Genomic DNA, 72,089 nt, shown 5'->3' on the forward strand with positions numbered 1-72,089 from the left:
CTAAGGATGAGGGACATGATCAGTGTGTTGGTTTTATAAACAGAAGACTACTCCCAAGGGAACTAACTTGGACTGCCATAGAGAAGGAAGCCTTTGCTAAGGTCTGGGCCTTGAACAAGCTGAGGCCATACTTATTTGGCTCTCACTTCAAAATTCAGACAAACCACAGGCCTCTCAGGTGGCTTCAACAGATGAAAGGTGAAAACCCCAAACTGCTTAGGTGGTCCATATCCCTACAGGGAATGGACTTTAAAGTAGAACACAGACCTGGGGCTGCCCATGCCAAAGCAGATGGACTTTCTAGGTTCTTCCACTTTGAGGATAAAGACTCCCCAGCAGAAGGGTAGTTTCATCCCTTTAGTTTGGGGGCTAGTGTGAGAAAGGGTCTCTTTTAGCATGGTAGCCCCACCACTTTTTGCCTGGAAAATCGTGTAGTTTCAAAGTGTAAGTGCCCTGGGCCCCTGCTAAACAGGTTTCCAGGGCCAGATCTCTTTCCTCCAAAACTGTACTATGTTTGGCACTTCAGCCACCCTTGTAAGTCCCTAGTAAACAGTATACCTTGGAACTATGGCATGGATACTGAAGAGCCTCCCCCCAGAGCTGTAACACCAATTGTGCCACTCTGGGAGGCCTACACCAGGCTCATGCAGATTGTCATTGCAAGTGCATGACAAGGTGTATTTGAAAGTTGCAAACTCTACATGGCACTCACCAAGAACCAAGGTGCCACCTGCAAAATCTAACAGCCCTGGAATGGTTGCTGTCTGGTCTTAGCCAGCCTGCCACCACCAGACAGAAGTCTGGACTCCTTGGGTGAGAGCCTCTGCTGTCAGGGGTCAGAATCCTTCCCTGGGTGTAGGTGTTACACCTTCTCCCCCAGGCATGCACCCTGCATCAGCAGTCAGCTTCAAAGGCTTTACCGCCTTTGAAATCTGACATCTGCCTCTGCTGCTAGTAGCAGATGGCCGTTCAATGGCTGTCCCCTACTTTGAGTGGGAAAACTGGCAGAAAAACGTAGCCAGTGTAGGAGCAGTGGTCACCCCCAGCCTGCACCACCCCTCAGGTATGGCAGTCAAAGTAACCACTCCATTTCATTTTCCCCCATTTTGTATGGTAAGAAACTAGCCAATCAAAGTTAGGGATGTGACCCATTCCCACAGGAAGTGGTCACTTAGTGGGTGTAGCCTCCCTAAGGTAGGTGGCCCACTGGCCACTACTATGTACTCCCCTAACACCCACTAAATGAAGCATTTACTGGGCATCCCTGGACCTACAGATCAGATTTGATTGACCCAAGAAGACCAAGACCAAAGAAGACCTGAGGCATGAAAACTGAAGTCTTGCTGCAAGAAGAAAAAGGCACCAAACCTTGCTTGCTGATCCTATGACTCGACAATCAACACTGAGGTGTTGCCTTCAAACCTGAAGGACTCTAAAAACCACCAGAGCACCTCCAGCCTTCTGCAAATCGCCAAGGACCTCACCCGGAAGGAAGGTATCTCTCTACTGCAACCTACAAGCAAGAAACCAGTGAAGTTGAATTCACTGACCTGCCGATGACAAATGAAGTGGACCAGTGCCCAACCAAATTCAACCCAACCGATTCGAAGAACAAAGCCTACCAGTGTGACAGGTCCTATGACCTAATGAAGGCTACCCTGGTTGAGGGCTTTAGACTTAAAACTGAAGAACACAGAATTAAATTCAGGGAAACTCGAAAAACCCAGAGTCATTCCTAAGAAGAATTCATGGACGAGTCAGTAAAAATGCTGGGTGACTGGTTAGACGGTAACAAAGTACAAGATTTTCATGTCTGTCTGGTCTTAGTCAGCCTGCCACCAGGAGACAGCAGTCTGGATGCCTGGGGTGAATCAGAACACAAAGCCTTTCCTGGGTGTAGGTGTTACAACTCCTCCCCCGGGCAGGTACCCTGCACTAGCCGTCAGCTTCAAAGGCTTTCCCGACTCCACAGTCGTCACTGAGGTGTCACCTGGAAACCTGAAGGACCTTAAAAAACCCCAGAGCATCTCCAGCCTTCTGCAAAGCACCAAGAACCTCCCTTAGAGTGAAGGTATCACTCTCCTGCAACCTACTAGCAAGACCAGACCAGATGAACAAAGCCTACTAGCGTGGCAAGTTTGGTAGCACTGCAACTTTCAGGACCTGAGATGTACCAATGCCTGTTGCTATTAGATCCCCAATATCGGACACCAAGAAGGAAAGTCCACTCCAGACTCTCAAAAACCCAGAAGCAAGCAGCAGTCAAGGGACTTTGGGACACCAAAGAACCACCCCCTAGGGAGGCCCTGCTGACCTGAAATCTACCCTCCTAGTCATCTGCTTCTGGCTCCAAGGACTTCCTGAAACACAACTCTTGGCTGACCTATCTGCACTGCACCCGGCCTCCCTGGCCTCTGCATTGGAAAACCAGCTGTGCTCTAGGGGTCCCTAACCTCTTGTGACCTAAAGACTCCAAGGGGAACCACGGGCTTACCTTTAAGCCCATCTGTGCAATGCGTTTCCAAGTGGTCCCCTCCTCCGTTGTGCACCAGCTCCAAGACTTTCAGCCGCTGCTCCTGCTTGAATCGCTAACCAGACGTACTTCTCTGGGGACCAACTGAAAATCTCAACAACCTCGACCCAAAAATAAAAGGTGACACTTGTGAGAGCATTGCCTGCTTTTATATGCAATTTTAAAGTTGTTTCCATTCATTTCTATGGTGCGTAGTTACGCACGAAAAGGATATAGGGGGTCATTTTGACCTCAGCGGTCTTTTTTAAAGACCGCCGAGGGACCGCCGTGCGGAAGACCGCCAGTGGTGCCGGTTTGCCGCTCGGCCTATTATGACAGTTGGCAGCTCTCCGTCCTTTTACGGACGGAGAGCCGCCAACAGCTATACTGGCGGGAGGTGGGGAAGTGGAGGTTGCTCCACCACCACGCCAACAGAACACCGCTCAGCGAATCACGTCCTGTGATTCGCCGTGGCGGTGTGATGTCGGTGGAGCTGCCCCATGGCTCCCGTCCCCTCCCGAAGGATCGTCGGACCAGGTAAGTCGATCGTCCATGAGGGGAGGGGGGTGGGGGGGTGTTGTGTGTTGTGTGGGTGCATGGGGGTGTGCGTGTGTGTATGTAGAGGGGGTGTGTGAGTGCGTGTATGCTTACGGGGGTGTTGTGTGAATGGGAATGAATGCGTGTATGTCTGTGGGTATGTCTGTATGGATGTGTGCATGTATGTTTGAATGTGGGTGTGCGTGTCTGACTGTGTGTGTGGATGTAGGCATGTATGTCGGTGTGTGTGCGTGTAAGTGTGTAGGTGGTGCCTGCGTGCGTGTCGTGTGGGTATGGGTGATGTGATGTTGGGGTCGGGGTGGGGAGGGGGGCCCTGCCACCTTTGGGGGGTGGTAGGGGTGTTGGGCGGGTAGGGGAGGGATTCAGGGTAGGGGTGGGGGTTGGGGGAGACCCCTATCAGTGCCAGGGAAGGAATTCCCTGGCACTGATAGTGCTTACAGCCATGGATTTCATGGCGGTTCAAACCGCTGGAAATCCACTGCGGTAAGCCGGGTCCAAATACCACCGGTGGTCTAGTGATGACCACCGGACTGGAGACCCAGTTCTCCAGCCCAGCGGGCGGAACGGAGAACAGGCGGATGACCATGGCGGTAACCGCCATGGTCATAATTCCACAAAGTAAGAATATATTGATAATCTTGGTCCTAAAAAATTAATAAAAATCTGGAGTATTTTTATAAATTGGTCTCGAGTTATTCTTCCGAGTGTGTGTCCACATTTATTGATATTGTGAGTACAACAAATGCTTAGCACATCTCCAAGATAAGCCTAACTGCTAGCCCACACTACCACAAAAACAGTGCAATAGGAGGTCTACTTTTTACCTCTGATTACCAAACTGTGTTTGATTCGAGTCTCTGCACAGTGCACAACTTTTTCATACACTAGATAGAGAGCCAGGCTCCTACACCCGGGATGTTATTATTAGGATTTGACTTTACTAGCACAAAACCATAGAAATTAGGCAGTTATAGTTATGGTTAGCTTAAATAACTATGTAAGTAGGTGTGTGAGTGTCTGAGTGGGTCTATGAGTGTCTGAGTAAGTTTGTGAATGTGTGAGTGAGTGGATGTGAGTGGGTGTGTGAGGGTCTGAGTTGATCTGTGAGTATGTATATGCATGATTGAGTGGGTCTGTGAGTGCGTGTGTGAGTGTCTGAGTAGGTCTGTGAGTTGGTGCATGAGTCTCTGAGTGGTCTGTGAGTGGGTGCATGAGTCTCTGAGTGAGTCTGTGGGTGAGTGCATCAGTGTCTGAGTTGGTTTGTGAGTGGGTTCATCAGTGTCTGTGTGGGTCTGTGAGTTGGTGCTTGAGTCTCTGACTAGGTCTGTGAGTGGGTGCGTGAGGAACTGAGTGGGTCTGTTAGTGGGTGCATCAGTAACTGAGTGGGTCTGTGAGTGGGTGTGTGAGTATCTGAGTAGTTCTGAAAGTGGGTATTTGAGTCTCTGAGTGGGTCTTTGAGTGGGTGCATGAGTGTCTGAGTGGGTGCATGTGTCCCTAAGTACATCTATGAGTGAGAGAATTAGTGTATGAATGAGTCTGTGAATGTTTTTTGTCATTATTCACAAATTTATCACAAAGTTACACCAGGGGCTATGCTGAGCATCGGAACATATTCTCAAATACAGGGCATGGTAAAAAAAAAAAATGTAAACTCATAATTTGACCCTCAAACACCCCTATATCCGGCTATTTCCACCCTATTTTTTTTTATCCCCGGGGACCGTGTCCCATTACCTAACATGGTGGCTGCAACTTTCTGGTCAGGTTGCAACCAGCCAATCACAGCATTCCTGGTGGCTCACGCATTAGTTAATACGCCACGATTGCCGCAAAGAATTTGCGATGTATCCTCCCCCCAAAATATACAAATGTATTTTTCCTTTAACATCTCAAAAACTAGTGAACAGATTTACACCATATAACAAAAATCACAATCTGTGAAACAAAATCTATCTTTCTACCAAATTTGGTGTAATTCCATCCAGCGGGTCGGGCTGAAGTAATGCTAAAAAATCCTATGGGAATTAATATGGGAAATTCACTTTTTTGACCACCCTCTTTGTCTCGGTCCGCTTGACAGATCACTACAAAGTGGTAGTGCGGTAAAATAATATAGCAGTCGGGGAAGGACTATAATCTTAGCCACTGCCACTCTGCCCATGGGCGAGAGCGGCAAGGAGCACCAAAAGGGCAGTGAGCTTTTTACGGATCTCACTGTCCTTTCTAGATCCATTCTTTTAAATCTGCTTCGTCATGATATATGTGCACACCTAAATATTTGAAAGGTGTGTTTCTCCACTGTAGGCCATGTGTGGAATTCGTGTTACCTTGTGAGTCCAATGGTGGTCGCATTGGAAATAGGCATGATTTTGCCCAATTCACATGAAGCTCAGACAGCTCTCCAAAAGAATTTAATAATTGTAGTAGGTCTGGTAAGGATTCTGAATGATTACAAAGAAATATTAATGTGTTGTCCGCGTAAAGGGAGATGATGCAATGGCTGTTGCCGTCGGGGATGCCCCAATGTGTTGCTTCACTACACAATCTGGCTGCGAGAGGTTCTATTGCCAGTGCAAAAAGGAATGGTGATAAGGGGCATCCCTGTCTGGTACCTCGCCCTATCGTGAACTCTTCGGATATAGTCACACCTGTCTTAACTCGTGCCTTTGGGTCAGCATGGAGGGTGGATATCCAGCGCATGAACACCCTGCCAAATCCCATTTCCTTTTGCGTGGCCATCAAAAATGGCCATCCCAGTGTGTCGAATACTTTCTCGACATCTAGGGACACCGCTGCACTGGAATTGTCCGTGTCTGGAGTCTCAGCTATTAAACGCAACAGGTTTTTGATATTAATAAAGGTATTGCATCCTGGTATAAATCTGGATTGGTCTGAGTGAATTAAGGTGGATATTATTGGAAGGAGGCGGTTCGCCAGTACCTTCCTTAATATGTTGCAGTCTGTGTTCAATAACGATAACAGGCGATATGAGCGGACAGCAAGAGGGTCCCTGTCTTTCTTGTGGAGGACAATGATTAATGCCTCACGTAGAGAATCAGGTAGTGGTCTTACAGTATATGCTTCCTGTATCATGGCTAGATAAGGGGTCAGTGTTTGGCCCGAGAATGTTTGGTAGTACTCGATTGGGAGCCCATCTCTCCCTGGTGCCTTATTGTGAGCTAGCTGTTGTAGGGCTTGTTTTTTTTCTTCTATAACTATGGGTTTGTCCAAATCTGGTATTTGGTCTGTTGTTAAGCGAGTCAGTGGAGAAAGCTTAAAAAAGTCCTTTAGCTGTTCGGGCTGTGGGGGAGGGCCTGCCTTGTACAGGTTATCGTAATAGTGTCTAAAGGTTTCATTGATCTCTGTCTGTGGTTTGACTATTTTTCCCGTATCAAGGCGAATGGCATTTATAGGAGCGTGTTTGTGTTCTCCTTTCACCAGCCAAGCTAACATTCTGCTCGATCGGTTCCCTTCCATGTGTAGTTGCTTTGTGTAATGGCGGTAATCGAATTTTCTCAAGCGAGATTCAACTTTGTTCCATTGCTTTTGCAAGTTAGAGACGTCACTATTAGTATCGCCATGTAACGCTGCGTTACATTCTGCTTCGTGTTTGCTCCTCTCTATGTCACGTAGTTCTGAGGTAAGTATGCATTTACCTCCACTTGCTATTGTCATACACATGCCTCTTGTTACTACCTTATGTCCATCCCACTCGGTAGCACGCGGTGCCGTTGACCCGGTGTTGATTTTAAAGTAGGATCCAATACTTTCTGCTATTTCTTTACTGAAGGGGGATCCTGCAGCAGTGTGGGCTGTAGTCGCCATGTGGGGATGCATGCATGTTGTCTGCCCCATCTTAGTGTGGCTACCAGGGGAAGTGATCTGATAGGGTCTTAGCCATATAGGAGGCGTTACGGATTAGGTGCGTGATCGTATCCGTACTTAGTATTAAGTCAATGCGCGTGTGTAATAGATGTACCGGCAAATAGAATGAGTACTCTCTGGTTGTTGGATGTAGGTCCCTCCATACATCATGTAATCTCCTCTCCGAGATCCAGGATCTTAATGCCCGAGATATTCTCTTGCTATTTTCTAGTGGTGGATGGGATCTGTCTAATGACAAATCTGGAACACCATTAAAGTCCCCGCCCCATATTATGGGTGTTGACAGGTCATGTGATAGCAATTTAGATGTGGCTTTATAGAACTCGCCTTGACCTGTGTTGGGTGCGTAAATGCCGGCTACAGCTATTTGTCTGCCATCTAGTTAACCGTTGTGTCTATGTGAGTATTATTAACTAGGAACGGACCCCAGGAGCAATCCAAATTAGAACCCCTTTTGCATAGGTGGACGTTTTGGTGCCATATATAGTTCCCGACCACTTTTTGTTGATGGTGTGTAGCTCGTGTGTGGATAGGTGTGTTTCCTGAAGTATGGCAATATGTATATTGTGCCTTTTGCGATATGCATATATTCTGCCGCTTTTAGTTATGTTCGCCATTCCTCTTACGTTCCATGTTATTATGTTATAAGACGTCATTGTATTCTGTTATTATGTATTGAGTGGGTGCCCTTTGAGTATAATTTCAGCGTGTCCCGACATCCTTCCTCCCGGATCCCCCATCGCTATTACCCAGCAGGAGTAGCTGAATCTATGATGTGGTGGTGACAGAGTTGAGCGAAAGGAGAAAGGAAGAAAAGGAAAGAGAAAATAGTTTGCTAATATTAAAATTAACAGGGAGCAACTGGTGCCAACTTGAGTGGTATTTCGGTTGAGGTCCATGCGGTAACCCATTTGGGTTAAGGGGGGAGACTGGGGTGAAGGTGGAGGCGGCTCACAAGATCAGCCCATACGGATATGTGCATTTTCTATACGCACATTCCTGTTTCTGTGGTAAAGTTACACTGTCTGCAGTGTGTGAATGTCATAGTATCATCGTTTGAGCATGCCGTCCGATGGAGCTGGCAGATGCATGCAAATCATCGATCATGTGTGGTCACATTTATTATTGGCCCAGATAAGTTTAAAGTGGCATTCGTTGATGGTCCTGCAGTGTAGCATTCAGAGAGTCTGTGCCATTTTAGTGGTTGCTTTCGTCGTCTCTAGAGGTCATCAGCAGTGCGCGGTGTGAGCGTTGGGCCCAAGATCATAGGTGACGAAGGGGGACTGCTGCGGCTTCCCGGTGAGTCTGAGTCCGTCATACTGGTTTCATTGTGAAGCGTTGAGCGTAGAGCTGAGAACATATTGGTTTCTTTTATGGCTTGCATTTGTTCGGCCTCTGCTTGTAGTTTACATGGGCGTGCTACAGATCCCAAGCCTGTTCTTCTCTTCCTGTGGGGCGTTGGGTATGCCAGTCTTTTTGTTCAACCTGTTCTGCGACGGAGTCCACGAATCCTTTTGCATGCAGCCATGTCCACACATCTTATGAGGTCCGGAAGATGTGGGTTCTATCGCCGTCTAATATGCGTAATCTGGCTGGAAACATGAGGGAGTAAGGTATGTTTTTGTCTCATAGTATTTGTTTGGCTTTGGTGAATGTGGTGCGTTTACGTTGTACTTCCAATGTATAGTCCGGGTAGGCTGTGATTTTTGCGTTCTCCATGGCTATAGGACCCGAGGTCTGGAATTCCCTTAGAATTTGGTCTCTGTCTTTGTAGTTCAGAAACCTCGCTATCAGTGGTCGGGGGGTGCACCTGGTCGCGGTGGACCACCTGGTATCCGGTAAGCCCGCTCCACCAACAGCAGAGTTGAAGCGTTTTGTGTTAGTACGGATTCCTTTAGCCAACGTTCTAGAAATTTTTCTGCTTCTGGTAATTCGATTCATTCCGGGAACCCTAGAAATCTGATGTTGTTTTCGGCGCGAGCGGCCCTCTGCGACCTCAGTCCGTTTTTGCAACATTATTATTTTGGTTTCTTGTCGCTGGAGTTGGGCTTTGGGGTCCTTGACGTGGCGGTGAATCGTTTCGATAGTCGCCTCATTAGTGGTTACCCTTTCCGCTAGCTTGCAGTGTTCTGCTCTGAGAATACTGACTTCCATTGTCACCGAGTCTATTTTTGCTTCCAGTGAAGTTTTGGTGTCCAGTACAGCTTGCAAGACTTTATCGAATTTTATGGAGTGGGTAGCCAGTGTTTCAGTTACTTTGCGTAGGGCAATAGCTGCAGTGTCCATATTCATCTCTGGTGGCGGGGTCTTGGTGCCTGTCTCAGATTGTCCTCTCGGGGGCTTGGGTTTAAACATGGTGTACTTGTGTCCTGTTTTTTTCTTTTTTTTTCCCTTTACCCCTCTATGTGTGTCTGTTCAGAAGAGAGGGTTATACTGCTGCGCGCAGTGTGCAAAGCCTGTAGGTAAGTGCTGGATTTCTTTCTACACTCTTAGCCTAGTCGCTGTATGCTATCATAGGGTATTCATGCTTCAATAAGATTTGGCGTTACTCGCATTCAGCTCTGCGCCCGGTGGGCGTTTTAGCAAAGGACATTCCAGAGTGTCCGCTAGGACCAAGCCCGTTCAATCTGGTGCATACAATAAGATAATTTTCAGGTTTCCATGGTTTGTTTTTTCTGGGGGTGCTATGCTGTAATTAGTGTGTTACCTGGTTTTGTGCATCTTAAGGCTTCAGTGTAATTGTCTTTTGCCATGCGCTTGGCATTCGTTGTCTTGGCTCGATGCTTCCACACACCCCGCCCGTGTACTGCGATGTCCCAGCTACCTTCCTGACGGGGTATGGGCCTTTCTACCATGAGCCTGTGCCGTTGAGAACGGTGTGCGTTCTCTGGGTAATTCTTGTTAGGAGGGGCCCTCGCTGTGTCTCCACGAGACCGGGCTCGACAGTGCCGCGATCGCCCGCTCCCCGTGGTGGCTGCCTCAGATAGGGGACTTTCGCGGCCCACCTCTCCCGCTGCATCGATCCTCCTCACCTCTGCTAGGCTCCGTCTGCATGGACTTCATCGCGCCTCTGCACGGCCGGGCCCGGTATTGCCTGCAATCTCGCTTCGCCCCGTAATGGTTATTTTATGTGGGATTCGCCCGTGGCCCACCACTCCCGTTGCGGCAATCCTCCTTACTTCTTCTTCTGGGTCTGGGGCTCCCTCTCCTTGGGTCACGCCCCGCTTCCGCTCCTCTTGGCGAGGCTCGCGGCCCACTGCTCCCTCTGCGGCGCCCCTCCTCGCCCCTTCAGGGTCTGGTGTACCGGCCTCGTGAGCCCGCCAGGCCCGAAGCCGGAGCGCGCTCCTCTTTCGGGAGCACCCATGAAGGGGCCCGACCACGGGCACGGCGGCGCGCGGGTCCTCTTCGGTTTAGTTCAGGTAGAGGCACGTGCAGGCCGTCCGATAACTCCTTGACGCAGTCTTAGTTTCGCATACACTCTGCTCCGCGGCCGGACCGCTTCGTTGGCGGTCCGCGAGCGGTGCCGATATTTTTGTTGTAACTTTACAGGAACATCGATGTTCCTTGTGTATTTAAAAGGGTGATCGTTCCAAATTTTTTTAGCGTAAGGAACCGGACAAATGCAGAATTATTGCGGGCCGTGAGCGGAGCTCCTTTTTAGGTGTCCGCTCTTGCCGACATCTTGGACACGCCCCCTTCACCAGTTATAGTTAGCTATCTCAAGTAACTATAAGTTGTGCCCTAAGGTAACTTAAATTTACGCCCCAAGGTATTTTAAGGAATATGGGGATCATTGCAGCCTTTCTATGTCAAACATGAGGTTCTGGGTGGGCTGTCCCAATGCAAAGGAAATATAAATGTTTGGTGGGGTTGACCTGAAGGCCAGAAAAGACACTGAAATAGTTCAATGTCATCACTAGGGTGGGTGAAGTGCTTAATTTGACCCGATGGTTTCTGGTTCGGCCACTTATTTGTGAGAGCGGACACTTAGGTTTCTGCATCAGGCATGTACTGCCAGCAAAAGACACATAGGGAAAAGGCAGAGGAAGAGAAAATGAAAATTTGCCACAAAGGGAGAACGCAGAAAGCTGCAAGAGTGAATTGAAGGGGCAGGGTGTGTCTGTAAATGGATTAAAAGGGGCCGAAATGTCTTTAGGATTACGTTGCATCAGCATTTAGTGCTCGCACATTTACATGCATTAGCCACTTGTTTCAAAGAAGAGCTTTGGGCATCAACACATTTTCACTTACAAATTAAGAAATGGGTGGATGAGATACATGTGAGAGGTTTGCTAGAACAGTAACAGATCATCAACATTGAGCGGTATGGTGTGTATATCCTCCCCCAGCGGTGTTCCCCAGTCTCTCATAGTTGTTTGGAGCTGGTTAGCCAGGGGTTCGACCAGCAACATGAAGAGCAGGGGGAAGGGTAGTCATCCCTGTCTGGTGTCTCGGACAATGGTGAATGCTCAAAGATATGGCAGCCAGTCTTGACTTTAGCAGTGGGAGAAAAGTATAAAAAATTGCAACAAGCGTATTAACTTTGTGCTCAGTCCATATCGCTTCAGCACCTCTATCATTTGTTCCCAGCTGCAGTATTTCATGCTTGTTCGAGATCAATAAAAATACAGGCTGACTCTGGCCGTGTATGCCCAGCTTTATCCATCATATGGTATAAATGCTTTATATTGAGAGACATGCTATGTCGTGGTGCAAATCCGTTTTGGTCCTGATGGATAAGTGTGAGTAAAAATAGAAGCATGCGATCTGCATGTATCTTGCTAATGATTTTACAATCCCAGTTCAGGATTGATAATGGACATTGGTGGGATCACATTTAGGTTTGGGTGTGGTGAGTACTTCTCGTGGCAATCGACATTAGGCAACTCAATTGCACAGCACGGCTCAAGGAGGCAACTTTCGCTGCACCATATTTATAAAGTGGCGTAATGCATGCATTGCACCAATTTGCGACCCACTGAACCACATTATGCCTGTATCAGGCTTAATGTATGCAAGTGGGGCGTTTCGGCATTAGGAGGCCCACAAAAATGTCCAAGTGAAAATTTCTCTGAGCCATTTTGTGGTGTCATTTTTAATGCCTGCTCAGAGCAGGCATTAAAGTGACGCACCAATTTCAATCAATGGACCTCCTTACACTTTGCTGCACTAGCGTAAAAAATGTTGACGCTATTGGCCTCATGTGCACCATGGCACCGTAATTGAAATACGGCGCACCCGTGATGTCGTTAGGTGGGGCAGGGGCGAAGCAAGAAAACTGGCACACCAGTTTCCCAAAAAAATGCCCCATAGATCTTTGAGTCAGGCGTTAGTAGATTTTTTTATGTGTTGCGTAAATGCAATTGGGAGGCTATCCAAACCGGGGGGTTTACAGCGGGCTAGAGAACAATGATAGCCAGGGCATCTCCTGGACTGTGATCAGGGAGTCAAGCACCTTGCCCAGTGTGATGCATGGGATTTCTAATCATTTAGGGAAGTGTCGGAAATTGTGAGGGTCCAATGCAGGGCCAGCCTTGAAAGGTCTTTAAAATGTTGGACAAACGACTCATTAATGGTGTGTGGTGAAAATACCTGTGTTCTGGTAATATTATGAACAGCGTGGATAGAGGTACTATATCATGTGGGTAGAAAAGGAGGACTAATAGCCCATCCAATCTGTCTACCTTAGCGTGCGTCAAGACAGTGCAGGAGTCCATGAGTTTGGCTTGTTTGCATCTTATGGCATTAAGACAATCACTTAGGTGGAGGGGGTTGCAGGGATCTGATTCTCTACATCCCGCTACGTCATTTCAGTTCAGTGCATGTCCGTTTCCAGAAATGCTTGTGCACCTATAGTGGTGCCTAGTGCGAGGCCCTTTATTTCCACCTTCTATGTAGTTTTACTAAAGTAGTCCACAATGGCAAATTGCTACTGGAGGGAATGCAGCAATCAAATGTCCCCCTAATATCCCAGTATCCAGTAGTGGGTTTGGTCCATGTTAGGAGCATTTATATAGCAGCTAGTGCCAAGGGTAAGCTGTCCAGTTGTCCCATAGCCATCGCATATCTGCCTGCCTGGTCGACAAAGGATTTCTCTGAACAGAAGGGGACCCCGGTGAAAATCCAAATTGAGCCCTCCCCATCGAAGTAGTAGATGCGTGTGCTAACAATTTGGCACGTTCATCTGTGACACAAGGCTATGACCTCTGTGTCATTCCGATGAGTATCCTGAAGAATGGATATATGTGCCCCATGTCATTCCAACTGAGCCCGTACTCGTTAACGCTTTTCATGTCCTCCCATTCCCCAAGAATTCCCCAAAAAAGTGGGTATTTACTCATGGGTGACCCCTCCGCTTTGGCAGAGTAGCGTTGACCCACTGAACAAAAGCTGATAAAAGTACTTTATCATCCCTTTATTTTTCCACCTTCGTAAGGTGGGAAGTGGCCAGACTCCTCCACGTCAAGTGGAGGAGGAGTGGTATGTGCGCTTCTAAGTGCGCATGTCAGTTTAGCCGACCGCCTGAGGCTGGCCAAACTGATGTGCACTTAGAAACACTCCACCCCGGGTGGAGACCAGGTGCAGTGCCACACTTTCCTCCTGAATGGCATTTCTGCACGCTCAGGCCATTTGGGGCACTTCTTTCATACTGTTACACAGCATGTTTGGTTGGGGAGAGAAAACGAGACGTCTGGAGCAGAGCGGCGCATTACAGAGGGCAGGTAAGTTTGTTTTATTTGTTAATTGAACTGGCCCCCGTGCCCCTCGCACTGTGTGCTGCCACCCTCTCCCACACCCCTTCCTGATAGCAGCTGTGACTGTCTTTACCCTGAGGCTAGTCACGGTGCATGTAGGCTAGTCATGGTGCATGTAGGTTACGTGTGATTAGAACAGCCCTTGCAAGGGGCAGATGGGGGGGTGGGATTGGAGCTGGAGTGAGTATAATAGCTACTCATATGGACCGGGTATCTCCTCACAGAGCATGAAGCCTATGGCCAGTGATAATACGAGCATCCAACCAAAAAATAAGGAACCAGCTAATTGCTCCCAACAGAGGAATTGCAATTGAAGATCATGAAATTGCTAGAAAAGAGGGGAATGAGTGGAAAGCTCCATAAGAGCATTGTGCAGTTGTCGGAGAGAGTGAAATACGGTGGGCCTCATTTACGAGGCCCTAGAGCCACATTATACCACCGGAGCATCATTTTTTTGAAGCTCTGGTGGTGCAATGTGCCAGCCCATATTTACTAGGTCACACAAGCCACCTTGTGTGGCTTTTCATGGACTTGCAAATATGGACCCCTTTCATGCATAACGCTGCGAGAAAGGGGCTTCCATGGGTGTTGCTTGGGGTGTTCCCACGCAAAACCCATGTAACACGAAGGAATCTGATAGATTCCCAGATTTACAAGTTTGGGGATGTGTCTCATTCCTACGCCATTTCAGGGGTGGCGTATGAGTGACACAACTGGGAGAAATACTTTTATTTCTCCACATGTTTCATCTTTCGATGTGTGCTGCAGACATAGAAAGAGGAAACCAACTTTGTTTTTGTGCGGGAAGGGACACTTTCCTGCAAAAAAATTATAATTCCCACAATGTAGGCCCCCGTGCATCATGGTGAAGGGGTGCCTGTGTTTGTGCATAACAGCAATTTGTGTACCAGTACAAGGGGAGAGGACAGAAATTTTCCTTATCTTGTAGATACAGCGCATTTCGACCCTTTTCTGGGGGCGCAGGGTGGCACAGCAAGGCTGGTGGGGCCTGTGATAGAAAGCCAGCTTTGTCTCTCCATAATGTAGAAGGATATGGTGGCACAGCAGTGTAGCATTGTTACAAATAGAAGTGGCAAGGCCAGGTGTAGAGGGGTCAGTGCAGTTAGGCAGCAGCCCTGCAAATCCACTGCAGTAGGTTGTGTAGGTAGGTACGGATATACACCAGTGGGGGGGCAGTGAAGGGAAGAAGAGGGCAGTGCCTGTAGAATAGGGTCAGATCACATCATTCACTTACTGTGGTGTGACCTTTGGAGCCTTATTTGAGTCACTTGTGGAAAATGTTTCACCAGAATCCTCTTCAGAAGATACGTCCGTGGTCTGACTTTGTGAGTACCAAAGTGTAGCCACTGTCTCAATATCTGATTGGTGATCCGCTTGTATCTGGGCTTGGGAAGGCAGATTATACGTGTGGCTCCACAGTCGGGCCCGAGACCTACTGTCTCTGTTAACTGGTGGGTGTATTTTGGCTCAATGCGGACCCAGCTGAACCATAATTAGGGGTGTACGAGGTGCTCTGCTCCGCTGGCCAAGCTAACAGAGTTTTTGTCACTTCGTGCTCTGCTTGGAGCGCAGAGTTCATCCAGAATCTTCGCTGTCCCCGCCAGCGGAGCGGAGCTCACCCAGTGTGCACTGTAGCCCAGTTATGAAGTCTGCGCTTGCGCTGTGTAGCCCATAACTGGGATGCAGTGCGCACCGGAGCCTGGGAGCAGGGAGCAGAGGCCAGAGGGAGGCAGACAGCCAGGCCGCTGCGGAGGAGGATGAGAAGGAGAGAGGAGAACCCACTGGAAGACCAGGCAAGTCCTTGTCTCTTCTTTTTTCATTGTTTGTTTTCATTGTTTGTGCACACTGGTTCACAAACAAGGACTGAAACTGCAGCTTTCGCTGCCTATGACCCTAGCCTGAATTCAGGCCAGGGCCATTGGCAGCAAAATAAAACTGCAGTTTCTGGCCTCTTGTGCACTGGCCTGCCCCATGTGCACTGCACGCAGGACAGGCTGGTGCACAAGAGGCCTAAAACAGCAGCTTTCCCGGCCTATGGCCCTTTCCTGAATGTTCCCGATCTCGGAAGCGCTAAGCAGGGTTGACCCTGCCTTACACTCTGTAGACTGGGTGCATTCAGGACTCCGCAGATCACGGGCCTCCACGGAATTCCATGGAGTTTTAGTCAATGGACTTTACAAGTGGAGCACCATAATGTTCATCGATCTAGGAATGGGCTGCAGCTGGCAACATGGAGTTAACTGGCAACCATACGCATGCCTTAATAGAGCATCAAAGGAGCTGCATTATTGACAAAGAACATTAGTGAACCACCATCCCCACATGTTAAGTGGCTTTAAATGGCACATAGCTCTACTTTTAAATTATAGTTACTACTTGCAGGAGCTTTAAAAAAGATTCTAATGCCGAAGTCAATAACTCTCCAATCAGGAACTAACAAACTTTAAGAGAAACCAAGAGGTGATGGGTCCCGTTTTTCCTGCCAAGCACTGCACACAGGCCCTGCTTCACCTCACAGCTCAGGAGAATATCTGAGTATGACTGGACGGCACATACACACTTCGCCTTTTCTCTGTAGTTTAAAGTAACTATATGTACCAGCAAGGCCGTACTGGGGAACCAAAGTAGCCTAGACATACATGATCAAATGAAGCCACTCTCTTCATCTCCTTGTGTAATGTCTCTCTTTTCAGCCTCACATTCTCTCTCTCTCTCGTCCCTCTATGATCGCTTTAGCTCCACCTTCCCCCTTCCTATCTTTCTCTCTCTGTCTTGAAGTCGACTCTTGCCTGCTACAATTAACCTCTGGGAACCAGGGAAAGTAGCAGAGGCACAGGAACTTTCACTGACTTTGAAAAACCGAACTCCAAGGGCTCTAGCCCACAGTAGAAATGACCGGTAAAATAAAAGGCCTGTCTGGACCTGTTTTCCTGGAGGTGATGGAGGGAAAACATAGCTCTACAGTATACACATAAAAAACATACATTTGAACACTATTTAAAGGGTTTTAATTGCAATTTTAACGGCTCTCTGTGATACTCATCGCTTATTTATTATTGTATTCCATTTACTGACTCTTACAATCTGTTGTCAAATCATCACTTTCACTCGTACCTTATGCACACGTCTAGCCCTTCTAAATATTACGCTGCTTTTGGCCTGTCTTGCCTTGAACATTAATTAAACTCCTGTCGTTTGTTTTTCCCCCTTGTTCCTCTGGAGGTCTGTCGGGTGAATGTATTTCAAAACAGATGTGCCTGGATCGTCAGACTGAACCTGATTCTAATGTTAAATGCTGTGACATAGGTCATTGCACAAAGAACCAGAGGGATGTGGACAGAAGATGAGCTTCTTAAAGATGCAGCTAACTTCTTACACGTGTACAAAGGAAGATGGAAATGACACTTATGCCCAAGAACCTACCGGGTCAATGACACGGTATTCTGAAACACTATGGAGGAGTCGTCCACCCTACCACGCCAATGCCGACACATCATTGGAGAATGTGCCACCAGTGAAAGGACGTTCAGCAAACAGATGCTTAAAAATAGTGACTCTAGCCATCAATTATTTAAGTAACCCCTAGCCTTTAAAACATTTTTGTAAACTATGCCTAAAATGTCTCTGGAAACATCTCCTGTTCTTGAGAAGACGAGAGAAAAACAGGGTTTGGTCATTTAACACTTTGTGTTGTACCAGGAACTAACGACCTGGCACATGGCTGTGACACAGTTTAAGATTTTCCAGGGTGCAAAGTGCACACACTGAGGGGCATATTTATGAGAGGCTTGCGACGCCGGAGCAGCACTACTTTTGATGCTCCAGCAACACAAGCCTCTCAACCATATTTATGAGGACACACAAAGCCACTTTGCATGGCTTTGACTGGCCTCATAGATATGGAGTAAGACAAAGCAGCGCATGTAGCTGCATTCCCTTACTTTGCATCAGGGAGGCATTCCATGGGAATTGTGGTGGGTTTTCCCATGCAAAACCTATGGAGTTTTAACGCTGCCCCAGATTTACTCAATCATGTACACCTGGGGCAGCGCCAAAACATTGCTTCCCACGCTGCAGGCACAACAAGGAGTCATTTTTTCATTTCTCCTAGTTTTTTCATCTTTCTCTGTATGCTGTAACATCTCTCTGGATTGTTTTCGTACAGGGAGGTGCCCCTTTCTGCACAAAAACAATCCTGCATGCACCGCAGACACCAATGCACCATGTGGCAAGGGTGCCTGCATTGGTGCTAGGCAGCCAATTGTGCACCAGTACAGGGGGAAAGGATCGGAATGCACCACATTGCAGAAATACAGTTCATTCTTGCCCTTTCACATTGGCACACAGCAGTGCAAAAGAAGACTTGCAGCGCTGTCCTACTCCAGTTCCCCATGAATAAGTCCCTTAATTGGCAAAATCTCGGCGTTAGTGCATGAGGTGCAGGCTGCACAGCTCAGATACGGGCGCAGTGCTTGCCTCTCTGTTTTTCTCCCTCTTTCCGAGGTGTGCTGTCTACAGCTCATGCAGGAACTCCGGTAATTTCCCAGTTTTGTATATGTTCTTTAGAAAGGTCAATGTTCCTAAAAACAGAGTCTTAGCTCCAGTCTGAATAAGTTTATGATGCAATATCACTTATGTTTTTTATTGTCTGAAGGTACTTCTGCCATAAGATTACTACTACGTCAATCTATTACTGTAATCTCTCGCTTCATTTTCTTGAAAAACACATTTCTAAGTCCACCATAACCTTTAACTTTGTTGGGGGCTTCATGGGATGCTATTTTTGGGTAACACTAGCAGTAATTGTAGGAACATGTCCCACCCGGTGACCTTGTTAAAAAGTAATACAATGCATGTTCTCAATTTGCTGTTTGTCATATTTGGAGCTCTATCTCAGTTTTGCCCCAAGCAAAAGAAGTACTGTGCCTCTAAATATTAATATTTGATCCCTTTGAAATCTTGTTTCACATTTCCAGTTTTCGTCAAATAACAAAGCAACCTTTCATTAGCGAAAAATGGAAAACATAAACCTTTGCTTATTTCACTTCGTATGTTCAAATGTCATTTCTTGAGCCCTATTTTGAATGGGTGTGCTGTTGTAGTGATTTGTGCACATTGTTGTACACTAGCGACAGACAAAACTAGAAAAGACCAACACAAGAAACATATTTGGAGCCCTATTGGGGGCCCTATTCACAACAGTAATTTACACATCTAGATTTACTTGTGTAAATTTACTCTTGCGCTCAGGTGTAAATCCACACTTTCGCGCTATTCGTTATTTACAAGTGTAGATTTACACATAAGTTTGTATTTACATGATTCCACCCCGTGAAAGTGCGGGGGCAGGCATCTAAGAGGAGGGAGTGTAAAGTTGCTACTTAACATTTCACACGTAGAGGCCTACTCATAAATATAAATTATGTGTGTGTGTGTGTGTGTATATATATATGTACATATGTACTCATGTGCATATTTACCACTGCTCCTAGGTGTAACTCCACAATATTTTCGTATTCACCATTTATGTGTGGAGTTTTACACCAAGTTGTAAACTTACATGTTTCCACTCCACAAACCAGGCCAAAGAGCTGCCTCAGGATTTAGGAGTGTAAAGTTAATAGTATCTTTGCACAAGTATGCAGAGATCTTCAAAAAAGTGGAAGAAAGTGCAGTTAACATTTTTATTAATGAAACATTATTAAATATTCTAATGTAAAATATCAAATGTATTTAAATACTTATTTTTAACCTAGAACTAGTAAAACAACAATTTACAGTGCATTAGCTCATCACATTAAATGGTTATCACATCATTAGCTAATTTAAATATATTATTTTTATTTATAAATAATTTAAGAAAACCAATAATTTAAAAAAATCCTAACCTTTTCTACTATTTTATTTTCATTCAATGAGAAGTAATCTTTGTTAAAAAAAATAAAAACTATGTATTTAATTCACATAAGCTATTTTTTAATAAAAGTTTAAATGTTTAATTTATTTTTAAAACCTTTAAAAAAATTAATATTATTTAATAGTAAAATAAATTTTATCATTATCTGTCTATCTATTTATACATATATATATATGTGTATATATATATATATATATATATATATATATACATAAATGTATATATAGAAATATATATATATATATATATATTCACCTAAAAAACAAAGGTTAAAGGGACCTTATAGTTGGGTTCTGAATTTACTCACACAAAACCTTAGAAATTCATCAGTTATAGTTAAAGTTATTTCAAGTAACTATAACTCACGCCCTAAGGTAACTATAACTTGCACCCCCCCCCCCACCATGCACAGTTGTTTCTTCAATAATTTGACTGCTAATGTTTATTTATATTTTTAATGAAGTATTAAACGTTGTCATGAGTGCTGTAATATATGGGGTAATTAGCACTGCATGGCAAGGGGTGAGTTATAATTACCTTAGGGCGCAAGTTGTAGTTACTTGAAATAAATCTAACTGTAACTGGTGAATTTTAAAAATTCTATTTCCTAACTATAGCATCCCTGTAACCTTTGTTTTTTCAGTGAATGTCTATGTTTTTTTAACGTAAAGTAATTTTAATTACTATGCGTAAATCCAGCCATCCCTGCGCATTGCCTTTGGTCCTGCATGGCAGGAGTTGGCCACAGGGGGGTCCCTGGGGCTGTGGAGGGAGGCCATACGGGCCTTCCCCATTAACACTAAACATTTCACCCCAGGGAGGTGGTGGTCCCCAAGGCTAATATAAGCCCTAGGAGGGGGCCCCATGCTCCCTCCTCCTTTTTTAAGGCCCTAAGGCTTCCAGAACTTGGCCTATTTGGGGGCAAAATAAAAGTAATCTGCAGATTTTTCTGAGATTTTATTTTTTAAACTGCTTTTAAGGCCTGTCAGGGTCCATGAAGGACCCCTAGACCAACGCTCAGGCTCAGGGAAACACAACCCTGGCCCCTTTTTTTTCCTTTTTTTGTGGGACTCTGCTGATGCTGAGTCCCAAAATGGTGCCAACACTTCCTTGTTGAAGTCAGCCAATCAGATATCAACATGAAGACAGTTGGACCTGTGGAGGATCCACATCCCTAGATATCTATATTTTTTAAACTCTAATATCTCCAAAACTACTGAACGGATTTACACTAAATCACAAGAAGCAGAATCTGCAGAACAGGATCTGACTTTCTGCCAAATTTGGTGTAATTCCGTTAAGCGGTTTGAGCTGTAGGCGTGCCTGAAGACCTAATGGAAAAATGAATGGGGAAAACCCCTGCTTTTTGTCGGCCCAGGCTTGACCGATCACCTCGAAACTTTCAAGACAGCAACTGAACCCACTGAAGTATAGGTTTTGAAAATTTCATGAAAGTTCCTCAAGCAGCGCCAAAAGTTATTGGCAAAACAAAAAACACTCTTCCTATGGAAACTAGGTCCTAACTATAATTACCTACTGGCGATTGCCAGCAGCTAATACTATTAATAAATATATGTATATATATATTTATTTTTTTCCAGCCACTCTCCCTTATCTGTCTCACATTTACTACTGAAACGTATACCTATGTTTGCAAAGACCCCCACATGGAAACTATAGGAGCGACCCTTAGGTTTGTGAATAGCATTCTGTAGGACATACATATTGCTACTATAGTATTATCTTACATACTACTAAAATTTTGCATACAAAAAACACAACATTCATAGGTGGGACTCAGAATTCGGAATTCGAGGCTGCTGTGGAGGTCCCATTGAGGGTTCATTTAATATTTTCTGTCAGGAAAGCATCATCAGGATGAATGCCTCTGCTAGGAAGCCCCCCATTAGCTACCTAAAGCACAAGAAAACTTAGTCACCTTTCCTAAGATAGTTGCTGTTGGAGGGAAGACAGGGGCTGCTTTAACAACTAGATCATTCTTTTGTCAAGAGAGTGTGACAAGTTTAACTTTAGGAACAGTGAGGACTGCCAGGCTGAGCTACCCACCAGGGCATCCTTCTCATACCTTGAACATAGAACCACAGGCCTAAAGAAGACTTCCCAGGTTCTGCGGGTTTAAAAACTCTGACAAGTCACAGTCCACAGTCCTTGGACTATGGGCCCCAGACACCAATTACTGGTGTCTCAAGTTACCCAGGATACACTTCCATAGGCCTAAGAAGGCATTGCCGTCTTAGGCAGTGTGGAAAGAATGGACTGGCTCTCCAGTTATATCTCTTATAGGCCCGGGCTGTGAATCCCCAGGTCTGGGCTCCTTCAACTGGCCCTTGATGTCACAAAGTGCCTAAGATGCATTCCACAGGCCCAGAGATGGATTTCCTCCTATGATTGGGTGAAAAGCTTCCACAGGCATGGTCGGAGCTGCAGCATGGTTGGGGTACATTACCTTAGGGCTGGGATCCACTGACCAACCTGTGGTACCACTAAGTGCTCAGAATGGATTCTGAAGGCCTGGTGAGGTTTCCCCAGCTTCATATGAGTGGAAAGCTTTGAGGTCACCTGGTCAGAGCTCTCACTTGCCCAGCTTGTTTTTCTCTGGGCCTGGGCTTTATTCTCTTGCTCATGGGGACACAGAGTGCCCAGGACAGGATTCCACTAGCTTAAGGAATGTCCGCCAGTCTCAACAGTGTTGACATCTCTAACTGGTGTCAGAACTCCAGTGGACCTGAGGTGTATTTCTCCAGACTTGCGCTCCATTCACCTGCCCAGGATGGGGTTCTGCAGGCTTGGTGATGGTTCCACTCATCAGATACCATGGAAAGCTCTGACAGGTCCCAGTCAAAGCTCCAGCAGACCTGAGATGCATTCCCTTTGACAAGGGCTCTATTCGCTTATCTATGCTGTCACCAAGTGCCCAGAAAAAGGTTCTACTGGACCTGGCCAGAACTGCGGCAGGGCTCTGCTTCTCAGAAGGGATGGAAAACTCTGACAGGCCCAAATCTGAACTCCAGCAAGCTCAAGATGTGTTCCCTGAGTCTGCGCACAATGTGCCTGCCTGTGGTGTCACAAAGAGAGGTTCTATATCTTTGGGAGGGCACCTCTGCTAGGACGTTGGTCCTAGTCAGAGCTTTGTAGGCTCTGCCTACTGGCTCAGACAGGAGCCTTAGGCCTATGCTCCATCTATCAACCCAGGGTGGCCTCTGCACCCATCCAGAAGCCTGGCAGGGACTACTGTGCCCCTCTAGGATAAAACACTCTTATCGGATGACAGACTGTGTTCCTACTGGAACCCAGGGTCCCAGGATCCAGCTAGTAACCTGTGGTGTCCCTCCATGCCCAGCCTGCTTCCTAGGTGTAAGCAGGGCTGGCTTTTGGGCGGTGCGAGCGGTGCAGCCGCACCAGCGTTGACCTCATGGGGGCGCTGTGTTTAGCAATAATGTCTGAAACTTGCAATTTAAAAGCACCTGCTGAAACGTTCCTTGTGTGTTCAGCCTTCAGGAAACAATTAACATTTCAAGATACCTTTTGTGATTAATGTTACTGCTAGGGAGAGAGGGAAAGTAGCATAGACAGTTAATATGCCTGCTGCAAAAAACAGAACTATGGGGCATATTTAAGAAAAGTGGCTCCCCTTAGCATCCCCCTAACTCCACCATGTGTGCTTCATATTTAAAATATGGCACACCATGGTCGTAGTTAGGGGACTAGCGTCAGAATTTTTGACGCTAGTCCGACGCTTTGCAGGATTAGCATACAAAATCTTGATTCTACTCCAGCAAAGCACCCAGAGGCCCATTGTAACCAACTGGAGTCTCACAGGTATATTGTAGCACAAAGGGTTACAAAGTGGCGCAATGCATGCATTGCGCCACTTTTTAATATATGTCACAGTGTTTTTGGCCTTCTAACACCACATTAGCATTTTTAAAAATGACGCTAATGTGGTGTTAGAATGGCGCTAGGGGCTCTTAAATATTTTATGTGGATAGCTGAGTGGATTAGTAAAGCCAGCCTTTACAAGTGCTTTAAAACACATAAATGTATGTGAAAGGTGAGTGATGGAGAGATGACTGGCACATTTGCCGGGTGGTAGTGAGTGAAACCGAGGAGGTGGTCATGGGGTGGGGGGGTGCCAGAATAAACCGTCGCACAGGGTGCCATGGTGTAAGTAGAAAGTTCCATCTATCTCCAGTTCAAATGAATATTACAAACACATGTCCAGACTTCAGCTGTCTAGTCATTCAGAGCTGGGCCATCTGGTAGCACACCATAAGATAAGAAATTAGTGGTACAAACAGAAGCTTGAGCAGCTCTGAAAGTCCCAATGAGGGCTTGTTTGAATATTCTTTCTCAGCTAGGGCTCCTGGGCATGGTACGCCTTCGCTTATATGTCCCCTCTGTCACCTACGGTGCAATGACTGCAATGAAGCCTAGGGATCTTCCTCTGGATTAGTAGGGTGATGGTGCTCAGGGACCACTTCTCATCTGATTGCTCTCTCAGGGCTGTGTAAGAGCCCTGGCCACCCTGTAGAGGGCCCCCACGGTCCTGGGTTTTCAGCCACGTTCCAGACTTGCTCCAGGGACCTTCAGTGGGCCTGTCTCCCTAAAACTAGGCAGAAGCATGAAACAGAGGTCTCAGGCAAGGCGGCCTGCGTAGGTACAGTCTAACCAACAGCGTACTGTTATTGATTGGGCGTCCTTGTTCCATTTAGAGATTTTCTGCTGGTATTTCGAGGAAAGAACTTTCACCCTGCCTCGGACCTTCTACCCTTTTTGGGAGAACATCTCCGTGGCTTCTAAAAACAACAAGGCAAAGGCTATCAACTCTGGCAGATCACTCCCTCATAGTTTAATCACAGTGAATGTGGTCAGGTATTACTAGCTCCAGATGCGGCTGGCGGTCCCAGCCTTGTACACCATGCTGTTACACTTCTTCACTCAACACAGTTCTACAGCAGTTTGGCATCATTGTTTGGGGTTTTTATACCACCTAGGACAGGGGTGAGGCCAGAAGTCCTATGCCTTGTACACGCTGTGCCTCAGTCTGCCACTCTCTTCCATTGCTGCAGAGCTGGCCGAGAGACTGGTGCGTGCATGAATGTCTTCTCCACCCCTGCAGGCATCATGGGCCAGCAAGGTCTTGGGGTGTGAATGTTGGTCTGGAACAGCCATACTGCTTCATCTTGCAGTAGGGGTAGCAACTTGGTTGATCCTGCCAATAGCATATATATGCGCCAATTTAGCCACGTCTGTTCAATACACATGGTCACTTCAATGAAACTATGAATTGCTCTGTTTTTTTAATAAAAAATATTTTTTCATTAACATTTTAGAGAAAAAAGAACACAGAGAGCAAATCACAATCTTCATATCATTTGAGTGTCTTGTGTTAGCTGACCCACCTCCCCTTGTCCCCTCTCTTGATCTGTTATATCAATCAAAGTTCTGTGTTGGTCCTTGCGGACCACATTATTGGATAGTTGCATCTCCGGGGCCTCACACACATTGTCTTGGAAGGAATATCAGGGCCCCCAGATTTTGTCCCATATGCTCGGACATCCTCTGCTTTCATAAACAGTCTTTTCCACCAGCATGCACCAATCTATATCCTTATTCTACTAAGCAACAGCGGAACATGTTCCACCCCTCACGGTCCGACAATATTGCACTTTGCAAATGAATGGCTCTTTAAACAGTTATGGCTCTTTTGATTGCTCCACCTGTTGCTTTGATAACCATGGTCATTCTAGAGCTAATGCATGCCGACGAGCATTGACTTTCTGGGATGTGTCCATTTATGAGATCAAGACCAATCCATGCTCATCTGTGTTTTTTAGTGACTCCAGATGACCTCTGGACAATTGCACATCCCTTTGACAGTCACTGCATATTCGGATATCTCTTTTTATCAGATTACATTGGTACTTTCTGTGCCTACCATAATGACCATGGGTAATAGGAATTCAGGGTTTGATGACATCTGGGAATTTGCTACCATCCCCAAGGAGGGTAGCAGGTGTATAAATTACCCACAATACAGGACTCTTTCCTAATACTTGTAATGAGGGAACTTTAAATCTTTTACCAAAGATCCATTGTAGAGCATGTCTTATGTCGGCAGCCACTGTGTGTCTAAAGACATCTACGAGGAGTATAGTTACAAAGCTAAAATTAAAGAAGTTAATGAAAGGACACCTGCAAGAGTGGAGTCTGCCACATAATGGACTCAACATAGGATACCTCACCCACCCCAGACACAGAAAGTATTGACAGATTAATTGCTCTTTTTTGGTGGGTGGTGGTGCATGGCCAATCCTAGGTGGTGGGGTGGCTTGTCTGTTTGATTCTGATGGCAAACAAGACTTCTTTATTCATAGTACTAGCGCAATGATGTTCATCCACACGAGATAAAGCCCTAACAGTTCTGTGATGAGATTAGATACCCAGAGCTGCACCTGTTCTACACTGAGTAGATCAGTGTGGGTCTTCAATTTGGTCAGTAAGAGTTTTTTGCTGAGTTTTTGTTGCCCTTTGTACATACTGCCTGTTGCTATTAATAATTGCATGGTTTTGTCAGGCCTTTAAATCAACTCTACCAGGGTCATTAATACGCCTGATGGAGCACTGAGAGGATCATCAAACTTGCCTAGATAAAAATGAAATCGTAGCAAGGTTTCTGCTTGTAAACCTGTGGAAAAATCATTTAAAGCAGAGTGATCCAATTCTGATGTCAGCAACCTCCCAGGGGGAACAGAGACAAGGGGGCCAATCCTTACAACATGCCCAGGGCAAACAGCTGGCTCCTTTACCTGGAGGACCCAACCTACATCTAAGCAGTTCACCAGGGGATCTAAATACTCTTGGATGGATGGTAATGGTTGCCCAGGATGGTGGATCTGCCTGCTGGGCAGCTTCCTGAGTGCTCCAGGCCCAGCCGGGTGCATCGCCTCATGACAGTGTACTGTGGCCAGATCCTGGTTGACTGGCAAGGCTTTGGGGTGGCAAGTTGCTTTCTATTCTGGCAGAGAGAGTTCTAGCTGCCCTGGCCTTGCTCAGGAGGCGCCGCTGCAGGGATGGGACGGGCCCCCACTCCGAACATGACTATCAAGAGGGGCAGACTATTCTCAATGCAAACTGAGTGCTTTTTTCCACCAGGCAGGAAGGCCCGCACTGGCACCTAGGGTCCATACAATGTCTTTTATCCTTCTGACCCATCTTGAGACACGGACCAGGGAGTCAAAGTCAGATGTCCAATCAGAACCCTGTGGTGAAATGAAGGTTTGTGCCAATGCACAACTGCTGAGCTGGAATCCAGCAGCAGTCTTGAAGGTGCGGATGGTATACCAGCAGCCTGCCTCACCCATTCTATTGGGGAGGTGGCATATGAGCACATGGGTATGTTACATTTACCATTAAACTTGCTTGAGTTGAGCTCTCACAATAAGAGCGTTAATTGGGAGATCTCAGTAAGCAAAGCTGGTGGTTTTGGGAAAAACTTTTACAATTTTTCACAAATGGATAAAGGGAAAAATTGTGTTTTCAACCTGTTACGGCATTTGAGAGCTTTGTTAAGATTTGTCAAGCGGCACCAAAATTAACAGCAGAACAAAAGGCATTTCCTTTGCAAACGCTGGCCTAACTATAACTACACTGAGTAACACACACACACACACACACATTATATATATATATATATATATATATATATATATATATATATATATATTCACTGACAAAACAAAGTTTACAGGGACGTTATAGTTAGGTTCTGAATTTCCTCGTACTAAACCATAGAAATTCAGCACTTAGAGTTCTTTCACGTAACTATAACTCACACCCTGAGGTAACTATAACTCGTGCCCTTGCCATGCACAGTTTTCTTATCAATAATTTATTGGAAATTCTCAGTGATAATATCAAAGATGTCATCAATGATATAATATGTGGAGTATTTAGCTGTGCATGGCGAAGGCGCGAGTTATAGTTACAATAGGGTGCAAAAAAAACAAAGGCTACAGGGATGTTATAGTTAGGAAATAGAATTTAATTTTTTTTTAGAAATTCATGAAAAAAACAAAGGTTACAGGGATGTTACAGTTTGGTACTGGATTTACCCATAGAAATACCACAGAAATTCAGCAGTTCAGTTATGAGCCTTACCTATAATTTATGCCCCCGCAATCCACTGCTTATGACCTCACGTATTACATCACTCATGGCATGGTCAGTGACATCATAGATGACATTATCCAGCCTGTGTAAGTGTGTAAAAAACGTTTATGTGAGTTAAAGATATATACTAAGGTATTGCATAAGTTAAATTAATACACTTTCAGAGCTAGTGATCACTGATAGTATTTGTAATGCCTGTCATCTGAATGGATATGTGTGTCTGCATTTGTAACTGAATGGTTGTGTGTGGCTGTACAGTTGGGTAACTGGCTGTATCAGTAGCAGTTTTACTGAGTGATTGGGTTTCTGTGTAGTTGTGTGGGTAAACAAGTGGATGTGTGAGTAGTTCTAGGTGTGAGTGGTTTTCTCAATGGATGTATTGGGAAGTGAATGACAGTGCTTTTATGGCTGAGTGAGTGGCTGTATGAGTTGCTCTGAGTGAGTTAGAGGCTGTGTCAGCATCTCTATGGGCGAGCAGTGAGTGTGTCAGTGACTATGTGTGAGTGAGTGTGTCAGTGAATGCATGGGTGACTGTGTACTTGTATCAGTAACTGTATATGAGAGTGAGAATATGTGTTAGTCTCCATGGACCTCATTATGACTTCTGCAGCCCTTTTCTAGGACCGCCGAAGCCGCTGCAAGCAAAAGACCTCCAGTCCTGATGGTCTTTTGCCCACCATATTAGGAGTGTTCCTCTGGGCCAACGGAACACCCACCACAACTTAGATGCCGGCTCATAATTGAGCCGGCGGCATTGTTGTGATGCAACGGGCCTGTAATTCGGGCAGTGAAATGTGTGATGGGGCTGTGAAAGGGGACCCATGCCAAGTACATGGGCAGTGCAGGGGCCCCCAGGCCCCCCCCAAAGCTCCTATTCTGACAGCCTTTCCATGGTGGTGTTTACCACCACCATGGAAAGGCTGCCGGATGGGGACTCAGAATCCTCAGGGCAGTGCTACTTGCAGCGCTGTCCTGGCGGATTACAACCGCCGGGACCGCCAGGCTGCAGGCTCCCTGCAGCCTGGTGCTGTCGGCGGTTTGACCATGGTGGATCTGCCACAATCATAATGGGGTGGTCGGACCGCCCTGTCTGCGGTGGTCCGACAATGGTCTTGAGACTGCCACACTCGTAACGAAGGTCTATGTGTCTAAGTGAGGGGGTGTGTGAGTAAATGTGTGGGTGAGTGACTTGTGTTATTTGCTGTACGGGTGAGTGAATGGGTGTACTAGTAGTTGTATGGGTGAATGACTCATCATCTATATGGCTGTACTGCTGAATAAGTGGGTATATGAGTGGGTGTATGGGTGTGTGAGTAGCTCAGTCAAAGGCTGTATACAAAAATAAGTGAAGATTGTATTAGCTGTGCAAGTGGCTGTATAGCTGACTGAATGGCTTTATGGGTTTGTGAGTAATGGCATTGCAAAGTGAGTGGTTGTGTGACTAGCTGTATGAGTAGGCGAATGAGATTGAAAGAGAGAAAGAGAGTGAGAGGGAAAGAGATAGAGACATGGTCCCATTGCTTCAGCTGTTAAAAGCAGCTCCCTGCTTGCCAAATCAAAGCTTCATCTCTGTGAGAAAAGAGATGAAAAGTCAGTTTTCTGACAGAGGGATCTGTTTGACAGGTCCTGCTGTCAGAAACCAGAGTGTTTGCAGTGGCTTGGCTGCAGCTTCAAAGCTACAGCCAAGCCACAGCAAACAGCTATGCCACTGTGGTCGGCACCCTGGAAAATAGCACGAGCCGTCCCCAGGGGTGGCAGTTCCTAGGGCATCAGTGGCCCCTCCACCTTTGAAGAAGCCCTTAGTATATGGTGATCCCCAGGGCTAAGGGGGTCCGAAATAGACCCCCTATAATTATTTCTAATGTAGCCCTGGGGAGGTGGTGATCCCTTGGGACTGCTGTGTGCCACACACCCCCGCACACTATTAATATATGTCCCAGGGAAGGTGGGGGTCTCAGGGGCTGTGGGGGAGGCCGATTGGCCTCCTCCACACCGGTAATCAATGTAGCCCCGGGTAGGTAGTGATCTCTGTGGTGCACATCATTTCTACATTACCCCGGTGAGGTGGTGGTCCCCTGGGCGCATCACCCCTGCTATCAATTAGAGTTTCACAAAAGGGAGGTAGGGGTCTCTCGGGCTGCGGGGGAGGCAGGCAGTCCCTAGCACTCCAAAAATAAATGCCTCGCGACTTGGCCCACTGAGGGGATTTTAAAAAATGAAGCGCTTTGTTTTTTGTTTTTCTCGCCAGATCCACAGATCTGCCGCGCATCCAGATGAAAATTAAAAAAAAATTTTTTAAGCCCTGAGTGTGTCCCTCTGGGACACTGCCCCCAGAGTTAAGGGGTCAGGGTGTCTGTACCCTGACTCCTTTTCTTTTTTTTATATTTTTTTTCTGGGATATGGCTGCCAAGTGCCAAGATGGTTGCCAACACTTCCTGGTTGAAGTGTTGAAAGCCGATCAGATCTCAAGATCGGGAGGGGTCACAAATCCTTTGCGTCCCCTTATATAGAAATTTGTTCTCCCTTTAATTTCTCAAAAACTGCTGAACGGATTTATACTAAAACAGGACCTACTTTACTGCCAAATCGGTGTCATTCCATCCAGCTATCGCTGTTCAAAATCCCTATGAAATCCCTATTGAAAAATGAATGGGGAAAAATTGTTTTGGGACCCACCCTGTTTTTCGGCACCCCCCTGAATGGATCATCTCTAAACGTTCCAGACAGCAGCTAACGCAACTGGCAAATTTTTGGGGAAAGTTTTGCTAAGATTCATCAAGCAGTGCAAAAGATATAGGCATGTAAAAAGACACTTTTTTTTTAGAAACTAGGTCCTAACTATAACTACATAGTGGCATATATTCACACATATATATATATATATATATATATATATATATATATATATATATATATATACAGGGAGTGCAGAATTATTAGGCAAATGAGTATTTTGACCACATCATCCTCTTTATGCATGTTGTCTTACTCCAAGCTGTATAGGCTCGAAAGCCTACTACCAATTAAGCATATTAGGTGATGTGCATCTCTGTAATGAGAAGGGGTGTGGTCTAATGACATCAACACCCTATATCAGGTGTGCATAATTATTAGGCAACTTCCTTTCCTTTGGCAAAATAGGTCAAAAGAAGGACTTGACAGGCTCAGAAAAGTCAAAAATAGTGAGATATCTTGCAGAGGGATGCAGCACTCTTAAAATTGCAAAGCTTCTGAAGCGTGATCATCGAACAATCAAGCGTTTCATTCAAAATAGTCAACAGGGTCGCAAGAAGCGTGTGGAAAAACCAAGGCGCAAAATAACTGCCCATGAACTGAGAAAAGTCAAGCGTGCAGCTGCCACAATGCCACTTGCTACCAGTTTGGCCATATTTCAGAGCTGCAACATCACTGGAGTGCCCAAAAGCACAAGGTGTGCAATACTCAGAGACATGGCCAAGGTAAGAAAGGCTGAAAGACGACCACCACTGAACAAGACACACAAGCTGAAACGTCAAGACTGGGCCAATAAATATCTCAAGACTGATTTTTCTAAGGTTTTATGGACTGATGAAATGAGAGTGAGTCTTGATGGGCCAGATGGATGGGCCCGTGGCTGGATTGGTAAAGGGCAGAGAGCTCCAGTCCGACTCAGACGCCAGCAAGGTGGAGGTGGAGTACTGGTTTGGGCTGGTATCATCAAAGATGAGCTTGTGGGGCCTTTTCGGGTTGAGGATGGAGTCAAGCTCAACTCCCAGTCCTACTGCCAGTTCCTGGAAGACACCTTCTTCAAGCAGTGGTACAGGAAGAAGTCTGCATCCTTCAAGAAAAACATGATTTTCATGCAGGACAATGCTCCATCACACGCGTCCAAGTACTCCACAGCGTGGCTGGCAAGAAAGGGTATAAAAGAAGGAAATCTAATGACATGGCCTCCTTGTTCACCTGATCTGAACCCCATTGAGAACCTGTGGTCCATCATCAAATGTGAGATTTACAAGGAGGGAAAACAGTACACCTCTCTGAACAGTGTCTGGGAGGCTGTGGTTGCTGCTGCACACAATGTTGATGGTGAACAGATCAAAACACTGACAGAATCCATGGATGGCAGGCTTTTGAGTGTCCTTGCAAAGAAAGGTGGCTATATTGGTCACTGATTTGTTTTTGTTTTGTTTTTGAATGTCAGAAATGTATATTTGTGAATGTTGAGATGTTATATTGGTTTCACTGGTAATAATAAATAATTGAAATGGGTATATATTTTTTTTTTGTTAAGTTGCCTAATAATTATGCACAGTAATAGTCACCTGCACACACAGATATCCCCCTAACATAGCTAAAACTAAAAACAAACTAAAAACTACTTCCAAAAATATTCAGCTTTGATATTAATGAGTTTTTTGGGTTCATTGAGAACATGGTTGTTGTTCAATAATAAAAATAATCCTCAAAAATACAACTTGCCTAATAATTCTGCACTCCCTGTAGTTACAGGAATGTTATAGTTAGGATCAGAATTTACTCACACAATCACACAAAACCATAGAAATTCAGCAGTTATAGTTATGGTTAGCTCAAGTAACTATAGCTCATGTCCTAAGGTAACAATAACTTGTGCCCCCACAGTTGCACAGTTTTCTTCTCAATAATTTTATTTCAAATGGTGCACTGATATTATCAACAATGTCATAAAATATGTCATGAGTGATCGAATATGAGGGGTAACTAGCAGTGCATGGTGATGGTGTGAGTTATAGTTGTGAGCATGGGCCTCTTTTATCATGGTAGCCTCACCACCCCAATTTTTGCCTGGAAAATAAAGTGGTTTCAAACTGTAAGTTCCCAGGTCGCCTTCTAAACAGGTTCCCAGGCCCAGATCCTTTTCCCAAAAACTGTACTGTTTGAAACTTCTGCCACCTTTGCAAGTCCCTAGTAAATGGTACCCCTGGTATCCAGGGCATGGGTAAAGAAGAGGGCCCCTCACAGCCCCAGTACAAATTGTGCCAGTCTGAGAGGCCCCACACCAGCATCATGCAGACTGCCACTGCAAGTGCATGACAAGGTGAATCTAAAGTTACAAACTTGTGCCATGCCCACTAACAATACATGCATTATAGGTAAGTCACCTCTCTGGCAGGCCTATTTGTGCATGAGCAAATATGTCCCTGCTGTGTCTTTGCTAGACATAGTAAGTGTACAGGGGAGCCATAGCAAATGCATGTGCTGGACATTGGTCATTACGAGTGCCACAGCTACATGATGGCCTCTCTGAACTCTGAGGTGTTTGGTATCAAACAACTCAGAAAAATAAGCCCACACTGATGTCAGTGTTGGATGTATTATAAATTGTACCCAGAGGGCACCTTAGAGGTGCCTCCTGCAAAACCTAACAGTCCTGGCATGGTTTCTGACTGGTCTTAACCAGCCTGCCACCACCGGACACGATTCTGGACTCCTAGGCTTATGGCCTTTTGCTCTTAGGAACCGGAACACACCTCATCCATCAGGCAGACACCCTGCACCAGTGGCCAGCTTCAAAGGCTTCACTGCCTTTGAAATCTGACCTCTGCTGTTTGCTAGCAGATGGCCGCCCAATGATTTTGCCCCCACTTTGTGTGGGAAAACCGGTGGTAAAACTAGCAAGAATAGGCGGAGTGGCCCTCCACAGCCTGCACCATCTCTCAGGTGTGGGAGGTGAGGTGACCACTCCATTTCATTTGACCCCATCTTGGACGGCAGTAATAAAGCCAATCAGGGTTAGGGATGTGACCCCTTTCCACAGGAAATGGTCACTTAATGGGTATAGTCACCCTAAGGTAGGTGGGCCATTCGCCACTACCAGGTACTTCCCCTAACGACTCCTAAGTGCAGTATTTAGTGGGTATACCCAGACCAACAGATCAGATTGGATGGACACAAGAAGACCAGGAACAAACAAGACCTGAGGTTTGAGAGCAGAAGTCCTACTACACAAAGAAAAAGGCACACAGCCTGCCTGCTGCTCCAAGGACTTGACAATCACTGCTGAGGAGTTGCCTGGAAACCGGAAGGACTCTACAATCAATTAATCAGTCAATCAACCAGGGTTCTTATAGAGTGCAGCTAATCACCCACTCAGGTCTCAAGGTGCTGGGGGAGGTTCTGCAGCTTAGTTGAAGCGCTGGATGGCCGGTTCAGTCGAAGAGTCAGGTCTAGAGGTCCTTCCTGAATTGAGGGAGAGAGAGGGAGTATGCTGGAAATGAAGAGAAAGAGTTGCATATTTTAGCTGTAAGATAGGAGTAGAGTTATCTGGTGGGTTTGTGGAAGGTGAGGCGGTGGTTGAAGTATGCAGGATCGATGTTGTGAAGGGCCTTATAGGTGTGTGTGTGGAGCTAGAAGGTGATTTTTTTGTCAATTGGGAGCCAGTGTAGGTCTCTCAGGGGCTCGGAGATGTGGCTGGGGTGTGGGATGTCCAGGATAAGTGTAGCGGTGGCGTTCTGGATTCTTTGCATCTTTTTTTGGAGTTTTTGTGTTATGTCTGCATTGCTATAGTCGAGTTTGCTGCTGACAAGCACCTGGGTGACTGTTCTTCTGGATAGATGGGGATCCACTTGACGATTTTTCAAAGCAGGCAGAGCGTGAGGAAGGATGACAAGATGGTGTTGACTTGGTGGTTCATAGAAAGCGAGGAGTCGAGGATGATGCCGAGGTAAGGTGCATGGTTGGTCGGTGTAGGGGGGCTCTGAGAACTGCAGGCCACCAGGAGTCGTCCCAGACAGACGGGGTGTTGCCCAAGATGAAGACTTCTATCTTGTCTGAGTGAGCTTGCGGCAGCGGTCTTTCATCCATGCGGCGACTGCCTGCATCCCGTTTTGGAAGTTGGTCTTTGCGACTGTAGGTTTGAGGGAGAGGATTGGCTGAGGCATAGGAGACAATGTTGAGTCCGTGGTCTCTGGCGATGTCTGCTAGCAGGGCCATGTAGATGTTGAAGAAGGTAGACATGGGATACGCTGCAGCTGATCTTAGTAGGTTTGGATGTGAATGGTGGGAGCCTGACTCTGGGTTCAGCTGGTGAGGAAGAAAAGGATTCAATCCAGGGCTTTGCCGCGGATGCCAGCATTATGGATTCTTGTGCAGAGGGTGTGGTGGGTGATGGTGTTGAAGGCGGCTGAGAGGTCTAGGAGGATGAGGGCTGTGGTTTAACCTAGGTCCAGGAGATGGCGGATGTCGTCTGTTGCGGCGAGGAGAGCAGTCTCAGTGCTGTAGTTGCTTCAGAAGCCTGATTGGGAGGGGTCCAAGATGTGATTGGTCTCGATAAATTTGGTGAGTTGGATGTCCATGGCTTTATCGATGACTTTGGCCAGGAAGGGGAGTAGAAAGATGGGTCTGTAGTTCTTGAGGTCTGTCGGATCTGCAGAGGGTTTCTTCAGCAGGGGGTTGATCGCTGCATGTTTCCATTCTTCAGGGAAGTTGGCGGTCTTGATGAGCAGTTGATGATTCAGCAGAGCTTGGTAGCGATGGTGTGGCTGGCTCGGTTAAAGATATGGTGGGGGCAGGAGTCTGAGTGGGCTCAGGAGTGGATAGTCTTCATGTTCCATAGGTTGTCATTTGTGGTGAGAGTGGTCCACTTGGTCAGAGTTGGCTGGGATACGGAACCTTTGGGTGCAGTGGTTGTAGGTGGGGCTAGTATGTCCTCTGTTGTGAAGCTGTCGCAGATGTTGGATATCTTGCGATGGAAGAAGGTTGCAAAGTTGTTGCAGAGGGCTTGGAATGGGGGATGTCCGTAGTGTCAGTGCTAGGTATGGTGAATTCTTTGATCACGGTTAAGAATTCTTTGCTGTTGTGAATGCTGTCATTGATTCGTTCTTGTATGGTAGTTTTCTGCGTGGCTCTGATGAGGCGGTTGTGTGATGTGACAGCAGATTTGAGGGCTGCAGGGTCTGCTATGGTCTTGCTGCACCTCCTTCTCTCGAGTCATCTACAGGTGCGTTTGGACTCTTGGAGAGCAAGGGAGAACCAGCTGGATTTCTTGGTGGTCTGTTTGCCAGAGGGTTTTTTGAGGGGGGCCAGAGTGTTGGCGCATTCGGAGATCCACCGGTGGAGAGGCATGCAGATGTGGTAGCATCTGTGGATGTTGCTGGTGGTCTGTTGCAGAGGATGGTGGCGAGTTGGTCTTCAGTGACCTTGTTCCAGCTTTTGTGCGGGTGGCAGAGGGCATGGTGGTGATGGGTGGGTTTGTAAAGAAGAAGTGGATGCAGTGGTGGTCAGTCCACAGGAATTTGGAGTTGTGGCTGATGGAGATGTAGCGAGTGGTGGAGAAGATGGGGTCGAGCGTGTGTCCTGCTGAGTCTGTTGGGGAGTTTACCAGTTGTTTGAGTCTGATGCTGGTGAAGTTCTCTAGTAGGGGATGAGTTGTTGGGGTTGCTAAGGTTGTCCAGGTGGAAACTGAAGTCACCAAGGAGGATGTTGTCTGTAGAGGTGTGGGCGTGGTGTGCGATGAAGTTGGCTACAGATTCGCTGAAGGGGGGCAGGCTCTGGGCGTCTTGTGGATGAGGGTGCCACATAGGGTAGTGTTTGGTTTGGTCTGGATCTGGAAGTGGAGGTGTTCCATGTCGGGTGCGTCGTCATTGGTGACGGTTGTGAGGTGGAGAATGTTCTTGTGTACGATGGCAATGCCTCCTACCAGACGGTTGGCGCTGTCCTTGTGGATGATCTTGTAGCCGTTGAGGATGGTGGTGACGAGGTCCGGTGCAGCGATGGGGTTTAGCCAGGTCTCCATGAGGAGTGCGACATCGGGGTGGTGGAGTCAAGCAGGTCTCAGATCTCCACAACGTGTTTCTTGAGGGAGTGTGTGTTGAGCAGGATACAGCTTAGGTGGTCTTGACTGGTTCTTGGTGATGTGTGATTAGTGGGTCTGGTGTGTGGCAGCAGGAGAAGACGCAGTTGTGGCAGGCGTAGGGTCCTTGGGTGTCTCTTGGTGACACATGGTGGAAGGTGGTATTTCATCCGGTGTTGAGGGTGTGGAGGAAGCTGGCATCGTAGCAACCAGGGGTCCAGGGACCAGGATCTCTGGTGCTGGGCATGGTCCAGGTGCGGACTAGTGCAAAAGGGCTTGCCTTTAGCGCGCCTGAGCCTGCAGAGCTTGGGCCTTACAACCCAGAGCTCTTAGGAACCTGTGGCCTTCTAGGGAGGATCTATGCCAGGGACAAAAACAGCCACACTCTTGAAAAGCCTGAGGCAGCAAGCTGCACAAGAAGAAAATGGTAATGTCAGTGGTACCCATAGGGTTATTGGGAAGATGGACTCCTGTACACCGAGGCCAGAGACCTCAAACCTGATGCAACAAGGAGGGTGGTAGTGCCCCTACAGGACAATGAGTTTCTTCTCTCTGTAGCCCATGACATTCCTGTAGCTGGGCATCTGGGTCAAAACAAAGCCTGCAGCAGGAGAGTTCATCACTTTTACTGGCCTGGAATGTCCCAGAAGGTGAAGGACTTTTGTCAGTCCTATGTCACCTGCTAAGCCAGTGGGAAAGGAGGAGGCCACCTGATGCCCCCTTTAGGCCTACTACCTATGGTTGAGGTACTCTTTAAAAGGTTAGGGGTTGACATTGTTGGTCCCTTGACACTCAAACTGCTTCAGAAAACAGATATAAACTAGTGGTAGTGGATCATGCTTCTGGATATCCTGAAGCCATTCCTCTTAGGCCCATCACTGCCCCTGCAGTGGTGTGGCCAAGAAGTAGTATCAGTTAGGGGTTCAAACGTCATGTTGCATACTTGAAACACATGTGGCAGTATTGTTGAGTGATTTGTAAGTTCACTACCCCATACTGTCCACAGACCAATGGGGTGCTTGAAAGACTTAACCAGACATTGAATGGCATAATTGGAGGATTCCCTGAAAAGCTCAGAAGGAGATAGGATGTCTGATGTCCATGTCTGTTTTTTGCCTACAGGGAAGTGCCACAAAAGGTTGTAGGGTTTCCCCCTTTGATCTTGCGTTTGGGCATCCTGTTAGGGGTCCATTGACTCTTGTGAGGGAAGGCTGGGAGCGGCCTCTCAAAGAGCCTAATCAAGATATTATGGATTACGTGCTTTGCCTTCATTCTAGGATGATGGCTGAGTATATGGAAAAAGCCAGCAAAACCACCAGACCGGCCAGGACCTCCAGAAGCACTGGTATGACCAAAAAGCTGCTACGGTAGAGTTCCAACCAGGGCAGAAAGTTTGAGTGCTGGAGCCTGTGGCCCCTAGGGCTCTCGAAGATAAGTGGTCTTGGCCCTACCCCACGCTTGAAATGGGAGGTGACCTACTTTGTTGACCTTGGTAGTTGCACAAATCCCAAAAGGATAATACATGTCAACTGACCGAAGCCCTATTTTGACAGAGTTGATGTGACCGTGCTCATGGTTACAGATAAGGGACCAGAGGAAGAGAGTGAACCTCTCCCTGATCCCCTCTCCAGCAACTCACAAAATGGGTCTGTGGTTGGAGTGGTCTTGTCAGACACCCTCACAGGGTAAAAGCAGGCTGATTGCAGGCAAGTCCTCAACCAGTATGCTGAACTATTTTCTCTGATCCCTGATAGGACTAACTGGTGTACCCATGATGTGGACACTGGAGACAGCTTGCCTGTCAAAAACAAAATGTATAGGCAGGCAGACCATGTCAGAGAAAGCATCCATCTAGAAGTCAACAAGATCCTGGATTTGGGTTTTATTGACCCCTCTGAGAGCCCTGGAGCTAGCCCAGTAGTGTTTGACTCAAGCCTCAGGCCAAGGGTCAGACAAAGGAAATGAGGTTCTGTGTGGACTATAGGGGCCTACGTTCTGTAGCAGAATTTGATGCACACCCAATTTGAAGAGCTGATGAGCTTATAGACAGAATATCGGCAGCCAAATACCTGAGTACCTTCAATCTTACATCTGGGTACTAGCATATTGGCCTGACCACTGGAGGAAAGGAGAGATCATCATTCTCCACCACAAGTGAGCACTATCAGTTTACTGTAATGCCCTTTGGACTAAAGAATGTCCCTGCCACCTTCCAGAGGTTGGTGAACCTGGCTGGGTTAGAATCCTTCAGTGCAGCTTATCTAGATGATATTGCTGTCTACAGCTCGACCTGGCAGGATCACCTGATCCACCTGGGAAAGGTCCTTGAGGCCCTGCAAAAGGCAGACCTCACTATCAAGGCCAGTAAGTGCCAGATAGGGCAAGGAAAGGTTGTATACTTAGGCCACCTGGTAGGTGGAGGCCAAGTCCAGTCACTACTGCACAACATCCAGACAATTCTGCTTGGCAAGCTCCAACCACCCAGACTCAAGTCACGTCATTCTTTGGCTTAACTTTGTACTATAGGTGGTTTGTGCAGGATTAGGGCACCAAAGTGCCCCTCCCCCTTATAGAATTTACCTCCAAGAAAATACCCAAAAGGAACAACTGGACAGTGAGTTGTCTAAAGACTTTTGACACTCTGAACGATTCAATGTGCCATACCCCAGTCCTGAAACCTCCAGATTACCCCAGGCAGTATTATTTTTCAAACAGATGCCTCAGAACTTGGGATAGGAGCAGTCCTAGCCCAGACCAATTATGAGGGACATGACAAGCCTGTTGTTTTTATAAGCAGAATACTACTCCCCAGGGAACACAAATGGAGTGCCATAGAAAGTGAAGCCTTTGCTGTGGTCTGGGGCTTGAAGAAGTTGAGGACATACTTGTTTGGCTCTCACTTCATAGTTCAGACAGACCACAGGCCTCTTGGGTGGCTTCAAGAGATGAAAGGTGAAACCCCCAAACTGCTTAGGTAGTCCATATCTCTACAGGGAGTGGACTTTAAAGTGGAACACGAACCTGAGACTGCCCATGCCAATGCAGATGGCCTTTCCAGGTTCTTCCACTTAGAGGATGAAGATTCCCCAGGGGAAGGGCAGTTTCATCCACTTTTGTTGGGGACAAGGGGTAGTGTGAGAAAAGGACTGTTTTGGCATGGTAGCCCAACACATGCTGCCTGGAAAATGATGTTGCTTCACACTGTAGGTGCCCTGGGCTCCTGCTAAACAGGTTCCCAGGCCTAGATCTCTTTCCCCAAAACGGCACTATGTTTGGCACTTCAATCACCTTTGTAAGTCCCTAGTAAATGGTACCCCTGGTACCTAAGGCATGGGTAAAGAAGAGGGCCCCTCAGAGCTGCAGGGGAGCCATAGCAAATGCATGTGCTGCACACTGGTCATTATGAGTTCCCCAGCTACATGATGGCCTCGCTGAACCTTTGACTGTTTGGTATCAAACAACTCAGAACAATGAACCCACACTGATGCCAGTGTTGGATGTATTATCAAATGTACCCAGAGGTTACCTTAGAGGTAACCCCTGCAAAACCTAGCAGCCCTGGCATGGTTGCTGACTGTACTGAACCAGGCTGCCACCACCAGACACGATTCTGGACTCTTGGGGTGAGAGCTGCTTGCTTTCAGGGACCAAAACACAAAGCCTTCCCTAGGTGGAGGTGTTACACCACCACCCCCTGACTGCCACTCTGCATCAGCGGTCAGCTTCAAAGGCTTTACTGTCTTTAAAAATGTGACCTCCACCTCTGCTGCTAGCAGCAGATGGCTACCCAATGGTGTTGCCCCCACTTTATGTGGGAAAACTGGCAGGAAAGCTAGCAAGGATTAGAGGAGTGGCCATCCCCAGCCTGCACAAACCCTCTGGTGTGGCGGCGAGGGGAACACTCCATTTCATTTTCCTCCATCTTGGATTGCAAGACAATAGCCAATCAGAGTTAGTGATGATGTGACCCCTTCTCACAGGAAGATGTCACTTAGTGGGTGTAGCCACCCTAAGGTAGATGGCCCATTGGCCACTACCAGGTTCCCCCCATCAACCGTCAAATGCAGTATTTAGTGGGCATCCCTAGCCCAACAGATCAGATTCAATGCACACAAGATGACCAGGAACAAAGAACTGTGGTATGAGAACAGACTTCCTTCTGCACAGAGAAAAAGGCACCAAACCTTGCCTGCTGCTCCAAAGACTCGACGATCGCTGCTGAGGTGTCGCCTGGAAACCTGAAAGACTCTACAAAACCCCAGAGCACCTCCAGCCTTCTGAAAACCGCTAAGTACCTCCCTCAGAGTAAAGGTAATACTCTCCTGCACCCTGAAGGCAAGGAACCAGCTGACCAATGAACCAGACCCAGCAGCCCCAACACCTACCACTGTACAAAGTTGTGCTCTAGAGGTGCCTAATCCCTTGCAACCTCCACCCTCCAAGTGGACCCACCAGACTTACCTTTAAGTCTATCTGTGCAGTGTGTTTCCAAGTGGTCCCCCTCTCCATTGTGCACCAGCTCCAAATCTTTCAGCTGCTGCTGCTGTTTGAACCCGGAACCGCTGGAGCTTCTCTGGCTGGCCGACAGGACATTTCTATGACCTCAACCTAAATATAGAAGGTGACACTTGTGAGAGCATTGCCTGATTTTATAATCTTTTTTAAATTGTAAACATTTTCCCATTCATTCGTATGGTGCATAATTACGCACAAAAACAGAACATTTTCTAAACTTGGAAAAATCATAACTAAAAAAATACCTGCCATGAATTGATGATCTTGGTCTTAAAATGTTTTATAAAAATCTGAAGTAAATTGGTCTAGAGTTATTCTTCAGAGTGTGTGTCCACATTTATTGATACTGTGAGTACAAAAAATGGTTAGCACATACCCAAGTTTAACCTAACTGCTCACCCTCACTACCACAAAAACAGAGCATGATTTGGCCTGCTTTTCACCTCCTGATACCAAGGAGTGGTTGCTTGGCCCTTCTGTACAGTGCATTCATTTTTTAACACTGTAGAGAGAGCCAGCCTCCTTCAATGGTTAAGGGCTCGAGTTATAGTTACTTGAGTTAACCATAACTATAGCTGCTGAATTTCTGTGGTTTTGTGCAAGTAAATTCAGATCATAACTATAACGACCCTGTAACCTTTGTTTTTTAAGTGAATTTCTATATTTTTTATCATTATGGCCCTCATTATGACATTGGCGGTAAACGCCTCTTACTGTCGTGCTGACGGCCGCCAACTTACCGCTGTGCTGGTGAATATCCGTTCACCATATTATGACCCACACACACCAATCCAACAGAATACAGCCACATACACAAATCCGCCAGACCAAAGGTCAGTGATAAACTGGCGGTCCCAAAACTCACACCGTTACGACAACAGAACAACGTCCATCACATTATGACCCACAAATGACCACGGCGAACATTCAACTGCGGTATATCATTGGCGGTACATACCGCTGCACTCAGAATGGACAGCCACATACAAAACACCGCCACATTGGCCAATACCAAAACCAAACACCTGTCACCCATACACACACCCACACCACTATAAAACACAAACTCACAGTACCCACAACCCTTTACGATTACAAATCATAGCCACCAGACTGACACCAAGACCACTTAGACAACTAGATACACACACTCCACTAACACCCAAAAAACCCTCACGTACTCCACATCACACACCCCACCACATTACCAAACACACCCTCATTAACACACATCACAGAACACCCATGGCACCACAAAGTTACCCCTGTTTCACTGAGGAGGAGTTAAGGGTCTTGGTGGAGGAAATCGTCAGGGTAGAGCCACAGCTCTTTGGAGCACAGGTGCAGCAGATATCATTAGCAAGAAAGATGGAGCTATGGCTGAGAATCGTGGACATGGACAATGCCGTGAGACAGCACCCAAGAACAAGGGACAACATCAGGAAGAGGTGGAACGACCTATGGTGGAAGGTACGTTCCATAGCAGCAAGACACAAGCTCACCATACAGAGGACTGGTGGTGGACCCCTACCTCCTCCCCAACAACTCACAGCATGGGAGGAGCAGGTACTGGCAATACTGCATCCTGAGGGTCTGGCTGGAGTTGGGAGAGCACTGGACACTGGTAAGTCAACTTTTAACAATTATCACCCCCCATAACTGCATGCCATCACACACCCTCACTCCCATCACTCCAATCCATCCCACACACTCCACCATCACATCACACTAACCCCAATGCCAAGCACTGCATGTTATACCAATGCATGGACACCCCTCCCAGCCATGCATGGATACTCATCACCAAAGCATGCACAGCACAGGGAAACTATCATAACCACTATACAGCAACATACACAAGCAAAAGCTGGAAGGGGAACAACAAACATAGAGGGGAATCTACAGAAGTACAAATGTCAGACATCTGAAGCATAATACATCATTTACATCCCCACAGGTACCCCAGCCAATATCACTGGAAAGGAGGTGCCACCACTATCCAGTCCCCCAACAGAAGAGGCCCACAATGATGACAGTAACTCTGGACTTCAGGATCTGGACAATCTACCTGGCCCATCAGGGAACACTAGACAGTCGGTCACCCAATCCCAGTCACAGACCACCACAGAGCCTCTCCCATCAGGATCCAACACCATAGCACCCACCCAGCATACCCACACCTCTGTCCCCAGGACACAGCAATCAGCAGTGTGCCCACCTGTACAAGGACCCCAGGCCACACCACATACACAAGACAATCAGGGACCTGGTGTCAGTGGCTGTAGGCACACCGTTCAGGGGACAGAGGCACAGTCCAACAGAGACACTGGGAGGACTGCTGTGTGCCAGGGGGGAGGACAGGGGTAGGGAACCGACTCTCCAGGACACACTCTCTGAGATCCTGGGAGCCTACCAACATTCCCAGGACACGATGGGCCAGATCGTAGACAACATGCAGGAGAACAGGCAGCTGCAGGAGGGACAGTATCAGGGGATCAGGGAGGACTTACAGGCCATTAACACCACCCTGGTCTCCATAGCAGGGGTGCTGGTAGATATGGCCAACATCAGGAGGGAGGCAGTGTCACACCAGCAGGCCCCTACCACTAGCCAATCATCTGAACAGCCCTCCACTTTCGCTGCCGCTAGTGAATAGGTGGCCCTGCCACAGGACCAACAGACCACCAGAACCTCTCCCCCTGCAGAAGGTGAACCACCCCACAAACATTCCCTGCGAACCAGACAGAAGCCAGAGACACTTGCCAAGACCACCACCAGGAAATGAGACTCTCCTGATTGTCCCCCTTGTGTCCCACTGAGTCACCTTGTCCAACTTGAAATGCCATTGCTCCCCTTCCTATGTCCCCATAGCCACTGCACCTGTGCTACAAAAAGACTGGAACAATTCCCTGGACTTTCCTCCATCATCACCCCATTCCATTGCACTTTCCCCTCAATATTTTAGCACTACAATAAGCACCCTTGGATAAAACTAGACTATTAGTATTTCATGTTTTGCAAATGTGTATTGATTGAAACAGCTACTACCATTGCAAATGAACTGTACATAGAATGAGCATAAAGTTAATGACCTGTAGCTGGCTGTTTTGATCACACCAGAAGAATGTGTCATATCTCCAACATCTGCAAAATGAATATCCAGAGGTAGCAGTAAGTAGTGCAAAGAAGTGGGTAATTCCAGCATGGCAATTGCACACAGGATACACCAATACTCATAAGAATGTGAAGTTGCACTGCCTCACCTGTATGTCATTGGAAGTACTGACGTATCACAGATGTTCTGTTGTCCACATCCTCATCCTCTGCCTGCTCATCCTCACTGTCCTCAGGGTCCACTGCTGCCACAGAGGCATCTCCAGTCTCCTCCTCCTGCAGAAAAGGTACATGCATCTGAGGGCCAGGTTGTGCAGAATCCAGCGTGCCACTACTATCTGGCAGACCTTCTTGGGTGAGTAGCACGGGGATCCAACTGTAAGATGGAGGCACCTGAACCTGGCCTTCAGGAGGCCAAAGGTCCTTTCAATGATCCTTCTGGTTCACCCATGTGCCTCATTATAACATTCTTCTGCCCTTGTCCTGGCATTCCTCACAGGGGTAAACAGCCATGATAGGTTTGGGTAACCAGGGTCACCTGCAAATATTGAGGTGCAACATTTTGCCACACACTATCCTATGTGGCCAACACCATAGGCATACACCAACATTTACTGGGTAGGAACCAGGGCTCACCTATTAGCCACACCCTGTGGCTCTGTATTTGGGACATCACATTTGGGACGCTGCTATACCTCAGGACAAAGGCATCATGCACCGACCCAGGATACTTAGCATTGACATGGGAGATGTACTGGTCCGCCAAGCACACCATCTACACTCTCATGGAGTGGAAACTCTTACAATTCCTGAACACCTGTTCATTCTGGTGGGGGGGCACAAATGCAATATGTGTTCTGTCAATCGCACCAATTATATTGGGGATATGCCCCATTGCATAGAATCCAGCCTTCACAGTGGCCAGTCATCAACCTGGGGGAAAGCAATGTAGCTGCACATGTGTTTTATCAGGGCAGACAACACACTTGTTCGCATGTTTGACAACATTGGCTGTGACATTCCTGCTGTCAAGCCCACTGTCACTTGGAAAGAACCTGTTGGTAGGAAATGGAGCACTGATAGCACTTGCACAAGAGGGGGGATCCCAGTGGGGTGACGGATAGCAGATATCAGGTCAGGCTACAATTGGGCACACAGCTCTGTGATTGTGGCCCTGTCCTGTCTCTAGGTGAGTATTATGTGCCTGTCCTCCAATGTAGCCAAGTCCACCAGGGGTCTTTACACATGCGTATGTCTCTATCTCCTATTCATCCGCAGCAGTAGGTATCTAAGGGACACAAGAGTGAGTTGGCTGTCACAAACTGAACAATGGAGCCACAACAGCAGTCCACAATGTGCAAACATGTTATGGGACAGTGTAATTAGTGAAGTATGTGCCTATTTATCTTGTGACGCAGCAATAATCGATAGGCCTGTTCACCCCCCCTAAAATGGCGACCACCTGTCCAGTGTGTAGGGACAGGTGGAAGTGAGGTAATGCCGCTGACATTGTGCGCTGTGGTGATAGGCGGTCGTGAACCACCGTGCAATTCCTCATTGGTTAATATTGGGCCCTATGGGGTACAGTGGCCAATGGTGATCTACACCGGTGGTGACAGTATGCACCGCCGCAGACATGACTGCCATTTTCTATCTGATTCCTCACTTGTTTCCTTACCTTCAATAAGAGAGGACATACACTGCATGTGCTGCCTTGACCTGCGTCTGGAACCTACCATGGCCTGTGTGACCAGGGAAAGGGCCCCAGCTTTCACTTCTGAGGAGATGGAGCAACTGGTGGATGGGATCCTACCCCAGTACGGTCTTGTGTATGGGCCTCCAGACCAACAGGTGAGTACACCTTGTGCACAATGCATCTGGCATGAATGCATGGAGTTGTGTGGTAAGTGGGTGTGTGGATGTCCTCTTGGCGGTGTACATGTTGTGGGCTGGGCTATGTGTGTGCCAATGGTGATGCAAATGGGTATGGTGGGCCATTTGTGTGACATGCTGGACTGTTTGTCTAATGGTATTTTCCGGTCTGTATTGCCTCTGCAGGTCAGCGCCCATCAAAAGAAGGGAATATGGAGTGCCAATGCCAAAGAGGTGCAGACCCTGGGGATCCATGGCAGGCAGAGCACCCACTGTTAGAAACTGTGGGAGGGCCTGAGACGCTGGGCACGGAAGACCATGAAGGCCCAGCTGGGGATGGCCTCCCAATGAGGGAGGGGTGCCCATTGGACCCTGACTCCCCTGTTGGCCCGCATACTGGTGGTGTCCTACCCTGAGCTGGATGGGTGCTTGAGGGCATCACAGCAGCCACAAGGGTGTGAGCACAGTGACTATCATTACAACTTATGGCTGGTAGGGTGGTATACGGGTGGTGGATGTGTGTCCTTGGGGGCCCCTAGGCCAGGCCAGACATAGCAGCATAGGTCCTTTGATGGCTAGGGGTTTGAATGTGAAATACAGCTTACTTAGCTTGTTAGTATTCACTCCTGGGCAGGGCTGCATGGGTCCCAGGTGTGCTGTAGTTGGCAGTGTGTGCCCCTCCTTATACCTTGGTGACTAGCCATTTCACTGGTAGTGCCTTGCATAGTGCATAGGCCTGTTCCCTGGGTGTGAGGGTGCTGTGTACACCAACGGTGGTGTTGGTGCAGTCATTGACCCAGTGTATCCATTGCCTGTCCTTATGTGCATTAGCATAATCTAGCAGAGGAGCAGAGGCACCGGGGACAGAGGGAGCTGCATCCCACAGGACCCTGGAGGCAGAGTCCACTGACGCTGAGGGAACCAGTGGAATGGAGGGCGAGGGGAGCACCACGGCGGAGACTGGAGGGGACAACACATACCCTTATACAGCCGCCATCCCCGTTCCAGCAGCCCCCTCCCCGTAGGCCCTCAGCGAGTTGCCCATGCCCGCTCACCCAAGAGGGTGGGCACCTCCTTCGCCCCAGGCACCTCAGGCCCTCTCCCAGTGAGCCCTGCTGCCCTGAGTGAGGAGGCTATTGACCTTCTGACATCCATCTCGGTAGGGCAAACAACCATTGTGAATGCCATCCAGGGGTTGGCATCCCAGATGCAGCAATGCAATGCATTCCTGGAGGGCATTCACAGTGGATTGACGGCCCAACAGAGATCAATTCAGGCTCTGGCCTCCTCTCTGATGCCAGCCATTGCCCCTGTTTCAACAGTCCCCCCTCCAACTTCCACTTCCCAGTCCCATTCTCCTCATCCCCAACCCTTCCCAAGCACACAGCCAGACGAGCATGCACACAAGACAACACCCAAGAGTGTCACAGGCAAACACAAGCGCCACACTTCATCCCACAGGCACTCACACAAATACCATTCAGTTGCAGACACGACAACAATCACAATCTCCACTGTCTCCCCCTCCCCCTCCTCCTCCGCCTCCCACCTAGTTACGTGTACACTTACACCTGCATGCACTACATCAATATCCACTACCAGCATCATCATCACACCAAGCAGAACACACACCTCACTGGCAGACACCTCCACACCATTCATGCAAGTGTCCCCTGTGTCCACTCCCACCGTGTCTGTCCCCCCTCCTAAAAGACACAAACGCAAGCACTCAGACACCCAACAGCAATCCACCTCACAACAGCATACAGCCCATGCTCCTGCACCCAAATCCAGCAGACAAACACCTCCAACAACCACCCCCTCATCCTCCACTCCTATTACTCCTCCCTCTTCCCTCCCCAACGTATCTAAAAGCTTTTCCTTTCCACAATTCACCTCTTCCTTACCACTCCCCCCTCCTGCAACTATGGGCAGGGTAGCAAGGACCCAGCCCAGCACCTCAGCCAAACAGCCCTCTGGCCCAGTGGTAGCACCACATACTCGTGGTGGTAGGGATTTCAGGCCAACAATACTGAAGAGGAAGGAGCCTGCACCAGCTGCAAAGAAGGGGAAGGAGCCTGCACCAGCTACAAAGAAGGGGACGGAGCCTGCAGCAGCTACAAAGAAGGGGAAGGAACCTGCCCCAACTGGAAAGAAGGGGAAGGAGCCTGCACCAGCAGGCAGAGGGGGTAAGAGCCCATCCACCACTGCCAGGAAGGGTAAGGGATCCCCAACCCATGACCAGGAGGAGAGGAGGCAATAAATACGCCAGCAGAAGCTGCCAGCCAAACACCGCCACCACCACCAGCTGTCACAGGGCCCCCACCGCCAGCCATGGTTGTGCAGCCATCAGAGGGTGTAGGGGCTGAGCAGGAGCCTCCCACAACCACCACCACAGTGTAGACATCAGAGGGTGAAGGGGCTGTGCAGGAGCCTCTCACAACTACCACCACTGTGCAGCCATCAGAGGGTGCAGGGGCTGAGCAGGAGCCTCCCACAACCACCACCATTCGATTCAAGTGGGGCCTTGGACTGTGCCCTGTGGCCATGTGGGTCCTTTTTACACAAGTGTAAATATCTGTTGTATGGCCAAATCGGATTATTAATTTTGATGTTGAACTGATTACAATCACTTTCGTCAATTCCTGTTGTCCTTGCATTCTTCTGCAGATTCTGTTTTTGTAATGCATATGGTTGTGTGTATGGCGTGTGTATGTCGGGTGTGTGTGTGTCACTGTTTTTTTCCTCCCACCCTCCCTTGTGTGCTAGGCGGCTGTACTTACCGTCATCGTCTTCGCCGGCGTTGGTATACCAGGTGGAACATAACGTATAAGATCATCGGAAATACTTGCAGTCCTGGTTCCATGGGGGCTTGGTTCTTCCCTATGTCTCCAATGGTGAGTCCTTTGACTTTTGTGCTCTGACTGCCAGGCTTTTGATGGCTTTGGTACTGCCCCGGAAAAGGTGGCGGATTCATGTGCCAAAATATGGTGGGCTGTACTTTGGCTTCCGGCTGGCTATGGGCAGCTACCGCCGTGGCACTGTTGTTTCCGGCCTGGTGATCGGTGTGCTACAGCAGCTGCCGTTATCACTGCCATGGTCATAATGTGGAGGTACTTACTGCCAACCTGTTGGCGGTATTACCGCCACTTTATCACCCACCACCTGGGTCATAAATAGGGCCTATATTTCCTAACTATAAAGACCCTGTAAACTTTGTTCTTTTAAGTTAATTTCTATGGTTTTTAACCACCCAACCCTGCATACACAGGTCTCTGAATGGGCCTGTGAGCATGTGCATGAGTACCTCACTGGGTTTCCCAGTGGATGCCTGGGTCTTTGAGTGGGTCTCTGAGTGGGTGCATGAGTCTCTGAGTGGATGCATGACTCTTTGAGTAGGTCTGTGAGTGGATGCATGACTGTCTGAGTGGGTCTATGAGTTGGTACATGATTGTCTGGGTGTGTCTATGATTGTGTGGATAAGTGGGTCTGTGAATGGGTGTGTGAAGGTCTGAGTGGGTCTGTGAGTGGGTGCATGAGTGTATGAGTGGGTCTGTGAGTGGGTGCGTGAGGAGTCTGAGCTGGACTATGAGTGGGTGCATGAGTGTCTGAGTGGGCCTGTGAGTGGGTGTGTGAGTCTCTGAGTAGGTCTGTGAGTGGGTGCATGAGCCTCTGAGTGTATCTGTGAGTGAGTGCATGAGTTTGTGGGTGGGTCTGTAAATGAGTTCATAGGTCTCTGAGAGAGTCTGTGAGTGGGTGCATGAGTGTCTGAGTGTGTCTGTGAGTGGGTTTGTGAGTGTCTTTGTGGATGTGTCAGTAGCTATATGAGTGACTTGGCCACAAAATAATCTCACCCGCCATTTTATCCAAGAAGGGTCCACACATTTACACAAAATATTCACCCAAGTGGAGTTCTTGCTGCCTCCTTGGGTAAATGTCCAGTATGTATTCTACACTACAACTGTGTAATGGAGCTCAAGGAAATGTCACCAGTGGCCTTGTGTGCGATTTGGCAACATGATAGTTCCTGGTGTTTCTTTCTCTAGAATTCTGTAATAACATGAATCCTCCTATAGAGAGGCCAGCGAGACTACAAAGATGTAAATCTATTCCAAACCAGGGTCCTTCCTTTTATCTATAAGAGGTAAGTGCATATTTGTTTTGTGGAGATGCCCTCATATTCTCTGCATTAAGAACATGCCACTGAAATCATCAGAAGACTCACTGGGAGGCCCTTTTGGTAAGCTGTCCATCATCCTGGTAAAAAACTAGAAGACCTTTGCTTACTACTAAGGTGGACGGTGCGAGGCCAAGCAGGTGGCTTGCACATTTGCATACTCATTGCAATTTTAAGGGAGTGGATGTATGGATATATATATATATATATATATATATATATATATATATATATATAAAAAAACATAGAAATTCAGCAGTTATAGTTAGAATTATTTCAGGTAACTGTAACTTGCTCCCTCACCATTCACTGCTATCTATGACATCACTGATAAGATCACTGCAATATTAGCAGTAAAATGATTGAAAACTGTGCATGGCAGGGGTGTGAGTATACATTGAGGGCCATATTTATACTTTTTGACGCAAAACTGCGCTAACGCAGTTTTGCGTCAAAAAAATTAGCGCCGGCTAACGCCATTCTGAAGCGCCATGCGGGCGCCGTATTTAATCAATGACGTTAGCCGGCGTTAGCCGCCGGCGCTGCCTGGTGTGCGTGGAAAAAAACGACGTACACCAGGCAGCGCCGGCGTAGGGGGATATGGGGCTTGGGCGTCAAGAAATGGGGCAAGTCAGGTTGAGGCAATTTTTTCTCCTCAACCCGATTTGTGCCATTTTTTTTCACTCCCAACCCCCATAGAAATGACTCCTGTCTTAGCAAAGACAGGAGTCATGCCCCCTTGCCCAATGGCCATGCCCAGGGGACTTCTGTCCCCTGGGCATGGTCATTGGGCATAGTGGCATGTAGGGGGGCACAAATCAGGCCCCCCTATGCCACAAAAAAAATTAAAAAAAATACTTACCTGAACTTACCTTAATGTCCCTGGGGTGGGTCCCTCCATCCTTGGGCGTCCTCCTGGGGTGGGCAAGGGTGGCAGGGGGTGTCCCTGGGGGCATGGGAGGGCACCTCTGGGCTCCTTCCGAGCCCACAGGTCCCTTAACGCCTGCCCTGACCCAGGCGTTAAAAAACGGCGCTAACGCGGGTACACGTAATTTTTTTTGACCCGCCCACTCCCGGGCGTCATTTTTGCCCGGGAGTATAAATACGACGCTTATGCATCGGAGTCATTTTTTTAGATGGGAACGCCTACCTTGCATATCATTAACGCAAGGAAGGTGTTCACGCTAAAAAATGACGCAAACTCCATGAACTTTGACGCTAGACGCGTCTAACGCCATAGTATAAATATGGAGTTAGTTTTGCGTCGAATTTGCGTCGAAAAAAATTACGCAAATTCGGCGCAAACGGAGTATAAATATGCCCCCGAATTTTTCAGTCCATTACACACACACACACATATATATATACATACTATATGCGCTGAAAAAATCAAAGGTTACATGGACGTTAGAGTTAGGTTCTGAATTTACTCGTACAAAACCGTAGAAATCCAACAGTTATTGTTACCTGAGCTAACTATAACTGGTGCTCCCATAATTCACTGCTTATGACCTCACATATTACATAACTCATGAAATGGTCGGGGGCCTCAGGGTCCCACCAAGGCTAAAAACTTGTGTCCAAAGGTAACTATATTTTGCGTCGTTGCCATGCACTGCTAATTATCTGAGATATTATATCACTCATGACATCTTCTTTGACATAATTGATAATATTACTGTAACATGTGCAGTAAAAATAAAATTATTGATGAGAAAACTGTGCATGGTGAAGGTGCAAGTTATAGTTACCTTAGGGCATGAGTTATAGCTACTTGAAATAACTCTAACAATAGATGAAAAAAAATATATATATATACACTGAAGAAAACAAAGGTTACAGGGAGGTTATAACTGAAATATATATTTTTTTAAACCTTAGAAATTCACTGAAAAAAACAAAGGTTACAAGAACGTTATTGTTAAGTCACATTTCAGACATACAAAACCTCACATATTACATCAATCATGACATCGTCAGTGACATCACTCATGACATCTCAAATGACAGCTGATGGCATCATCCACTGAGTGTATGTAGTTCTATGGATGTGTGGCTTAGTGTGTGAGAAAGTCTATGTGATTGAGTCAGTTATTGTATGGGAGATTGAGTGGATATGTAAGTATCTGTATGGGCGAATGAGTATGTTTGTGATTGGCTGCATTGATCGAGTCTCTGGTGATGTGAGTGGCCGTACAACTGGGGCTGTGTGTGAGTGCTTGTATGGATGAGCGACAAAGTGTGTTTCTGACTGTATTATGGAACGAGTGGGTGAGTCAGTGAATGTATGTGTGAGTAGGTGTACTAGAGCCTTGGTTGAAGCAGAAGTCCATTGATGTCTGATTGACCTTATGACAGAGTGAGTGGCTCTGTAAGCAGCTGTATTGGTGATTGAGTGGGTGTGTGAGTGAGTGCATGGGTGAGTGAGTGGGCATATGAGTGCCTGCACAGGTGAGTGAGTGGCTGTGTGAGTGGTTATATGGGTGAGTAAGTAGGAGTGTTAGTGACTGTATTGGTGAGTGAATGGGTGAGTCAGCGACTGTATGGGTGAGTGGGTGTCTGAGAATGTATAAACAAGTGGGAGTCTGTGTCAGTCATGTTATAGGAGAGGAAGTGGATGTGTGAGTAAGTGTACGAGGAAGTGACTTGGTGTGTTAGTACCTGGATAGGCACTTGAGTGGCCGTGTAAGTAATTGTAAAGGTGAGTGACTGGGTGTGTTTGTTGCTCTATGGCAGAGTGGCTTTGAGTGTAAATGTCTGTTTCAGTGATTAAGTAGCAGTGTCTACGACTGCATAGCTGAGTGTGTGGGAGTGTGACTGCTTGTATGGGTGAGTGAGTGGGCATGTTAGTGGTTGTATGGGAGTGGTATAGATTTATGTGACTGCATGTCAGATTTATGAGTTGGTGTGCATGTGGCTTTATGGTTGAGTAAGTGGGTGTGTGAGAAGTTGTATAAGTGTGTGAATAGATGAGTCAGTCATGCATGGGTGTGTGGGTTGGTGTATTAGTGGCTGTGTGAGTGAGTAGTATTGTGTCAATAGTCTTTTGGGTCTAGAAATAAGAACGTGAGCCCTTGTGTATGTGGCTGTCAGATTGTATGGGGGCACCAGTGGGTGTGTCAGCATTTTTTGTAGATGATATGATCAATGATGTCATCAGTGATGTCATCAGTCATGAGTGATGTAATATGTGAGGTTATCAGCAGTGCATTGCGGGGGTGTAAGTTATAGTTAGCTCAGGTAACTATAACTGCTGAATTTCACTGGTTTTGTATGTCAGAAATGTGACTTAACTATAACGTTCTTGTAACCTTTGTTTTTTTCAGTGAATTTTGTAGATTTTTTACTTTATATCCTCACTATAATGTCCCTGTAACCTTTGATTTTTTTTTTTTAGAAAATTTCTATGTTTTTGTAAAATCTATTTCCAAACTACAGTATATCATCCCTGTAACCATTGTTTTTTTCAGTGAATTTCTACCTTTTTAATTCTATTTCCTAACTATAACGTCCCTGTAACCATTGTTTTTTTAAGTGAATTAATTTGTATTTTCTATAGTGAAGTTTTTATGTTAATATGTGTTAATGTAAAGACTGCTGTGAATGGTGCTGGGATGTCTGGAGGACTAAATGTCACCATGGCGTGTTCTGTGACCAAAACATGTTGGCAAACATTGGTAACATGCACTACTGTATTGCATACATACCTGTTTTCACTGATATATAGATTTCAGGTTTCGAACTGTGTAATAAGCTAACCTAGGTGTGTTGAGGCTTCTCACTTCATTGACCACACCTTCTGCTTACAATAACAACTTCCAGTTACAAAACCGGTTGAACTTGAATCTCTACAACATAAACGTAACTGACACACAATATATAGGAGTGGAGATTAGTTGAATGCATGATACCTTGCTGTCAGTTTGTCCTGCATGGTACATAAACAAATCCCATCCTTATGTTACTGTCATGGCCTTTCATGGTTAATTAACATCTTTTTGACTACTAATAATACTAATATTGTTTTAAGACATATAGGAGTTGCATATCGAACCTTCACGAACAGTACACAACTTCAGTGCAAATTACAAGTTTGTAGAATACACAAATACACAAGTTATTACAATTTTGTTTTATATACTCGGTTTACTGGTGTTGTTAATTAACTACCATAACAATACTTGAAAAAGATTTTACATTTGTTTCTAGTACTTTTTCAAGAGGTGCGATGTGGTCGCACACCATTACTGCATGTGTTTCCGCATTCGCACAGGGTACTGTACTCCGATGGTTTCTTAATGTTTACATTACATAAAGAGGTTTATTAACATGTTTAAAAAAATAGGTTTGCAAACAAGAAATACATTTTAACCAACATTTAAATCATTTTTAAGGAGTTGCATTTATGTTGCGATGGGTACGCGATGGCGTCGCGCATCCCATGTAAACTAGAAAAAAATAATTCTATTGGCTAAGGTCCTTTCCATCTTGTATAGTGAGAAGCCCCACCCATTGCAATTTACTTTGGTAGTGGCTGTGTGTTTTCACACTTCTTTGCCAAACCCAATACTTTGTGCTTGTGGCTTGGTGCTTTTTGTCCTTCCTCTTTTTTTTGGATATGGCAGCTTCAGGAGAGCAGCAGGAGGTGGAGGATGTAAACATCTTGGAGGAAGAAGAAGAAGTGCTGAAGAAGAAAAAGGAGAGCATTGCCTGGGAGTTTTTCTCCGTTCCAGCAAGGGGAAAAATGTTATTGCTTGGAAGGTGACATGCACTCTTTCTAAAAAAGGTTTTGTCAAGAGGGAGTGAGAGAAAATACTCCTGTGGGACATCGAGCATGTTCAAACATCTTAGAATACACATATGCACTCTACTGGACTTGCAAGAGCGCAAATGCAGAGGCTGGATACGAAAGGTGGTTCCCCTGCATGTGCTGACCAGCCAGGACCATCATCTGGTGCACACTATATTTCTGGAGTTCCTCCAAGTATCCAAGAGTTTGAAGAAGTTGGGATTTTTTGTCCATATGTGACAAAGTTTCCAGTGTTGGCAAACATCTGTTCCAAATCTGGTGCAAACAATCAAGGCACACAAATGTTAAAAGCCCGTTGTTTTAGGTTTTCTGCTTTTGTGGACTACACAAATTGTTCTGCTTGCCCTTGCAAGTAATGTTCCTTTTTTTTCAGAAAATACCACTAAAACACAAAAAGATTCAAAATAGTTAAAAAAGCACAAAAAAGCACACAAAACGGTTCTTTTTAGGGCCACATCTTATATTTTAAAACTAAAATTGCCTGACTGATTTTAAGGGTGATTGATTGGGTGTATGAGAGCTTGTGTAGTTGAGTGAAAGTATGTATCATCTAGTGAATGAATGAGTGACTTGCTACATGAGTAGCTGTATGATTGTCTGACTGGGAGTGTGATTGAGTATATGGGTCAGTGAGTGGGTGCATGAATGGCTGTATGGGTGAATGACTAGGTGCATGAGTACGTGTACGCGTGAGTGGGTATGTTAGTGGGTGCACAGGTGAGTGACTGAGTGTGTGAGTGACTGCATGGGTGAGTGAATAGGTGTGCCAGTGACTGTATTGGCAAGTGATAGGGTCCATGAGTGGCTGCAATGCTGAGTAATGGGGTGTATGAGTTGTTGTATGAGTGAGTGAATGGGTGGACAACTGGGTACATGGGTGTGTGATTTGGTGTGTGAATGGCTGTATGGGTGAGTGAATGGGTGCATCAATGGCTTAATGGATGAGTGAGTTGGTGTGTCAATGGTTGTATGGGTGAGTGACTGGGTGTGTGAGTGTGTGTACAGGTAAGTGAATAGATGCGTAATGGCTGTATGAATGAGTGGCTGTAAGCAGGACTGAGTGGGTGCATGAGTGACTGTATGAGTGAGTAAATGGGTGCTTTACTGGCTGTTTGGGTGAGTAACTGGGTGTATGAGTGGCTGAATAGGTGAGTAAATGGGTGCATGTGTGAGTGTATGGGTGACTGAATCGGTACATAACTGACTGTATAGGTGATTTGTAGGGTGCATGAATGCCTGTACGCCTGAGTGACTGGTTATGTGAGTGGTTGTATGGGTGAGTGCATGGGTGTGTGAGTGCTTATGTAGATGAGTGAATGCATCACTATGGGTGAGTGACTGGGTACATCAGTGTCTGTTTTATTGAGTGTGTGTAAGCATGACTGGCTGTATGGCTGAGTGAGTGGGTGCATGAGGGCATATATGCATGACTGATAAGGTGCATGTGTGGCTGTATTAGTGAGTGAGTAGGTGCATAGGTAGATGTATGGAAGAGTGATAGGGTGCATCAGTGTTGCATGTGTTCCTGACTGGCTGTATGAGTGGCTGAATAGGTTTGTGACTGGGTACATAAGTGGGATCATGGGTGAAAGGATACATGAGTTCCTGTATGAGTGAGTGAGTAGGTATATAAGTAGCTACATAGGTGTGTCAGTGGGTGTATTATTGGGTGTATGAATGACTCAGTGGGTGGATGAGTAAGGCATTGAGTGAGGGAATAGGTGCATGAGTGACTTTATAGTTCAGATAGTGAGTGTATGAGTGTTTATATTGGTGAGTGACTAGGTGCATGACTGACTATATTTGTGAGTGACAGCATTGCATCAGTGTTTGTATCCATAAATGACTGGGTATGTAAGTGGTTGTTTAGGCGAGTGAGTGGTATAAGAGTAATGTTATTGGTGAGTGAGAGAATGTAGTTGTTACTATATGGCTAAGTAACTGGTTGCATGAGTCCATCTATATCTGAGTACATGACTACATAACTGGTATATGGCTAAATGGGTATAGTGGTGATATTTGATGACTTCATGATGTATGGGTGTTGTATGTGTGACTGAGTGGTAGTATATCTGTGTGAATAAGCGAGTAACTGAGTGAGTCAATCTATACATGATATATGTACAGTTATTTTAGTATCAGAAAACAAGAAGAAACAGTTTTACAAATAAAGAATACTGACTAAGAATAAACAATTGTCAATATGTGCCAGAAACAAGTACTTTTCTGCCAGTCTACTATCTTTCAAATTTTAATGCCACATCTCTCCAAATAAAGATGAAAAAAGAAGAATTCAATTATGTGTGTTTGATGCTGATAAAACTTGTAAAACAAATCAGTATACATTAAGTATGCTATAGCAGTATATCACAATTTACTAAAACATTTCAGTTTCTCTCTTTTCTGCTCTCAATTTCTTTATACTAGTACATATAAACGGAGTACTGTAAAATCATCATTGAACAGTGGGGAAAAACATTTAGACTGTAGAAAAAACATATCTCCACAGCACAGCATTACATGTAAGTGATGCCTCAAAATGCACTCACTACAATTCTTATAATATTTGATTAAGCCACACTTACTATAGTAAAAACAAATTGGCTAATATTATAGCTGGTACAAAACTTCTAACGAATATAATCTACTGCTGATTTTTCCACATCCTTTTGTAGCAATCACGCCTGATAGACTGAATGATGTGTTAAACAATGGTAATCCACACAGTGAATATATGTATATCCTTTTTTTCCTTAAATATTATGAAGATTTTTCATGCACACTTTATTTTTGGATATGCCTTTGTTCACATCACCTCTGATAGGCTGAATAATGTCTTAAAGAGTGCTGATCAATGCAAAGAGAAGACCATATAGTCATTTTCTTCCACAAATTCTATGAAAACATATCATCAACACTTTGGGCCTCATTACGAGGCTGGCAGTCTTAAGACCAACAGCCTTGCGGTGGCGGTCAGGACCGTCGCTGCTGTGATGGTTCGACCACCACATTAAGACCCTGGCAGTCAGACTGCCCGGGTTCCGCCGTCTCTGCTGGGATCGTTGATCCTGAAGGGTTGTCAGCAGGTGGAGGTCACAATCTGCCAGTGCAGCACTGCATGCAGCGCTTCCCTGTGGATTACGACCTTGTTCCCCACCAGCCTTTTCATGGTGGTTAACAGGTGCAGGGGGCCACAGAGGCGCTCCTGTGGTACCCATGCACTTGACATGGGCAGGGGTCCCCCTGCCCATCACCCTCATAGTGTTCACTGTCTGCTGTGCAGACAGTGAACATTGCAAGGATGCTGGCACACCCTCAGTCGACAGCATTGCCGCCAGCTCGATTTTGAGCCAGAGACAATGCTGCTGCCTGTTTCCCGCCCATCAGCCTAGCAGGAAACTCCTAGTAGGTCCAGCGGGGTGGTCGCCACTATGGCAGCAGCACCCTGTCAGAGGTTTGGTGGGCGGATTATCCCGTCCGTCAAACTCATAATTAGGCCCTTTATGTTTTGGCTATCCTTTTGATGACTTCACAACTGATAGGCCGAATTATGTCTTAAGCATTGAAAATCCAAGCACAGAAAAAACTGTACATTTGTTTTACAACAGAAATCCTTTCGCTTCATTTATGCACAATTCATGTTTTGACATCTCTTTGAAGACATGAACCCTGATAGGCTGAATGAAATATTAGGCAGTATATATGTCAACACCGAAGACTGTATCTCATATGTTTTTTAATGAAAACATGCTTATAACTGGGCTGAAAAAATAGTAGGTAAGAATTAGTAAGTTTGAAAAAGGCAGTTTCTGTTTGAATTACAGACTGCTGTCATTTCACTCCTTCCATCCACTTTGAGTCTTTAAATATAAAGTATAATGTCCTGATGTAATATTTAGGCCTTTATGGAAAATGATAGGCAAAGAACAGTATGTTCTACCAGAAATTGGTATCTGTCCTGCTTTAAAGTTTGTAATCTCAGTGTCCAAAATTGTTCCATTTGCTCTTTATCATTGAAACATTGCTATAATGTATTTACCGTTCCTCTGTATAAGCAATGCAGAGAATACATTTGATTTGCAGCTTGGAGAGGTCATATTTTGGTTACTCTTTTTTAGCGTTATCAGAAGAGACACTTTTAGAATCTGGCAGATTTAAGTATAGAAATCGCTCAGATTGGATTTCAGTTGTAGATTTGAAAGAACAATTTTCACAGTCATGGTTCCACGTATAACTCAGTCCAGACATGTCAGCAATATTTACATCTTCATCTTCTAAAACTCCAAGGATCACCATAATAAATTCTTGTGCATCATTTTGAGAATTTAGAGTATCCTTTTCCAGTTTTATTTTCTTTGTATTTTTTTCTTTAGCTTTTTTTTCAGTCTTTTCTATAATTTTCTTTGATTGTTTTGTTAGTTTCCGCTTAGGGCATAATACCCACTTTCCATAAACAGGATGCTGCCCTAAATGGGGGGCATATTCACTTCTTAATCTGTTGTACTCTCTCACACAATTTGCATCTAGACTAAGCTTCTTTTCATCAAAATCAACCAGAAACAAACCAGATAATGTTCAAACTCATGACTACTACATATCTCATTTCCTTCTTTAAAAACTGTACTTCTGATATTAATAAATGTAGCATTAACACTTGAGCCTTGAGACTTGTGGATCATTTTGGCATACGCAAGACAAAAAGAAAACAGTTTTTGTTGGACATACCAATCTTTCACAAGCAAAGACCATACAACACATCATCCAATTTGCTTTACGCCATCAACCTGAAAAAACTGTATGGCCACAAAAAAATCAATCTTATCACAGTTGGGAAAATAATTGAAATTAACAACTTCACTCATGGTACAATTTACCAATCATTCTTCTACATTTAAATCTGTCTTAAAATTACTATACAGTTTTTGCACATACGTAAACACTTCTCTAGTCCAGCAGTCCTGGATACAGTTTTCTCCAAATAGTTCAAGTAATTTTTCATTCAGCAGTACAGTTACTCCTTGGTGTTCCATGTTATCAATAACAGTAATCACCAAAATGTTTTTATTCTTAGGTTTTAGTAATTCTTCATTGAATGCAGCACACTCTTGAAGCATAGACATCAAATAAACTACATGTTTCCCCTCTTTTACAAAAGTTATACATTAACTCTGCTGCCTTCTTCTTAAAGGAAAACTGTATGTCAGAGGTTTGATGCATATTTTTAACAAGTTCCTTGTATTGAAAATATTGCCAAATGTTTACACTGCCAATATTCCCCAATGAGTTTCAAGTCTCTTCATGTGAAAGAGTTTTCAAAATAGGCTGTCTTTTTACAGGAGTTAGTTCTAGTAGGTCTGCAAAAATGCTTTCCTCCAAACAAGATGTTGTACTCCATTTTGAGGATCTGTTGTACTCTCAGGTGAACAAAGGCAAGCATGAGATTGGAGACCATGCTCACCTCATCAATAATTAAAAGCTTAATTTTCTCCAATACTCTTGCCTCCTCATGACAAGCTTCACCAGATAACTTCTGGTATTTCAGTTAATTTTCGTATTCAACTGGTAGCATTAGTAGTCTATGTAAAGTTATTCCTTTGATATTGTGTGTAGCTAATCCATTAGGTGCTGTCACTACACGTGATAAGTTTGATTCTGTAGTTTTCTGTAGGTAAGTAGAGATAACGTTGATTAAAAAGCTTTTTCTAATACCAGTCTGACCGCTAATATATAGCAGTATTGTCTTGAATGATGAGCAATTGCATAGCTTGTTCTCATGTCACAATCCAAGCTCTATTTTTTCTTTTACTTCAATATGAATTTCTTTTTGTCATTGAGTTGTCCAACTAACTGTTCCAGATCTACAGATTCCTGTCTAGCTTGTTTCCTGGCAGTTTCCACATCATTAATGGCTACTGCAGCCTCATTTTCAATAATAGGTTTTCCAAGAGGACCCTGACTTGAAGGTACAGAACGTTGGCTGCTTTGAGAACTATCCTTAGCTACCTCAGCAACAATGATTTGTTCTTGTTGTATCTCATCATTTAACATTTGTGAGTAGTTTTTGAACATTAGAGACTCAATACTATCTTTAGCAGCATTAAAACAATCTTCATATCAGGCATAATCCACACGTAATTCCTGTTCACTATGCCAGAGTTTGAAAAGTTGAAGAAGTGCTAAATAAACAAAATCTCTTTTCTCAGGTGTTCGGAAGCTATGTTTTTGGTGGTTAATTAGGTTTTCTTTTCCATGTTTCATTAAACATCCATCACATCCATGTACTGCATATTCCCCTTCTTCTATGTTTTCACTTACATTACTTTGGAATCTATAACTTTAAAGAATTTCATAAAGGCACTTGTCTTCTACTTGTGCACTTCTTCTTGGATATTATGTATCCAACATATTTAATTTTACAATGCCTGTACTTTCTGGTTCAAACTCTACAGGGTACTGAATTTTAGGAAAAGACTTCAATACTCTATTTCTTGTAGTTGATAGACCAAAACTTACCCAGACAATTCATTTTGATTTTGAAAACAAACTTGCGGAACTCAATCTGTCACAGGCTTTATAGGACCCTATTTCCCTATGTGAAAACATTTTCAAGCTGAAGGAATACAAGTTCTTGCTAAGTGTCTTCTCTGTAGAAATCTCCTCCCATATCTACTTTATCTCGGTTTTGTCAGACTTTGTGATGTAGGATGTGACATACCAAGCCACAGCAAAGGAGTTGTCTGCAACAAAATCTATGTCCATGTTAGCATTCCACATTTTTTAAATCACAGGATTGTAGTAATTAATATATTTGGAATCTTTGGTTCTCTTTAAGTAACGTGTTTTTTGGTGATTTCCCTGTCAGTGTATGTCTGACTGAAGACAAAAGGATGCTCACTCTTCCTTTTGAAATGACAGATCATGGAAATCTAATTGGCATCTTGTGTAAAAATGTCCTTTAGACCTGTATTTATGACAACTGCACTTCCCACATCTATGTGTTTGGAAACGCAAAACTTGTTGTCTGAGACCTTTTATAGCTGTGTGTTTTTGGGATGCTACATGTGACATGCTATTCTATAAAAGACAACACAGACTCATCACTTTGTGCTCCAAATGTGGGTGCATCTTTTATCCATAGAAGCTGTTGAATGTAAGGAGCATCTCTTGCCTGGTACTCTTTTCGCCAAAAACAATCACTTCTTCTCCAATAGGAGGATTGCTTTTGTTGTAGAGAAATGCAAGCATTGTTTGGAGCCTGTGGTTAATATATCTGCAAACATTTGCAGGATCTAATGTGCAAAGTTCTCCAGCTGTCTTTAAATTGATATCTTTTAGTTTAGTGTTTGCTTCTTTGAAGAATTCAATCAGGTCATCCCATGCATACACTGCACAATTCAATGTCAAAAACCATGTTGGTGGTCCCAGGTTTCTCAGCATATACTTCAGTTCTCCATGATGATGGAACCAATATACAGTGGTGCCATGTTGGCACACCATAAAATTAATCAAGTTGTATTCTACATTTTTACCCTTTTCCTTGAAGTTTGTTTACAAAATCTCTGGCAGACATATTTTGAAGACTATCTCCTGTGTTTAGAATGTGATTTACTGCATATGAAAGTCTAGACAAGCCACTCTCAAATAGAAGGTGAAATATGTCTGGGATACACTGTTGGAATCTTGGATCCTCTAAATATAATTGTGTTGATTGGTATTCAGCTGCTGCTATTTGTATGAGCTGGTCATCATACCAACCGCCTACTCCAGTGAAAAACAAGTGGGGAAAACAGCGAACCTCTAAACTTTTTTCCCACAAACGTATGGGAGCTCCTTTAACCTGCTTAATTTGCAAAAAGGTCAAAAGCATCACCTATGACTTCTTTGTAATGTAACAGATGTATGCTGTAGTGCTCATAAATTTGCTCTGATCAAGAAGGATCAACTTTTTCTATTTGTCCATTTCCCAACAAATTGTCATCATCAATATTTGCTACATCAGCTTCCAAATCAACACTTTTATAATCCACATTATTTTGTACCAGGTATAATGTTGCTTGTTTAACTTTATTAACATCAACTAACTCTTGCCAAATTGTGTTATTCTTACGAGGATAATAAGTGGCTCTCCATTGTCTTTCTCTATTCCTACAGTTTCAACATTTTTAAAGTCTAATAGCAAATACACTACTCTTCCTTTATGATGTTTTGATAACTCTGTTGGATGCAATTTAACCATTTTTGGTTCCAATCGTATAATCGCTTGGAATGGATGAATAGTTTGCATACGAATAGATTCATATACATCTTAAGTTCAGAGCAGATTATGTACTGCTCTAGCTGGTGTTTTTTGATCCTCTAACTTATCATAGCAGTACTTACATATAACTTGTTGCATGGACAAGTCAAAATGCTCCTCTACAAATAAATAAGCAGCAAAATCTTGCCTCATCTCTCTGTTTTCCTCTTCCGTTTTGGAAAATACATCTACATTTCATGTTTGACTTTTGCAGTGAGTGAGTCTACAACAGAGGCATGCATGATTTGTTTTTTCTGAACAAGCTTTGCTAAACTATATAATCTTGTGTTTAAATTTCTCAGAAGCAATACCTATGCTCTGTACCTCAACAATTTTACCCAGAAATTCCTCATTCTCCCTAAAAGCGAAACTCCATATCCTCACAAACCTTTTTTTTTTACTTCTCCTACTGTCCCATGCAAAAGTACTCTATTCAGCTCTCCTAGAAAAAATACTGGTGTCTTCCAATAGTAAAGTCTCCTAACTAACCTTCGTATATTTTTGTGTAGTAAACTGCCAACATTCTGAAGTCATGAAAGGTGCTTTGGCACACTTTATTGATAAACATGCTATTGAATGTACTTGTAAATTACTATACTTTCTTACTTTTCAAGGATCTAAACCTTGCAAAATTGACATTTTTTTGTTTCAGACTTCTGTATGGAAAGTTGCGAACAAAACTCTTTAGCAAATCAATTAATTATTGCCAAATACTACAAATGCTGCTACAGTTCCTTTTGTAAACAGGAGCCTGTCTATGCCTACCCTGAATCTCTCCAGCTACCCCGTCTTCCACACTTCTAGGAACAATCTCTTCTTTTTTAACAGGACTCCCATCCTTCACCTCATAAATTTGACCAACTGAATCAACTGCATGCATTAATGTGTTCTCTTGTGAATACCCTTCTTGATTAAAGAAAGGCTCTGTACTGGAGGTGTGAACCTATTCACTTCTGAGATTGTATAGAAATTACATTTATTAATCAGTCTTTTTCTTCAACTTCATCTGTTCATACATAGCACTGTTTTATCCATTTTATCCTGTGTTCTCATTCTAGTGAGAATCAAAATAAAAAGCTTCCTCTTTAAGGCAAATGCCTTACATCTACATTCTCAACAAGTTCTTTTTGTTTCAGTATTTTCCTTCTCCTTTTGTACTGTTTCATATTTTTAAGAAGATTCAGAATTACTCTGGCATGAAAGATTCTAAATCGAATTTCCTTAAACTGTTCCTGCCTCCTGTTTAACATATCTGGTTGCTTCAATAATTTCTTACTGGGCATCTTCCGTGATTTTTGTACCTTCTTCATTGGCTTGAAACATCCCTTTTTATTCATATCATTTTTCACAGATAGCTGTTTCCCACATATAGTTTTAAGAAATGTTGGGCTTCCCTTACCAGTATCTCTTTTCTTTTTAAGCCCAGTCTCCTCACGGTCAACCTTTTCTTTCTGTGCTGCAAGTACATACTAGGCTTTCCTCGTTTTTTGGGGGTTTTACTTTTTGTTGGTATCTTGATTATCTCTTCTTAGTAAAAATATTTGAAACAGAAAACAATATAGCAACACATGTAAATTTAGATAAGACACTGTTCAATTATGTATCATTATAATATACTCTTCATACATTCAGTCACATAATAGCATTGTAGGCACTATGCATGTTTTTTTATTGATTGTCTTGCACTCTCACCATAGCTATCAGTCTATGCTTTGAACTGTTTTTTTTTTTTAAGAAGGAACATTTATTTGTGTCTATTGCACTGTGCATATGTGTCGCAATCAACCTGACATTGTATGCATTTGTGTGTACCTAATACTGTAACTCAATATATCATTCTTTAGCAGTCACACAAACAGAAAAACAGTTCTTATCATTGGTTTTTGTGCGGCAAGGTGTCCCTTCCTGGAGAGAACCAATCATCCCCACAACACAGACAGCCTTGCTGCATAATAAAGAATGCCTGGATTAGCCATAGGTAGCAATGTATGTGACAGCACAGGAGGAGAGAACAGAAAAGCACTGTATCTTGCACATACACCATATTGCACCCCTTTCCCTGCGGCACATGGCAGCACAATATGACACTTGTTGCATCACCCTGTCCCATAGGCCTCATAAATGAGACCCTTTATCCCTAAAACACATCATATGCAAACTTGTACTGGTGATCATTTCTAAAATATGACGTACATACCAATATACATTTGAATAAAGGTTTCTACCTATAGCTCAGTTAATATAGATTTATCTTTGTCATATACACCTTCATTACTCTTATTTCCAAACACACCTTGCTTTGAAACTAATAGTTTGAGTAACATACCTGGTAATAGCTTCTGTTGACAATTAAAACACTATTACAATATCAATTTGGCTGTTTTCTGTATATAACAATAACATCTCAGAACAAGAATGGTATAGCACCCTTACTCCAAGCAATCATTAATGACAACCTGCCTACCTTTGCTCTCAGTGATACAGTGAAACTGCGTTTCATGATTTATTTATGAGATCCCATATCTGAATGGTTAGTGACTACTAACCCTTTCTTGTATTTTTAGTAAGAAGCCCAATTTCCTACTATGTGCTGCTGTAGTCGCGATTCCATCACATCCCCCTGCGTAGACCCACGTGTAACATCACAACGGAGTCGCAACTCCAGTCAGGGGGTTAAAATATATTTCAAATTATTTTTTTGTACAGTTTCATCTATATTGTAAATGTAGGGATAATATTGAATTGGAAAAAAACATTTATTTTCAGTACCTTGTCCACCATAATGTCTCTTTTATTGAAAATGTATGTCTGCTTTAAGAGCTGTTCTTCCCCCACACTCTTTCCCCACTGCTATCATAGCAACCTCCTCTAGAACACTCTACTGTAGCAGTAGTTCAAATGTTCATAGGGTTTTCCTGTTATCAGCAGACTAGCTTTAATGTGTCCTGAAGCAGGTGTGGTTGACTACTACAGAATGCAAGCATACACAAATTGGTATAACTTCTTTAAGGAAAAATAAGAACCAATCACACAATGACTGATTTAATATTTTTAGTCACAACCTATTTTTATCCACTACTGCATTTGCAACATCCAATCAAATGAATACTTTTTTAAACAGGTGCTCCCTCAATTAAACCACCTCGCATTTTGAGAACTCCATCATTCAGCTGCAGCCTTCTCCTGTGTGCAACAGCTCATTTTCTTCAAAATGTTCAGTGTGTGGATTGTCGGTCACAGCTATGTTTTTAGGGCTAGTGAGTATGCTACAAATAGTGGCATTGACAGGGACTTGGGTTTGCCTAATGTGGATATTACTTGGGTTGGCCAGAGAGGGTTAAAATGGCACCAATTGTTTCCATTGGTTGAAAGCATTAGAAATTGATAACCACCTCACATCATGATCGTGCACTGTGGTGGTAATGATCTGGGTACACTGACTGGGGTAGGATTGGAAATCCAAATGAAGGATACTTTGTTCAATTAATGCACCTTTTCCCTCACACTGCCTTTGTGTTCTCTAACATATGCCCGAGGCAGAAATGGAAGTGGTCAAATCGGTTCTGTCGACAGATTGACAAATCTAGGAAACATGTTAATAAAACTGTTCCAGCATTCCTCATTGACCATATCATGGGCTGTATCTTCAATAATAACCTGCAGTTTCACATGAATGTCATACATAGACGAGATGGTGTGTACTTCACCGATAAAAGCATCAGAGCTTTCTTCAGCAACTTTACACCCTGCATCTGCTCTTATGTGTATTAAACACATACACATAATAAATACAAAGGCTCTTTTTAGAGCCACCCTATACCCCAAAACATTTTTTAAATAAAAAAGAAAATCGGAATAGTAAATATTCATTGCACAATACCACCATATTGTTCATATGTTTGATATTCTGAGTGGATCTGAAAGTGGAATGCTGAGACTCTGACTGGGTCTGTGAGTGGATGAGTGTAAGTCTGACCAGGTCTGTGCGTGGGTGGGTGAGTGTCGAGTAGGTCTTTGATTGGGTGTTTCAGTGTCTGAGTGGCCTGTGAGTGGGTGGATGAGGGTGTATGTGGATCTGTGAGCAGGTGCATCAGTGTGTGAGTGAGTCTGCAAGTGGCTTCATGACTGTCAGAGTGGGTCTGTAAGTGGGTGTATGTGTTTCTGCCTGGGCCTGTGAGTAGGTACATTAGTGTCTGAGTGGGTGTGTGAGTGACTGCATGAGGGTCTGAGTAGGACTCTGGGTGAATGCATGAGGGTGGGTGCCTTAGTGTCTGAGTGGGTATGTGACTGGGTGCATGAGGGTCTGACTAGGAAACTGAGTGACTGCATGAGAGTCTGAGTGGGTGTATGAGAGGATGCAAGAGGGTCTTAGTGGGTCTGTGAGTGGCTGTATCAATGTGTGTGGATAGGTCTGTGAATAGGTGCATGAGTGTCTGAGTGGGTCTGTGAGAGGGTTTGTGAGTGTCTGACTGGGTCTTTCAGTGGCTGTATGAATGTCAATGTGTCGGTGAGTGGCTGCATGAGTGTGCCACTGGGTCCATGAATGGGTATATGTCAGTGACTCATTTGGTCCCTAAGTGGGTGTACAAGTGTCTGTCAGGATCTGTGGATAGGTGTGTGAGTGTATGAGTAGGTGTGTAAGTGGGTGCATGAGTGTCTGAGTGGGTCTGTGAGTGGGTGTGTCAGTGTCTGAGTGGGTCTGTGAGTGGGTGCATGAGTGTTTGAGTGGGTGTATGAGTGGGTGAGTGAGGATCTAAGTGGGTATGTCAGTGAGTGCATGAGGGTCTGATTGAGTCTGTGAGTGGATGCAGGGGGGTGTCAGTGGGTCTGTCAGTGGGTATATGAGTGACTGAGTGGGTCTATGAGTGGGTGTACATGTGTCTGCCTAGGTCTGCGAGTGGGTGTGTAAGTGTCATAGTGGGTCTGTGAGTGGGTGCATGAGTGTGTGTGTGCCTGTGTGTGTATGCGTAATTTTTTTTGGGGGACAGGGATCACAACTGTCACAGTGTTACACGGGGCTGCACTGAGTGCCACAAAGGAGTTGCAACTCTACTCTTGTGGAAAAAAGTGTTTTGAACCATTTTAAACTCATAAGGGGTCCCTCAGACTTTCATTGGAGAACCTCATAGGGTCGGGGTACCTCTACCTGGACCTCTATTATTATTTACAGTCTCTATTTCCATCCCGTGGGGCCATGCACTGGATCATAAGATGGCCACTGCAACTTTCTCCACAGGTTGTGGCCAGCCAATCACAGTACTGCTTCTGTCGCACAGAGCCGTGATGCTCTGAGCAGGAGTTGCAACAGATCCATGTTCCTATGTGTTCAAAATCGTTTTTTTACTAATGACTAGAAAACTGCTGAATGGATTTACACCAAAGAACAAAAAGGCCTCTTTCTGCACAAGAGCTACCTTTCTGCCAAATTTGGTGTAATTCCGTCCAGTGGTTTCAGTGCTATCGGTGTTCAAAATACCTATGGAAAAATGAATTGGGAAAACTCATTTTGGGATCCCCCTTTTTCTTGGCCGCCGCATGATGGATCACCCCGAAAGTTTCCAGACAATAGCTGAAGTGACCATCACTGTTTTTTGGAAAATTCATCAAACTGTGCCAAAGTTATTAGCAAAATAAAAAACACTTTTTCTATAGAAACTAGGTCCTAACTATAACTACCTGGTGGCTATCACCAATATATATAGTTCACCTAAAAAACCAAAGGTTACAGAGACGTTATAGTCAGGCCCACATTTTAAATGTACCAAACTAAAAAAAGTTATATGTAGAGTTACCTCATGTAACTATAACTCCTGCCCTAAGGTAACTATAACTCGGTCCCCCGCCACACATAGTTTTCTTGTCAAAAATTTGACTGCCAATATTACATTGATATTATCAATGATGTTATGAAAGATGGCATAATTGCCGAAGTTTGTGGTGTTTATAGTAGTGCATGGCGAGGGCGTGGGTTATAGTTACCTTAGGGCACAAATTATAGTTACATGAAGTAACTCTAACTATGGTTTGGTATGTTTAAAATAGGAGCCTAACTATAACGTCCCTGTAACCTTTGTTTATTTTAAGAGAATTTCTATGGGTTTTTTAAATTCTATTTCCTAACTATAACATCCCTGTAACCTTTGCTTTTTCAGTGAATTTCTATGTCTTTTTAACTTTATAGTAATTTTAATTACTATACGTTAAGGATGTGTGCAGGGGAGGTTGCCCGCAAGACCTGGCCTGCAGCAAGACCCTGCCGCCAGCACCCCCGAACCACCCAAAACCATGCTGTGCACAGCCCTTTCATCGGGTGCGGTAAGAGTTAACTGCAGTTTTTCTGGGTGTGAGAATAGGTGTGAGAGGGTGTATCTGTGGGTGAGAGTGGCTGTCAGATTGTCTGTCTGAGTTTGAGAGTGCGTACATCAGTGTTTTAGTGGGTGCGTCAGTGTGTGCAAGGGTCCATGAGTAGGTGCATGAAGGTGTCAGTGGGTCTGTGAGTAGGTGCGTGAGAGTCTGAGTGGCTCTGTGAATGGGTGCGTGAGTGTCTAGGTGAGTGTGTGACTAGGAGAAATTGATTGAGAGAGAGACAGAAAGAGAGAAAGAAAGTGAGAGAGAGAGAGCTTTTTAGGTTTTAACATCACATATACTTAGAAAGAGATATTTTGGTTGGATTTAACCCAAAAAAATTACCTAATATCTTTTTAAAAAGTATAATATTTTTTTTTATAAAAAAAAAAAAATGGAAATGAGTCCAGATGGACTCAAACCCCCATAGGTCCCTATTTTTTATTGATTTTTTTCAAATTATTATTTTGAAAATTCCTTACAGGCTACCTGGCACTGCAGGAGAAGCCGTAAGTCTTCCTTCACAGTGTGAATGCTTCAGCATGCAGGGAGCTGCTTTGAAAGCAGCTCCCTGCTTGCTGAAGCATTTCATCTCTGTCCCCTGAAACACTGGATTTTGACGGGGAATAAGAAGTTAACCCCGGGGGTGCTGGCCCTGGGGCACAGGGGTCCCTAGGGACCCCTTTCTTTTTTTAAACATTTGCCCTGGTGGTCCCCAGGGCAGTAGAGGGCCATGTGCTACTCCGCTCCAAGTATAGTGTAGCCACAGGGGCTGGTGGTCCCCAGGGCACGGTGGCCACAGGGGCCCCCATAATATTTACCATATCGCTGGGGGGGAGATGGCAGTCCCTGGGGAAGCTGGAGGGGGCTAGGAGGCCCTTTATCTTTTTTAAACATTTGCCCTGGCGGTGGTGGTCCCCGGGGCAGCAGGGAGCCATGCACTTCCCCACTCAAAATAAAGTTTAGCCACAGGGGTGGCGGTTCCTTGGGTGCGGGGGGCCGCAGGGCCCCCAGCATGATTTACTATATTGCCCCGGGGAGATGGCGGTCCTCGGGGAAGTGGGAGGGGACTAGGAGGCCCCTCCCACATACTAAAAGAGCCTTGGGGTGGTGGCAGTTCACAGGATAGATGGAGGGCCACAAGCCCCCCCACACATACATAAAAATAAGCCCTGGGGAGGTGGCAGTCCCTGGGTCATTGGGAGGGGGACAGGAGGCCCCCTCACTTTTCTTTGAAACAAAAGCCCCCAGGACTAGGCCCACTCAGGGGCATTAAACTAACACAGCACGGGAGAGTGGTTTTGTGGATCCACCACGTCTCTGCTCATAATTTTTTTTTTTTTTTACTTTTTAGCCCGGGGGAGGGGTTGCTTTGGGACCCCACCACTAGAGCTGAGGGGTCAGGGTATTTGTGCCCTGGTCCTTTTCCTTTTTGTAACAACTTTTTGGGGATTCTGCTTTAGCCGAGTCCCAAGATGGCTCACAACACTTCAATGGCTTCTGTTGTTGAAGTGTTATTAGCCAATCAGATCTCTGCACGAGATTGGAAGGGGTTGCAAATGCTTCGCATCCCTAGATATACAAATTTGGATTTTCTTTAATTTCTCTATAACTACTGAATGGAATTACACTAAAAAAAAACACTCTTTCTGGACCAGGACCTACCTTCCAGTCAAATTTGGTGTAATTCTGTTCAGTAGTTTTTGTGCTATTGCTATTCAAAATCCCTATGGAAAATGAATGGGAAAAATATGATTTGGGACCCCCTTTTTCTCTGTCCCCCTGGATGGATCACCCCGAAATTGTACAGGCAGCAGCTGATGGGACGTCAAGTGGCATCAAAGATATAGGCAAGTGAAAAGCACTTTTTATATAGAAACTAGGCCCTAACTATAACTACCTAGTGGGGACCACCACTAGGTAAAAAAAATATATATGTATATATATATATATATATATATATATATATATATATATATATATATATACATTTTACTATTTTACTTAGTGCCGGTCGCCATTGGGAAATTATAGTTAGGACCATTTTTTCCACTGATGGAGTTTTTTTTTGTTTTACCAATAACTTTGGCACCGTTTGATGTATCGTCATGAAATTCTTCAAAGCGTATACTTTGGTCTGTTCAGGTGCTGTCTTGAATGTTTCGGGGAGATACGTCAAGTAGAGGCCGTGAAAAAGGGGGAATCCCAAAACTAATTTCACCATCCTATTTCAATGGGAGTTTAACATTTCTTTAACACAACTTCAGCCTGAACAACTGAAAGGAATTACATCAAATTTGACCAAAA

The sequence above is a fragment of the Pleurodeles waltl genome, chromosome 4_2 (assembly GCF_031143425.1).
Source record: "Pleurodeles waltl isolate 20211129_DDA chromosome 4_2, aPleWal1.hap1.20221129, whole genome shotgun sequence".
NCBI classification, from domain to species: Eukaryota; Metazoa; Chordata; class Amphibia; order Caudata; family Salamandridae; genus Pleurodeles; species Pleurodeles waltl.